Source organism: Rousettus aegyptiacus, unplaced genomic scaffold (assembly GCF_014176215.1).
Source record: "Rousettus aegyptiacus isolate mRouAeg1 unplaced genomic scaffold, mRouAeg1.p scaffold_m13_p_7, whole genome shotgun sequence".
Classification (NCBI taxonomy): Eukaryota; Metazoa; Chordata; class Mammalia; order Chiroptera; family Pteropodidae; genus Rousettus; species Rousettus aegyptiacus.
This window is the reverse complement of record NW_023416310.1, coordinates 73544176-73614831: the sequence shown is the minus strand read 5'-3', so window position 1 is coordinate 73614831 and position 70656 is coordinate 73544176. Positions and strand designations below refer to the sequence as shown.

Sequence of the window (70656 nt, the reverse complement as noted above, 5' to 3'; positions counted from 1 at the left end):
CTCAAAGCCACCACGGTCTCTGTCCTTTCCCAAGTTCAGCTTCCTGTCCACGTCGTGAGCTGCTCAGCATCCTCCCAGCACCCCCCTCCTCCGCCTCGGGGAGCCCATGAATGTCTGTTTCTGCGCTTGCCCAGAACAAGTCCGAAACGATGTGGCCCGCGCCAGCCACTGGGGACCCGACCAGAAACGGCCATTTCGCTCCCTCACTGGCTCCGGCGGCCGCCCTGTCTGGAAGTGCTCTGACCTGACCTCTCCAGCCCCTGCAGCACCGCCTCGCCCGCCTGTCTCGCCACGGGGCAGCCCCGACGCCTGACTCCCCTGCCCGCCCCGCCTGCTACGCTGAGGCCGGAGGACCATCTCCCTGCATCTCGGGGTCCGCTGGCCTGCGGCAGGCGCCGGCTAAAGCGCCTGACGACTCGGACTGAACACTTCTCCCACGTCACTGAACCCTGGATTTTCCCCCCAGTTTCAGAGCATCTGTTTATCTGGATAACATTTAGAGAATGTTATCTTCGAAGGAATCTTAAATTTAACTCATATTTTTCACGTCGTTGCCCCAAGCTTGGAACTTCGGGATGCTCAACGGCGTGCGCATGGTCCATGCTTCTTTCTTCTATCTCTGCATCTTCCGACCTGGTACTTACTGTGGAATCTGGAGTGCGTGTGCGGCCACAAGCGAGAGAGGGGAAAACGTCAAAAAAGTAAGAGGGGATTGGACGGTCGGGATTTGGCCGAGGCCGCACAGAGGCACCTGTCTAAGTCTACATTTTCCACATGCCAGAAATTTTGTTTCCAGTGGCTCCACGTTATCTGATCAACCCTCACATCAAACCTCGGGGGTGGAGAGATTATCGGCCTCATTTCGCAGATTAGGAACCTGAGGTTTGGGGGGTTAAATTGCCTGAGGATGTGGTGTCAGCGGGCAAATGATAGACCCGAGCGGTCCTTGCACGCAGGCATGTCCAAGGCAAGCGGAGGGCAGCGGGGACGAGCCGAGGCGAGCTGAGATGTGAGGAGGACCCGCTCCGCGCCAGGCTCAGCGTTAGACACTGCATTCGTTTTACTTAAGTGGCCGCGCGGCCCTGTTTACAGATGAGGAAGCTGAGGCTTGGGGCGGGGTGGGGGGGCAGAGAGGCCTGCCCAGGGCGAGGGAGTAAATGGACCCAAAGCCACACTCTGTCTGTCTGCTCCGCTTCTCCGCAGCTGCCCAGGTCAGGACTTGCTGGCCCTCAGTCCTCTGCCCTCCCTCACCAATGTCAGGGTTATATCTGCGTACTGTTTTCCCAATTATCTACTTAACATTTTTATTTAGGACAAATCTCTTCCTTTTAAAAAAAAAAAAAAAAAAACTAAAGGGTGTCTATTCTAAAAGGAATTTTTTTTTTTTCTTTCCATTAATGGAAACAGAAATTTAGCTGCCGTAGGTTGAGACCAATTGTTTGTTTAAGTCTCACCGGACACTCTGGCCGCAGGCAGGCTCTGAGCCCGGGTGCTTTTGTTGAAAAATGACATTGGCGCGTTTCAAGGCGGTGCTTAGCGAGCAGTAGGAGCTGAGATGTTCCTCCCGCAGAGAGATACCGACAGAAAAATGGGACCGGCGCTCACCACATCCAATGCCGCAGGAGGCCAGGAGAGAGTCAGAAAGCTGAGGCTCGGGTCGAGGAGGAGGCGGGGTGGGGGGGGCATAGGTTAAACAGGTCTCACTCCCCCCTCCGACGGCAGGCAGGGCCCTGGCTGTCCCCAAGGCGTCCCCCCTCCCCTTGACCGTTCCAGCAGGCCAGCCTCCCCGCCGTTCTCAGACCGGCCGGCCTGCTTCCGCGAGCAGTCAGCTTGCTTAGAGGGCGAATCCGTATCTCTGATCCTGTCTGTGCCGCGAGAGGAGAGGTCTTGTCCCTAACTCCTTAATGGCTTCTCGAACAATAACACGTTAGTGGATAAAAGAGTGAGAACGGGCAGGGCCCGGCGTGGATTCACAGCGAGGCCTCGAACGCCGTTCACACCCTCCCCGAGCAGACCGGACCTCAGCCGCCTGCTGTCCTGCTTTCTGGGGGACCGGATCCTCGTAACCACGGCCCCGCATGGTGTCACAACCCCTCGTACGCCCTTCCCCGTTCGACGGGTGTCCCATTGAATGCCTACCACGTGCCGGGCCTTGTTCTAGGTGTGGACTGACAAGGCCACCGTGAACAAAGACCCATGAGGTCCTTCTCTGCCTGGGAAGATAGAAAGTAAACTCTGAACCAAGTAAATTCGTGAGATCGCGGCGAGAATCCCGAGAAAGCGATATGGCGGCAGCGTGGCGGTGACTGATGTCAGGAGGCGGGTAGCCGCACTGGCTGAGGAGGCTGGCTGCCAAGGGAAAGTTCTGGAAGCAGAGCTTTTCTCATTTCAACGGAGGGAGCAGCAAAGGCGGCCGGAGCTGGGGAACAAGCGTTCGGTGCTGGACGAGTTAAATTTGTAACGTCAGATCCTCAGATGCATTCACGGCCTTCTCAAGGAACCCACAAGACAAGGGTGATCCGTAGTTCCCATTTTACAGACCGGAGAACGGAGGCTGAGGAAAGCCACCCCGCGAGGAGGGGCAGAGTGGGCATGCGAGTCCGAGGGTGCCAAGGCCAGCCTCTCCCGGCCGCCCCCGGCCGCGGCAGGGCTCACGTACAGCGGTCACCGAGCAGGCGGCCCGGATGGCGACTCCGACACCCACCTGCATTTCATTTGCTCTACGTGGGTTTTGAAAACTTACTTTGGTAGCGGGGCGTGTGGTTTTAATCCAGACGAGCAGCTCTCAGCTCTCCCACGGCCCCCACTTCCCTCTATTGTTACCTGCGCCCATTATCCCCGTGCAGGTAATAACAGGGGCCTCCCTGGGCATTTGCCTCGAGATCCCCACCTCTCCACCGATGACACACGCAGAAAGACGCACGAGGCCTGTGGAGCAAGGAGTGACCTGCGGAGGGAGGCGAGTCACAGCCCTCTGTTCGCACACACTCGTGCCGTCCCGATACAGTCCCACGAAACGTTTGTGAGAGCTGGGGTGAGGGCAAGCCCGGACTTCGATCCCGGCTCCCAGTCCTCATTGTGGGGCTTTGGGGCAACTTCTCCAACCTCCATTTTCTCACCTGTAAAGTGGGGGGAGGGGGGAGAAATGACACTACCTACTTCATAAGTAGGAGGAGGGGGAAAGTAATAAATTTAGGTAATGTGCTTGGAACGATGCTCATTTCGTGGTGAATATCCAAAAAACGGCCACCATGATATGATGATGCTTTTTCCTTAGCAAGTCCCAGAGGGCCTGTTTCACGGCTGTTCTTCATGCGGTCGGCTTCAAACGCCCTCTCTTCTTTCTCCCTTGGGAGGGCAGTTTCTCAGTGTCTTTCTTGACCTTTCTCTAAATATAAAGGTCTTGAAACTGGGTCTCTAAGCCTCCAGCCTCTTGCAGATTCTCCTTCGGGTTTAAAAGCACTGGCCCTGTCTTCTGCACATGCCCAGCTGCAAGGCAAGGCGACATCCTCCTGTCTTAATTCGAAGAACCACAACGCTTTGTTTGGGCCCAGTTGACAAATATATAAACTCTTGGGGTTGGAGGTAAAATAGGCCGATGTCCATTTATCTAAACGTAGCGATTCAGGCACGCCATTCGAAAAGAAGCATCGAGTTATTTATTATTTTAGGACACTATTTCTTGAGAAACCTCGTTTTTTCTCCACATCCACGTCTCGTTCCCGCTGCAGGCCACGCTCCCCCACGAAAGCCTGCCTCCCGGACACCCCTTTTGCGTCCTCCAGCCCCGTTTTCCAGGACCTTCCCCTCGCCTGGGTCTCAGAGCCCTGAGATCCAACAGCGCTTTCTGGTTCCGCGTCCTCACTGCCATGACGCAGGGCACGGCCAGCCTTCTATTCCTCCTCCTCCTCTGGGTGTGTGTCGGTACGTGCCCTCCACGTGGAACCACCCAGCATTGCTTTTTCAAGCCGAGCTTTGAAAGGCTTATTTGTCTTGACATCCAACGCTTGTAATTGGGGGTCACACCCCAAGGAAGAATGGCTAAATCTGTGTAAAATGTCTCTTGACTGCTTTGGGTACGGATCCCGCCAGATGATCTCGTTAAGAATTCTAAACCCATGTTTGTTGGAGGTGGTGTTTTAGGCTAATGGATGTCCCCAAATGTTTCTCCGTTGTTGCAAATAAAGCAACGGAGAGAGGTCCCCCCGTCAAACGAGACACCGCGTGAGAGCTCAGTACAAAAGCCAGCTCCCTCTCTTCTAAGGAGTAATTTTAAGAGAGAGAAAAAAAAGTGTTTTCTGTAAGTGGCACGTCCAAAAGCCAGCGGTGTTAGCTGAGCGGCTGTGTGTGCTGGGCATTGCTCCCATGTCCCCCCACCCCCTCTTCCCGGGGGTGACCCGAAGCCCAAGGGGCAAAGGAGATGAGCGAGCTGGTCCGTGACCGCACGAGCCTGGGCCCCAGGTGCGTTGGGCTCAACCCCACTCGGAGGCGTTTATTTATTCCACAGGTGAGCTGTGTGTTGGGCTGCATTTGCCACGTCCCCGTGCTCGAGGACCTCCTAGGCCCGCTGGAGGTGACAGTGGAGGTGACAGACAGGCAAACGATCCCAGGATGGAGGCGCTCCAATGGAGGCATGGCCGCGCCCTGTGGTGACTCGGGTAGGGAGGCCGACTCTGCCGTGATGGTCAGGGCCGGCTTCGCGGAAGAGGCGTTCCAGTAAGCCCCCAAAGAAGGACTGTCTGAGCTCGGGTCTGCGGCAGGGCTGTTTGGGAAGTAGTGGAGAGCACAGAGCAGCGGGGAAAGAGGTCACCGGGGCGGTGGAGAGGCCCGCGTGGGTCGGGCTCGGACGCCGGGACTCGGGCATGCGAAGGCCGGACATTTCCTTTCGTCCGGTGTGGCGGGCTGAGCCTCCGGGCCCCAGCACACTCCTCCTCACGGCTGGATGTCATGGGACATCTCCTTTACCGTCACGGCTTCCTCCAAACCAGGCACCAGCTACCCAGCAAGAGGAAGAGAAGGCTGAGCTCACACCTGTGTCTGCAGAGTGACCCCGGTACACTGGCACGTGGGCAGCAAATGCACAGGTAAACACGCCGAGGGGGCGGAGCTTAGCCAAGGGACCGAGCAGGAAATGAGCAGACAGACAGGTGCAAACTCACAGCCGCAGCCTCACGCAGGGACCGAGGTAAGAAGCACACGCCATCAGACGCACCGAGGAACGCTCCACGGGCCCAGGGACACGAGCCCACACCACGCTCACGCGGGCGGCGCCCTCCGGCCCCCGACACTGGGCGACCGGGCGCTCCCAACCCCTCCCCCGGCATCCGCCTCGCCCTCCTCCTTCCAAAAACAGCATCTCCCTGCTGTTCTCGAAGCTGACGCAACCCTTTCTGCGAATGAAAGCACATACCCCCGGATGGGCGGCCGCCGCTGCCCTGTGGGGCTCCAGGGGACGAGCGGACGTTCTGAGCTGGGGCACCCCAGGGGGGACTGAGGCGAGGAGAGAGGGTGGTTTTCCTACAGAAACACAGCCCCAACACCCAGGACCAGAGAGCTGAGGTCTGGCCCTCTAGCGGGTGGTGGGCAGAGTTAGACTCGCCCGGGGACCCCGAGTTTGTCCCGTTTCTCCCCCCACACATCCCCCACACTGATGCCAGGCGAGAGCGCTGAACACAATTTGGCCACAAGCAAGTTGGCCAGCCTGACGCCCCTTGGGAAAAGGATGACTGGTTGGAAAGCGAGTCTCCTCATTTGCTCTTCATCGAGGATCGCTCATTTGGGTGCCTCTTTGGGTGGCTTGGCAAGCGGCTGTCATTCTCTGAGAATGTCGACCACGCTTCACGGTTCGTTTTTTTCTTTTTTGGCAGCGGAGGGATGGTGTCTCTTCTCGGTCTATTTTCAGAAGATCATTTGAACTTCAACTGTCTGCGATGAAGAGCAAGGTCAGAACAGACTTAACTCGCTTATTTGACTCATGCATTCAGCAGATGCTCGCCGGAGTCCAGCGTGATGGTGTCCTAGGGGCCGGATGGACATCTGAGCATGAGCAAAGTGGGCAAAGCCCCTCCGTCCCTTAGGTGAGGGAAACAGGCATCCAGAAAACGGACACAGAAATACCGGGTGTTCCGTGTCATTGCCGTGGAGAAAGGGAGGCGACAGAACCCGACGGCCACTGAGCAGAGACCTTGGGTCTCTGAGCGAGGGGGCCAAGCGCACACCCAAGGCAAGAGCATCTCGGCAGCGGGAGGGGACGTGCAAAGGCCCTGAGGCAGGACAGGCTAGGCGGCCAGCGTGGGTGGTCCGCAGGGAACGAGCCAGGAAGAGCAGCCAGGGCCCGATGGCACAGGGCCCTGCGCACAGTCAGGCCTCTGTTTCAATCCAGATATGACCGGAGGCCACGGAATTCTGAGAACCAACGTGACCCAATTTAAATCTTAAAAGGGGCAGCTCCGGCCACCGTGTGCAGAACAGCCTGAAACGATGAGTGGGCTGAGGGGGGAGCAGAGAGGCTCGTTAGGAGGATGTCACAGCCGTGCAGGCGAAGGCGATGGCCGAACACCTCGCTGTCCACCGAGAGGGGTCCCCTGGGACCGCCCGTACGCAAGAGACAAACTAAACGTGCAGCGACAAAGACCTGCTAGAACACCCCAGAAGTAAGCCCACAAGAAAGACCCCGCCGACGATCACTTGTCGAGGGCCTACTATGTGCCCAGGACTGACTGTGCAGGAAATTTTATATGAAACACCTCACTTAATCCTTCTAATCACGATTTGACGTAAAAAATTACGACCCTCCCCCCCCGCCACCTCCGTTTCACAGATTGGGGAACAACTTTCTCGATGTCTGCGAACGTGGAAAAAATGGCACAAAGGGCAGAAGTGGCTTGAAACAAATGAGACAGTGTGACGTTTACAAAAAAAAAAAAAAGTTTTCATCAAAAGACCGAAACGTGATTTGCGCTTTTTGTTTTGGATTCTTCGTATAAATGTGATGCACTCTCATCTCGGAAATTGTACAATATGGAGAGAGAAAGGCAAAATGGCCGTGAAAAGGTCCCCACAGGGCGCCTCCCTTCCCGCCCAGGCCCGGGCCCTGGATGCGGACTGGCCTCGGCCTCCTACGCAGACCCGATGTTTTTTCCTACAGAAATGACCTCAGGCCGTACGGCGCGCTTGGTAACATTCCCTAATTCATTTAAAGCACCGTAGTAGAAAAGTTCATCTCAACCGTTTCCTCTTTTCTTGGCCATTGAGGTTGTTCTCTTATAGTGAATATTTATTGTGCCCCCAACGTTTTCCTATTGCAATGAAGGGTAAGAATAAATGATTAAAAGCAAGGTAGGAACAAAGCGGAGCGACGGCAGAAAGTCTTAGGACGTAAGCGCAGAAACGCTTTGCAGAGAGGAAGATGAATCCGCTGATGGGGTTTCAAAAGCTAACTATTTGGAGATATTCGTTGTCGACCCGTTTTTTTGTTTTGTTTTGCTTTAGCCAAGTTGTTCAGTGAGCCACTCCGCCTTCTCCCGAATTGTTTGATCGAACTGCTCATTCGCTCACATTTACTCTGGCCAGATAATATCGTTTTTAGCGGAATCGTAGGAGGATGAATAATACGATTTTTACGAATGACAGCTCCGCCTTTCATTTCAAATACGTGTGTGCTGGGCCCATGGCCGAATGCTCCCAGCAGCAGCCCCTGGGCCAGGGCATTCTTCTCCTTTTCCGTCTGACAGAATGGCGGTCTGCGGCTCAGAGGGATAAGGTCACCCACACCCGGACCTTTGCCCCTGCCGCGCGACGCGGCACCCGCGAGCACAGGACACGGTGACTCTCAGAAACCACTGGCTGATTCCTGGCCTCTCCCTCCGCCAAGAACGCTAATCGCTAGTAAGCGGGAGCTAACACTAGGCTTATGATAAAATCGTTAGATTCCAAAACCCTTTTCTTCTTTGAATACAACGGGGGCGTCCAGAAGTGTGGCTTCGGTTTCTGAATCTAGCAAGTAATTCATCTGTATTAAACGGTCTTTACAGTAATGCCATGAAGCTAGGGAGAGCGTGTTTTCATCTACATGCATTTAATCTTGGTTCCTAATGTGAGCTGTCCCAGAAAATAATGAAATTGAATAGAAGGAGCAAAAATAAAAAATAAAAATAAAAAGACTTCTTAGGGGGCTGGTTTGACTGGGGCAGAACCATCCACTACCCCCCTGGACAGTCGTCTCAGAGGTACCCTGGAAACTGCAGGAAATCAGTGGCCTAGCAAAATGTACCTTCGGCAAGGAGGGGACCCATGGAGGCCCGCAGGGCGGTGGAGGGTGACGGGCTGGCCACCGGCCCTCACGCGAGTCATTTCATGGGGGTTTTACCTGGTCGCGCACTCACTCACCTGTCGCCCGGACTATCGGCACAGGTGAGCAGCAGCCACAGCCCCTGCGCCCATGATCGTGGTGGTACGCTGGCTACGGGAGTCTGAGATGCAAGGTGCACCCCGCTCAGCCAGGCCCCCAAAGAGCAGGTGGTCAAGGACAGGAGACAATCCACAAACAGGCCTGCAGGGCACGGCGTTTGCTGGAGGCTGAGGCTTGTTCCTGAGGACACTGTTATAATGACAATCTTACAGTTTTTTTCCTTCCCGTGATTACATAAACAATATCTTAACTGCCGTGAAGAAAACAAACACTTCTCTTTTGGGGACCGTGAGGTCATCGGTGAGAGGATGACAGTCTCGGCAGGTTGGGGACAAAGAACTCAGGGTCAGGGAGCAATTCCCCATAGCGGTAACCTGTGCTTGTGAACCGAGGCTGGGGCGCACAGCGTGCCCGGACAACGGGGACGGTCCAGGAGGCTCTTCAGTGACAGGTGGACATGAGCGGTGTGGGGAATAAGTAGGGGTCACACTGGGGGCCCTGGGGGCCAGGCTGAGGGCTGACTCGCCTGTAGGAACAGGCTCAAGGTTACCCCAGCTCCTCAGTGTGTGCACCCCAAGTTCATCTTCCGAAAACTAGAGGAAGAAGCTAAGACTCAGGGAGGCCCCAGAGTTTCGTGTCTCTGACCTTTCGGTGCTTCGTCTAGGGTTGAGAATCCCCTCCCAGCTCTGACTTCCCCCAGCGCACGTGGCTCCAAGCTGAGGACAGGGGATGGGTAGTGAGGACGACCAAAGTCCAATGACCGGGCACACAGTTGCTGCTCGTTAAATGCCTGCCCCTTCCTCCTTCCCCGCTCGCCGAGGCGTTTTCCTCTGGGGTACAATGTCGGAACTACAAATGTTAGAAACCAACTGTTCCAAAATTTCTCCCTGGCACGGCCCAACTTGGGCGCATCAGGGGGCTGTACCACATCCAGGGGGACACGGGGAGGGCTAAGGACAAGAGGCCGAGCCCTGGGCTCCTCCAGGGAGAAGAGGCGCGGCTAGGTGGCCCCGCCGCCCTCCTGTCTGTGTGGCCGGGCTTCCTGGATTGTGTTTGCTCCCTGCAGGGAGCGGAGGAACCTGACCGACTGGCTGATCGCGCTGCGTCTCTGGAACAGGACACAGGTTTGTCAACACCTGCCGCACCAGCCAGCCACTCTGGCCCCGAACGCTTCATCTCACAGAGGCGTCCGGCCCCTGCTGGGGTCCCGAACGCCACCCCGAGAATGTCTGCTAGGGCGTCTCGGATTAAGCCACCCCGTAGGCTTGGGCCCAAGTTCATGGGCACAGACGGAGCTATTGGCCTCGCATCTGCTCTTTGGGAAAGTTGGATCTGGGCTGCGCGGTCACCCGAGCCCAGCTCGCCCAGACCCGGGGTCTCCAGATCCCCGTTTCGGTGTCAAACATTTGCCACGCCGCCTTCAGCGAAACAGACTTATTTCTCTTGTGTTGATTTTCTTCTTAAAATGGCCAGAGGCTCAGAAAACCCCTTGCTTTTCCCATGGAAAACATTTCCCTGCATCTCTAAGTGTCCATTCCCTCACTCAGCCAAAGCCCATTGATTGAGCACGTACTACGGCCGTGCTTGGAGTGAAGGACAGGCAGCAGCTCGCGCGACCTGCCACCGGGCGCTCCAGTCGCCGTGGGGCGTTCGAAGAGGCAGGAAGGAGGACCTGGCTTCCAACCCCAGCTGGGTGGGCTTTGTGCCAAAGACATTAAGGTTCGAATCCTCCTTCCACCGAATCCCGCTCCGTGAACTCGGGAAGCCTTCATCTCCTCCCCGAGCGTTAAGTTCTCTCTTCATGGAGCAAAGCATTCTGACCTCAAAGGTGGTCGCAAGGGGCTCCAAGGTCTCACACCACTCCCCGCCTCTGTCCCCCGAAACCCTGACGAGGGGGTAACGAGATCCACCTAGCAAGCTTTAAGGCAAGAATCAAAGAAGGTAATATCTGGAGGAGGGATTCTGAATAATGATAAGATTCAAAGTAAGGATAAACGATAAACATGCCGCACAATGCAACACGTCTGATTACAGGAAAGCGAGGTGGCAGGAAGCCATGCTCCCTGTTTTGCAGAGAGAGAAACGGTGGCTCAGAGGGGTCACAGCTTGCTCTAGGTTGCCCAGCTGGCAAATTGGGATTACACCTGATCCGTTTGATTCCGAAGACCTTGTGCTTGCCACGGTATGTATGGGGCGGTCCTCCCGGCTCAGATCTGAGTCACCACTCAAGGTCCGCTCAGTGGGTCACCGTCTGGTCTCAGCCCCATCCCCTCAATGGGTCCTGCTAGGGACCCGAGGCCCTTCGGCTTCCCTCTGAGCCGGGTGGTCAGAGTTAGCAAACGAACATGCGAGACCCCCAGTTTAGTGTGAATTTTAGATTTTTTTTTTTTAATAGTAATTTTTTAACGTAACTATGTCCCGTGCAATGTCTGGGGACAACCTGCATTCGATTTCCTCTGACATCCCTACTCTGCGCCCCCACGCCCTGAGCGGAGCTGAATGAAGGCTGGGCAGGGGGTGTCGTGCGGTCGGGCTCTGCGCATCTTCACCCTTCTGGAGTTTCACGTTCGCCAATATTCTGCTTATCCCAGCTCTGAGGGCCAGTGCGGGGTCACACCTGCCCCCCCCCCCCACCTCTGGACGAACATACAAGTGGGCCGCTCAGTTTGAGAGACGTCAACCTTTTCTGGAGAGAGTTGCTGGAGAGAGAGGCAAGCCAGCCGCCAAAATGCAAGAAGCCTTGTATGTTGGGTTAAAATCTCATTCTGGATTTTATCTCTAAGACAACGAGGAGTCCTTGAAGAATTTTGACCAGGAAGAAACCTGACTGATCATGACAAAATTTCGCTTTTATTTGATTTCTAAGGAGATTGAACTGTTTTTCCATGTTGGCTATTTGGATTTTTTTTTCCTGTTTTTCTTATTGATTTGTAATCATCTTAGACATAGGCAAGTTTTCATCCTTGTTATTTTCCATAATGTTCCACATTTCTCTTTGCTTAATTTTATGATTTTAAAGTAAAAAATGGTTTCGAATTGCATGTAATCACATTGTCATATTTTTTTACATGTGGATTCTTTCATTATCATTGTCTTAAGCAAATTCGTTCCTAATCTGAAGAGAGAATAATCCAGATGGATTACAGAGTTAAATATAAAAAACAGGTTACCAGAGGTGGAGGAGGGAAAGGGGGAAAGGGGAAAAATTAAAAAATAAAATATTAATAAATAGATAAAATTGGACTAAAAAATAAATTTAAAAAAATACATATTTCACTTCTAGCTTTTTTCCCCTTTTATAAAAAAAAGTATATGTACGTTGTTTATTACATTTAACTCTAGAATCCACCTGGAATTTATTTCGAAATATGATGTGAAGTGATCTCTCTTTCTTCCTCAAATACTCAGTCTTCCCAGCATCTTTTATCAGTTCAATCTGCCTCCCACCCACCGTCGGGTGGCACTTCCTTGTTCCAGTTTCGTGTGCCCAAGAACTTGCTTCGGCCCGTCTGTTCCAGTCCCATAACCTATTCGTTCATCCGCGTTCAAATGCTGCACCATCGTAGTGACTAACTTCCGGATTCGCTTTCACGCCTCGTGAGAATTCTCACTCGGCGATTCTTCTTTCACGACATCTTCTTTTGTGATTCTTCCAGCTAAACTCAGAATCCCTTCTGTCGGGTTGTAAGAAAAACTCCATTGAGGCGTTTGACTCAATTCATTTGAAAGAATTGCCATCTTTACCCTATTCGGCCTTTCCATCCAGAAACATGCTCCGCCTCTCATCGACCTTATTTTTAACCTCACGACACTCCGTGAAGTTGATATAATTATCCTCAGTTTACAAAGGAGGAAACGAAGGCTCAGAGAAGTCACCAGGCTCCCTAAAGTCACATCTAAAACAGGTCTGAGACGCAAGTCCACTTGGCAGCTTGAATGTTTCATCCAGCAGAAAGCTGAGTACATTGAAAAATAAAGATGTTTTGAGATTATTTACATTTAGCGAACATTTGCAAAGCACCTGCTCTGTGCCAGACGTGGGGATAAAGATGAGAAGACACACTGGCCACTCTGAAGGCACCCCTAGCCTTGGGAGAAGGAGAAAAAGCGTACAGATAATTACAGCGTTCTAAGTCCCATTGAAATAACAGCTTCTTGTACTTTGCGCTTATCAGGCATGGTTCTAAGCTTTTGACCCACATCTTCTCATTTTATCCTCAAAAGGTTTAGTCACTGTTGCAGCCACTTGAGTCACAGAGACATTAAGGAACTTGCCCAAGTTGATGAAGCTGCCGAGAGGCAGTGCCAGGTGGAAGGCTGACTCACTCTAGGGCCCGTGCGTGGTCTCCTGCACTGGGCGCCCGGAAGGGTGAGCGTGGGAGCCGAGCGGGCCCCAGAGGGGGCACCGCTTTCAGCCTGGGCGGGGTCCCTGGGCGAGGCGCAGCTGGCCTGAGTCTTGAAGGATGCCCGGGGATGAAGCAGGAGGCAAAGAGGGAGAGAATGGACTTCCGGGCACAGAGAGCAGCCCCTGCAAAGATCTGAGGCCGTACGGACCAGGGCACAGTGGGGGTGGAGCAGATGGCAATGACCGGAATCGCTCGTGTTTGTTGAGCGCCTGCTAGATCTGGGTGTCTCCTGAGCAATTTACAGACAGCTGCTGAGTTAAGCCTCATGACAACCCTATGAGAGAGGGCTTGTTATCCCATTTTACAACAGAGAAAGTGAGACACAGAGAGAGAAAGTAACTGCACCCTCGCCACACAGCTGATGAGCAGCAGAGCCGAAAACGCGACCAGAGAGGGAGGTCAAGCTCAGATGGTGACATGTCTCAAGAACTAAACGGTTTGGCCTTGAAGCTGCAGAACTGGAAAGTCATTAAAAGGTTTTGAGTGAGAACCATGATCAAATTTACAACGAACCTGGCAGAGAGATGATGCTCACCTCCATCTCAGCCCTTAACCACCTCTGACCTCACTGAAACCCCTGAGCCCACCCACTGAGCCGGGTACCATTATTCCCATTTTACAGGCGAGAAAGCTGAGGATCTGAGGGCTTGAGTGGCTCCGCCGCCGCTAGCAGGTGGTGGAGACAGAATCCGAACTCCACTGCGTCTGGCACCAAAGGCTGGCTCTCGCCATCATCAGACAGAGAAGCGGGCGCAGGGGCCCGGACCCGGTGGGTCATGGCACTCACCCACACAGAGGGGTGAAAGTTCCCTCGTGAGCATGTAGGTCACCTCCTGACAGTAATTAAAACAGAGAGTTGCAAAGAGATAAAAAGTTACAAAGCGTTCCTGACATTCTTGCCCACGGCCGGAACAACATTAGCTTTCGTTTGGGGGGCATTGATGGGCAATCCGATTGGGGTTCGAGTAACCCCTTCCTTTTTTCCCTTTGCACTGGAAAACCTCTGCCTTCCGAGTCCAGACTCCGTCGTGCGGGTTACGGTAGGAACCGCCTATGGCCCCAGAACTGATGCTACGAGGCGAGCCTTGCCCATCTGGAATGCATTTGGGCACCAAAGGGCCGTAATCATTTGCGATCCTGAGAACATGCACCAGAAACGGTTCACTGGGAACTTTAAAGAAAAACCGAAAAAGAAAAAAAAAGACAGAGTCAACTATGTAAACACGTAAAACTTCTGTACGAGGGGGTGGGGGTCGGGGGAGAGGTAATGGATATAAAAAGCAAAAGAGAAGACTGGAAAAGGAGACTCCCGCCCAGCCGGAGGGACATTGTGTCTCCATTGTGCAGATAGGAAAACTGAGGCTCGGAATAGTAAGTAGCTTGCCCAAGATCACGGGGTGGCTGAGTCGGGGTGTGAATCCCTATCTGTTTGACTCTAGAGTGGGAGCAATCGTGCCCTAAACTACTCTGTAATGAGAGTAACAGGAAAAAGAGGAGACTGGAAAAGTTTTTTAAAATCGTAATCGGTACGTTAGACAAAAATCAATACCTGATTGGATATAAAAAGTGCATTCCATTTGATCAGGGAAAAAAAAAAAAATCCAGATCCTGGTACGTAAGAACAGCATGATATGGGTGCTTCAGGGACAGACATGCAAAGCTAATCCACCTCCGAGAACGCACGGAGAAATGAGAGTGAAAACAGAAGAATTTGCTTTTTAATAAATTCCTATCAAATAAATTCAGCGGAAGATAATGACCACATCTAATGCCGGTGAAGAGGAGAAGAAACTGAAACCCACCAGCGTAACTATTGGACGGCTTTAATTGGTTCAGCCTTGTTGAAAAGTAATTTGGCAATGTGTTTCAAACATCACACACATTTCCACGTGATCTGACCACGTAATGCCAGACCTAGAAACATATCCAAGTAAATAATCCAAAACGAAGGTCAGACTTTCTTTCCCGCAGCTGAATCTACAATAATGAAACAATTGGAGACCATTGAATGACTCAGCAATAGAGTAATGAATTGTCACATTACTTTTGGGGCATCCGTTCTAAAGACTTTGACACAGTCTTTTAAAAAATTTTTATAAACACTACGTAGCAGCATGGAAAATGCTTTTGCTAGAACATCAAAAGAGAAATTTACGCGATGGCATCCAAACTGTGATTGAGATAATGAGAACCTATCTGCAGGAGAGGAATACAGGCAAAAATTATTTGGGCGGTGGGTTTGTGGCTAATTTTTATGTTACTGCAGATGCAATATTTGGGCAAGAAAGCAAAATCGCACTCGTAAAAAATGATAGCTCTGCGATCGTATTGAGCCAAATTCCTCCCACGCTAAAAATATGTTAAGAACTTCTGGAACGCTACATTAACTCTTGAAATTACCACCGTGGGACCATTGAATGTTAAAATAATAATAATAGTAGCATGAAAGAGGCCAGTAAGTCAATGACGCTTCCACGTTTACCAAGTTAACCGCCAAGACATGACTTAGGCGTTAAGACAAGCGAGTCCAGCAAGTCCGGAGAAGAGTCGGATAGTGGCGCGACCTGTCCAGCCGAGCCTGGACGATCGCAGGACACCACCCACGGGTCGGCCTGAACGCGCTCGTCGTGATCGCCGTACTTCCCACCGCTGAACGTGCGCGCCTTTTGCGCGAGGGCACCCCACCTTCTCCCTTCTCCAGCTCACGTTTTTAAGCTAACCCCGAAAATTCCAGCTTCGATGCCATTCCATTACTCTCCTCTCACTCTGGCCGAACTTGTCCCCCTTGTGGGGACACCGTAACCGTAGAGGAAAGATCTGTGCCCCTGATCTGTGACGAGGCCTCACGGAACCTGGCACCATCTCAGCCCGTAGAGACCCAGCTACGTCCCTTAATGTCCTGTGGCCGCTGTAACAAACTACTCCAAAGTTTGTGGCTTAAGACAAGGGAAATGTATTCTCTCACGGTTCTGAGGCCAGACGTCGGAAATCAGCTTCACTGGGCGGGCGTCGGGGGCCAGCTTCCTCCTGGGGGGCTTCCAGCTTCCGCTGGCTGCCGGCCTGCCTTGGCTTACGGCCTCATCCCTCCGATCTCTGCCCACAAAGTCATGTCACCTTCTCTTCTGCCCATGGGAGGACATGGCCAAACCGTGTCCCCCAGTCACCCCTTAAAGAGCTACTTCGCCATCTGACCCCAGGAATCCCAGTCGCAGGAGCCGCCCCGACAAAAACGCACACAGAGATGTGTGTTTCAGGATGTTCACTACGACGCCGTTTAAGTGGCTAGAATTCATAATAAACGACCCGAACGCCCTCGGCCGGCACCGGGTCGATAAATCACGAGTTTGCCCACGCTCCGGGACGTTAGGCAAAGCAAAGGAAGAACGAGGAGGTGCCCGTGCGCCGGCACAAAGAGGCCCCCCCAGGACGTCTCCGGGGAAACAGCAAGCTGCAGGAAACGTGCGGTACGATCCCCCTGACATGTCTGGAACCCCCACACGATGCGGGTGTGTACGAAAACACACGCGGAGAGAGAGTCGGCAAGAATCCACCGGAACGGATGACCGCGAATCCAAGAGAAAGGCCCGGATGAAGGAACCGGGAGCAATAATAACCGTGACCCTACTGAGCCGTATGTTCCCACCTCTCTCTGTAAGAAGCCGGCGTCCACCACGATGTAATTTGCAGAAGCCGAAACAGAAGCGGATGATGGCTTAAAAAATAAATCGGACGACAACGAAAGGCGTTGAGCTGGCACAGCTTTCAGGAGCTTGTTGGGGACGTGTCCACGTGGCGTGTGTGGAAGGTGGACGGTCCGACATGGATGTGGCTGGAGGCAGGGGGGCTGGGCAGGTGCCCAACAGCCGGGGGGCAGGGCCGGGGGCCCTGGGAACACGGGAGAACAAGAGGTGTCCAGGCAGAAAGACGCACGTCAACGTTGGGGCCGCTGGGTGGGAAGGGGCTGGACTTCTCTGAGTGACAAGGTCACCGAGTGACAAGGTCAGGGAGGATGTTCCAGTGGAGGAGAGTCGATAGGCTCTGGTTTCTGGAAATCCCGGAAGATGCCGCTGTCTCCCTGAGTCGGCCGTCTTTCCAACAGGACGGTCTGTCTTTCTTCCCGTGGGGGGACGGCTGGTCCTCGTAGTCCCTGAAAAGGGCTCGAGGACAGGGGAGTCTCTGGCATGCCAAGGCAGGTCCTCCGGCCGAGCAGTCTCAAAACTGTCATTTAGGGAAGAGCCATCCTCTATCCAACTGCCAGCAGGTGACAGTCTCCTGGCCCTTTCCCCTGGGAGGCACCCAGGTCGCCCCCCTGTAATTGACTTTCCAGCTCAGTGACGCCCAGTGCAAGGCCATGCCTTCACCCCCAGGCCACCCCGCCAGGCGTCCGCATGTGCCCAACTTAGTCTCGAATAACCTTCGAGGCTCTGTGCCCAGGCCACCAGACCCCTGATCCTGGGAACAGACTTTCTCCAGCAAGACCGAGAGTGACTGACGGTGGCCGTCCCAGCTCCTCAGCCAGCCCTTTCCGCGGGGGGCTGAACGGTACCGGGAGACAAGGGACAATGAAGAAGGCAAGGTGGCCAGTGGCTCTGCCTCTCTTAACAACACTCGCAAGCTTTCTCGCTGCAGTAACGAAGGACACGGTTGCCCTTCCTTGCAGACATGATGACAGCTGTGTGACCCACCCGTATTCAACTCCCTAACAGACCCAGCCATTGACTGGTGCCCCTGCCAAGTGTTCCTCAGACACGGCCCAGCCCAGGACAATAAAGATCAGTTGGAGTGAGTCACCCTTACTGCCAGAGCTGACAGGTGCACGTGACTGTTACAAAACCGACCGGCCCTGTGCCTTTGGGGTTCCCGGTCACATCCTTGATCAATTCCAGCACCCGGGCTGCTGCCCAAGCCTTGTCATCCCTGAAAAACCCACAGGCGAGTGTGTTCTTGTTAAGCTGATGCGGAAGGGAGAAAGGAGCCACCAGGTCTGCAGAGGAGCTTTGCAGAGAACCACCTTCCTTGGGGTGTGCAAGGAGGAAAGCCCTGGCCCTGGCGCGTGGCCCCCGACGGCAGCTCCAGCACGCGAGGTCCTTTGTCACCGGACTTCCCCTCTCTCCAGCCTCGGTGCCCTTATTCTGGTCCCTCGTCCTGGCCTCAGCCGCGTGAAACTCCTCGGAGTTCTAAGAACGTCCCATGAACATCACCTCCACGGCCTCCGCATACGCTATTCGGTCTGCCCCGGGAGTCGTCCCCCAAGACTCCGTCCAAGAGGCTCCTCATCCGGGATGCCTGACGCCGCTCCCCGACCCGCCAGGCCCCCGGGCTGGGTCCCCTGCTCGCGTGGCGCGAGCTGTACGTTCCCACGATGGCGTCTGTTTCCTGTTCTCTAAGTGACTCGATAGGTCCGCCTCCCTCACTGAACTGTGAAATCCTTGCACGTGGCCTGGAACCTAGCTCAGGGAGACTGACGATGACCTGGGTGACAGCAGCAGCACGGCGTCCACAGCAGAAGGGGGCCGGGGGGGCGGGGGGGAGTGGCAAGCCGGAGAGCGAGCTCGCGCCGCCGAGTAGGGGGCAGCCACCCCGGTCCGGCCGGTCACTGTCACGCCGGCATGCAGCCCAGCGTTGCTGTGTGTTTTAATCTTTCGGAGAAACTGAACATCTGCATGTTTATATGGAACTATCTCATCTCTTAACGTCTGAACGGCTCCCCATCGGACTTGCCCTGGGGGGCGGTGCCGGAGAGGCTCCCTGTGCAGGCTGCGGTGTGGGGGGCCGGCAGCCTGCATACGAACCCTGGCTCTGCTACTAACTGGCCGTGCAACTTGGCTCAATTGGGGAACCCCTCTGAGACGCGATTTCTTCTCCTATAAAGGACAATAATAATGGCACTTCATTGGATCGTCAGGCGGATTAAATGATGATGAACTCAAGATTAAATAAAGCGTTTTGCACGGTGCTGGGAGGCTGATGGGTACCCATTAAGGGTCGGTTATTAATATCATTAGATAATCATATATCTAACTATATACTTACAACTATGATAAGTGTCGGGAAGGGGAGGGAGGGGAGGGGAGGGGAGGGGACGAAGGGTTTCTGGGCTCTAACCGCCAGGTGGAAGAGGCAAATTCCCGACCGAGGGAGGTGACGTGTAACTTTCCTCGTCATCCAGTGATGAAGGAGGGAGCTAGTCTGTGAGCCACAACGCCTGGGAGCTGTAAAAGTACAAGCCTTCCCCTGGACAAGCTCGCGCCTTGTAGGGCTCCTCCGTCCCCTCCCCCTGCCCCCGCCCTGAGAGCATCTGGGCCTTTTGACAGAGGTCCAGGGCAGCGCCGTGGACTGGAGCCCCGACGGGCGTGATCCTTCTCCTCTGAAACCGCTCCGCAAACGAGCCATCAAGGTGGCAAACTTACACCCATGAGATCTTCATCCGCTCCTTTGAGTTATGACTACGTTTTCCTAGTTGGTCCCCCCTGCCCCCACAGATGCCAATAAAATACATCTGAAGAGACTTTCAGAGGGAGCTCACAAGGCCCTTTCTATGCATTAACTCATAGACCGTCCTCTACCCTGAGAGACAGGCTGTTACCCTTCTCATCCCGTCCCACGGGACAGATGGGTGGCTGAACGCTTCTCCCCGGCCTGCAAGGGCCAGAGGCCGGAACAGCCTTCCTGACCTTTATCCAGCTCACTAAACCTGCAGGGGGCAGCAGAGAAGGAAATGAAATGTGCGAGGCACCTACTATGTGTGAGGCGCCTACTGTGTGCCAGGCACTGGCTCGCGTCCACCATTGTTCGATCTTTTTTACATCCCATGTTGGGTTCTCCCTAAACACCTTGTGAGCTGTTTGAGCAGTTTGCCCGAAGTGGCCCACCTCGTCGGGGACAAGAGCGGGGGTCAACCCAGGCCTGTGCACATGATCCAAGCTGGTGTTTTGAACACACAGGAGCCAATTCTGTTCCCCCAAAATTGGTGGCATTTACTGCGACGTGTTTTACACGGGGCATGCCTGCTTGGGGAGGTGGACGAGACGGCCATTGGCGGGGAGGCTGTTAGACAACGGCTCCTAGAAATAAACGAAATATCGGTCGTTTTTCTCGGTGGGACTCGGGGAAGCTCGGCCCACGACATCGCTGGCTCCGAGACACCAGGTCTTTTTCCCCACACTGTGGAAGTCCTGTTCCTGTGGCTGTTACTACTGTGACCACGACAACGTGGCGATGGTGATGCTTCTGCGGTTGCGCCGGACCCCCCCGTGAAGAAGCTTCCTCACCTCCTCGTGGGGAAACGGGTGAGGCAGAGAAGAACACTTACCCCGCTGCCAAGTTCCTGGTTTCGCTAACGCACCTTCCCACAGGACGAGCCACGTCGAGCACCTGTGTAAACTGATCGTCCCAGGCGGCTTCGGTATTCATCTATAGAATTTTTCAATTACGTATGACTAATTTGGTACAAAGTCATTATTTGAAGCAATTTGTCTCCGTGCGAGAGGCAACACCTTTCCCTTCTTGAAAGGTGGGCGGGGAAAAATGTCATAATCCACCATGCTCCGGCTTGAGTTATGAAGCGGTCACAGGAGTTCAAAAGAGAAAAGTAATGAACAGGTAAGTCATCGCATGTAAAAATTCCTCCTCTGTATTATCAAAATACAAATTAATTATAGATAAGATCAAACGAGTCCTCGCTAATGCATGGTTTTCCCAGAGAAGGTAATGAAAATAGTGTACTGCCTATGGGAGGAGCTGAGGAATATATAGACGGATCTTTTATTAATGTTGGCGGCGTTTCATTGGAGACACGGTGCCTATGAAGGCTGCAGTAGGGGCCTCTGGAGACTTCTGGGACATGCACATAAAACCTGCTTTATTGCACTAGGTGCTAACTCCTGTATGATCTCATCTTCACAGGGTCACTCTCAAGGTAATAGTAAAACCACCCGTACGATTACCCCACCAGCCCATGCGATCGACGGGTCGAGAAAGCTGGCCGTCAACAGTCTTGCCGGTGGAGCTTGGCCGAGGCCAAGGCATCGCGGTCATGGTCGCACAGGGCTTTCATTCTTGATCTTCCAAGCAGGTACCACAGCCGAAGCTAGCCCATGATTCACCTTTCTTGCGTGGGGGGAGGGGGAAGAGAGGAAAGGACCTCCTCCGTTCCCCCTTCCTCCCACCCCACCCGGCCCCTTCCCAGTCGTATGTAATGCTAATATTCACATGACAGCAAACATTTTCAAAATAATAGTCCTATATACTTAAGGTTAATCAGAACGGGCGCCATCCAACTTGCTAAGGTAGCAATTTTCCTTCATTAAAGCCAAATCGAGAAAGAGGACTTTGGGATTCCTTAGGGCTAATTACAAGGTGTTGATAATAACAATATAATGGCAGCAATTTTCCAGCTTTGCTCAAACCCATAATCTGCTTGAGTGCCTTATAGGATTGTCTGTGAGTTTATATAAAGCCAAGTGTTAATCCAAAAATGTTTTCAGTAATTTCATTTTTACATCACGTCTCTCCTGAGTGTTTACGATGATGCGGTAATTGTCGGTGAAGAAGACGGTTCTCTCTGGGCGAAGAACAAGTCGTGGCTCGACACCCCACGGGACCCCTCTTTGGTTTCCCTCGAGGTGCATCCTGGGAAGAAGCGAAGCGCCAGCAGGAATGAACCCTGTCGCCGACGAGTGCTCAGACACTCGAGGAAGCGTGGATGGGGACACGTCCTCACGGTGTCCCAGCCCGCTGCCCACACGTGACCCAGCGAAAGACCAAAGAGCCGGCGACATCCCCGGAAAGGAACGAGCGAGTGGGAGGGATTTGGGCAGCCGCCCGTGGGCAGGCAGGGGACGTGCCACAGTGTCCCCGACGTGGATGTGAGGGCGTTTCCTCAAAGCCCACCGGCTGACCGACGACGGGGACCTGCCGATGACAGGGGTAACAAACGCTCAGCTTCGCCCCACGCGACCCCACGTTTCCCTGACCCCTCATGGACGAGATGCACGGCAAACTTCCTTCTCAGTATCTCGACTCCACAGACGTGGGACCATGCGCCTTCGAACTCAGAGAGACAGGAACGTCGGCGGGGGAGGACGGCTTGGGTTTTTTCCTCCCGTTTTAATTTGCCTCTCTCAGTGCTCATGGAATGACTTCATGCTCATTTAGAAGACAAAAGGCCTTTCGAAGGCCAAGAAACTCAGCGTCTCAACTCTTTTCACTGCGTAGGGGGGAATTCTTCTAAATTCTGGACAGGAAAGAACTAAATTCTCTGGTATTGCTAAGTCGGGATCCGAAGCCAGTTTTTTTTTTTTTTTTTTTTTTTACAACCGGTTTCTAAATCTGATCGTAAAAGTTGCTGATGGAAAAGCTGAAACAATATAGAACTATGTGTGGTTTTTGTTGATTGTTTAGGGAGCCCAGGAGACACATCAAACCAAAGAAATGATAATTTGTCCTAATTGGGTTAGAACCACAGATAAACAGGCACCATCTGGAGTTCTGTTCATTTGAAATTTTATGAGCAGGGACAGCAGGATCCACACTGTTTTGGAATGTATGACTTTCTTCTCTCTGGGTCCTCCGGGGTTGGGATCAGATGTGAAATGGAGCAGACAGGACCCTGGGGGACGGGGCGGGGGGAAGCTGCCGGAGCCTCGGCGTCCTCCTCCATGCCACAGGACACCCCCCACCCCCCCGCAATTCGATGAGATCATCTACGTGAATGTGTATGGATTTGACCCACGCAAAGGACAGCCTGAAAGACGAGAGAAGCCTTCTTGTCTCGCCCAGTCAGGTTGAGCTGGGGGACCTCAGAGAACTGCAGCCCAGAGAGAGGGGGAGACTTGCAGTTTACACATAAGAAAGGGGATGGAATTGTTTTCTCCGGGTCTAAATCAACCCCCACCCCCCGCTTGCTTAAAAAGATGCTGAAGGAAACGTACAAGCTTAAGAGGTGGCAGAGAGGCCCGAGGGGCAAAGGGTGAGTAGTCCACCGCCCATGGCAGAATGAAACACACAGGTCTTCAGAAAGGGGCACGTCCAGTCCTTGGCAGACACCCTCAGTCACCTCCCAACAGCCATCCTCTGTCGTCCTGGTTAACATAACCCTGATTTTGTCGCACTGGCAATATGTCCATCCCGGGGGATGAATCACGAATGCTTTAAGCCAGGTCTCAGCACACTACAGACCACAGGCCGAATCTGGCCCGCTGCCTGCTCTTTGTACAGCCTGTGAGCTAAACACGTTTGTTCTTTTTTAAAAAATATTTTGAAATGGTTGAAAAAAATTAAAAGAAGAATAATTGTGAAATAAATGCGAATATTACATGAAATTCAAATTGCCGTGTCCACATCGTTTTGATGGTAGGGTGACTAACTGGCCCCATTTGCCAGGGAATGGGAGAGTTGCCTGAAATCTGGACTTTTTGTCCTAAAAGCAGAACAGGTTCCAGCAAAACGACCTAAGTCAGTCACCAGGATAGCCACCCCTATGGTTGCCAGGTAAAATACAAGATGTATTAAACTTGAATTTCGGATAAGCAATGAATACTTTTTTTAGGATAAGTATGTCTCAGACATTGCACGGGACATACTTACTCTAAAAGAAAAAAAGCATCTGTCGTTTATACAAAGCCTAAGTGTAATTGAGCATCCTGTACTCTTGTTGGTCAGCTCTAGCCGTAACCATTTGTTGGCACATTGTCACCTACGGATACTCTTCTGCTACAATAGCGGAGTTGAGTAGTTGTAATGGTGACACATGGCCCACAAAGCCTAAAATACTTACTATCTGGTCCTTTACAAAGGGGTTTGGTGCTCTCTGGTCCGAGCCAATCACACACAGTAACTTAATTCCCTTTTGCCCGTAGTCCTTTGCCAGGGTGACCAAGGGACTCATGAGACAAAAGAGGAGGCCTGCGGGGTGCTCCCAGGAAAAGGTTCACCGCCGACAGCAGCCTGCAGGACAAGCCCTTCGCCTCCTCCCTCCCTCCTTCTTCCCTTCTTTCTTTCCAGCTCGGGAGGCTGGTGCATAAAAACGTGATGCTTGGAGTAGCAGCAGCCACGGTGTGGTGTGAGGAAAAACGTTGCCTATTCGCCAAGGTTCAGGTGACATAAAGAACGTAGTGTCCCTCGGAGACCACCTCCCCCGACTCAGGGATTCTTAAAGTGAGGGCTTGCAGGCTGGTTTAGCGGCGGGGGGAATTACATCGTTACTTTTATAAACCCCTCACTGAACATTAATATTTCCTTCAATGATGATCATATGCAACGACCTACAGCAGTGTTAGCAGTACCTGGAACTTTGTCACTTTATTGTCCACCCTCTGGACCCCAAAGATTCACTAGCCTCCATCACACATAAATGCATTTATTTATTCATTCGACCCATCCTAACATCCCCAAGTGACTCGGCTCATTAATTACAGAATCAACTCCAAGTTCAAAAGTTTCACCTAAATCTTATCAGCTCTAAAGTCTCGAATTTTGTCATCTATATCAAGTATGGGTGAGACTCTGAACAAGGCCTGTCCTGGGCCTCTCCATCTCTGGATCAGTGAAACTAGAAAATAAGTTATCTATTCTCAATGGGGGGACTGGCATAGGATGTCGGTTATAGACACTCCTGTTCAAAATGGGGGAAAATGGAAAAGAAAAAGGAGTCCCCAGTCCTAAGCAATTTCAAAATCTTGCTAGGAGTAAGAACATGAGCTTCCCGGGCCTGGGGATGGTCCCCTGCGGTTCATGGCTCTGCTCTCTCTCCTTGTGGTTCTGCCCTCAGACTTGAACTTCCTTTTCCTTGAAGGGCAGCAAGAATTTACAGCTGAGGACTTCCATCAGACTATTTTCCACCTGTATGCTTGCGGGAGCCTGACGGCCTTCTTTCATTTCATCCTTGGGCCGCCAGTCCCAAGTCGACAGTGTTTCTGCTGATATAAAATTCTCAAGGACTTTGTGGGTCTCCTGTGTATGTGACGGGAATTCACTGCCCCGAACTGGCAGGAGGCCTCTCCTTCCACCAAAGATTCTTCTTGGATAATTCTATCTTTATTCCGGGCATTTGCTGTGATGGCTGAGGGGGTCCTAAGTCACTCACGTAATCTTTTCAAAGACCCCTCTGTAGACTTTGATCTTTGGATACTGCCGAAGCACTAGCAAAAGGAACAAAAGGTGAGGCCCATCCTTGGGCCTACGTATTGTAGGAACTTGGCACATATTTGTGGGATGAATGGAAAGCATTATTATTCCTTCCTTCCAAAGTGATCGCAGTCTAGGAGAAAAGTCAAACAAACCCTGCATTCCAGTGGCAGGGAGGAAGTGGTGTAGAGGAGAGTTGTGTGGCCTTCTAGAAGCGATGTGAGCCCCGAACACAGCTACTGGCGAGTGCTGAGCAAGAAGGGGTGGGGGAACGGCATGGGGGCCGGCGTCCAGGTGTGAAAGACCCTGGCGGTTCGGTGAGACCAGGGTATAGGCAATGAACTGAGTGACATGATGCCGAAGTCGAAATTAGGGTCGGAAACTCCAAACCCTACAAGGATCCCGATGGGCGACAGAAATGAATGAAAGGGGGCCAGGCACCGAGCGGTAGACAGCACTACATCCTCCTCAGCGTCAGTGGACAGGTGGGAGCTACAGGGACAGGGATGGGCATGGTGGAGACATCGTGACAGCCGAGCACTGTGGCAGCGTCAGGAAGGACCTCTCGGCTAACGGCACCAGGGTAGAATTGTCCCCATCAGACCCCGCTGGCTAACCTAATGCCCACCCCAAGGCGCTGAACTCACAGCTCCTTCTCGGAATGAATTTTGAGGGGACTGTGTCTTGCCTTGCTTGATAGTCCTCAAAAGCTAGAAGTCCATCGACATAAGATAAACTGAGAAGTGGCCTCTAATCCATCTGCCAGTGTTTAATGAGCACCCACAGTGTGTGAAACACCACGACAGGACCCAGGACCCAGGACCAAGCGGTGCGGGGCAGCCGTGTGGCCTGGGCCCCCAAGTGGACATGGTCACTTAAATGCCTGCCCCCTGCCGGCTCCACAAACAGAAACCCTGCGCGGTTCCTATCATTGGTGTTTTCTAGAAACGCTGAGCCCTAGGGAGAGTCAGAAACTTCCTGAAGGTCACGTAGAAAGGAAGCTGCCAGGGCCCGAACCCCCATCTGCTGTACCCCGAAAGCCCCCGCGTTCCACTCCACAGCTCTTCGCCCTGTCTGGCTTTCTTCTAATGGACGTGTGGGTGCCTCTGGGGTCTGCGGGCAAAGCCTACCAGTCTTCGGGCGCGACTGCTCCTCCCTGGCCTCCTTCCCTGACAGACTTGGTCACCATCTTTTTTTCCCCAGTGGACACGTGATCCTGACGTTGATGGGGGCAGCTGGCACTGGCAGCCGTCACCGCTAAAAGCCTTCCTTAAAACGTCTCTTCTCATCACGGGGCTTTGGGGGAAGGATAAGCAGAGGCAGCGCCCGCCTCACCCTGCTCCCGGCCCCCGAGTCAGACCGCCCTGGGCCGCTGACGTCAGCACCAGAAGCTCTAAGAAGTTCACCCACGTTAGCGCCGGCACTGGAAATCAAAGGTGGCTATTTTTGGACCCGACTTCAATCACTTTCCCTTGGAACCCCCTCAAGGCCAAGAGAGCAAATAATTTAATATGATTAGATTGAAACAATCCCAGAAATTGGTCTGTTTATACACCTTGGCACCATTTTCGACAAGGGTATGAGAGTAATCAAAACAAACGGGACTTGGCCGAGTGGGTGTGAAGTGTCCCGGAGCCTGGAATGCCATCCCTGGGCTGAGGACAAAGAGTCCTTGCTGGGAGGGCACAGGAGGAGCCAGCGCTCCCTCCCCTCGCCTGCCGCGAACAGGATCTGGGTGCAGAGGCCGGAATCATCTGTCGCCCCCGCCACCCGAGGTCCGGGCGACCCGTGTGTCTATCCTTGGGAGGTATTCTCTGGCTTTCTGCTCGTAGTAATTGCATCTCCATGGACATCTCAGATCTCCGTGAACCTGCCTCCTTCTCTCCCTCCCTTCCTCAAAGATCACCGGGCGCATGGGGCCTTGGAAAGATCCAGAAAAGATCCCCTCTTTTCCACTGCTTCCGCCCCTGCCGTGGCTCTTGGTACAGTATCTTCAGCCCATGGTGTTCCCGTCGGGGCCTCCAACTTCTCTCTCTCCCAAGCTTCTTCTCCACTGCTGAAGGCCAAGTTCCTTCCTACCGGATCTGTCTACCCTGGCCCCGGAGAGGGAGGAGGCCTAAGGGGTGGGAGTCCTCGGGCCCTGCGGCTGCATGGAGCCCCCGGCCTGGCCGTCTGACGTGCGCCCAATGGTCCTCCCCGCATCGGGACGTGACTGTCACACTTCACGCTCTCCTGCAGGCCCCGCCACGCCACGCCCGTGCTCGGGCGCTTCCCGCTTTGCTGGGCAAAGTGATTAAAAAGAACAATATGAAAACATCCCGTGCCCCGTAACCGTTGGCTCCCAGACTTTTTCTTAAAAGAACGAAATCATTACAGATCGAACTAAACCCCCTTCACCACCCACCACTCACGTCTGTCTCTCTCTTCCTTCCCTTCCTAGAAGCAAAACCCGTCTCTCTAGTTCATTTCTTAAACTTCCACACACACGCGTGCAAATAGAATCCATTATCGCCTACGCGGATACACAATCCAATATTTGAGGTCTTCGCAAGGGTCGTTTGCGAAGTCGTATGCATGCGCAGCGTCCCAACTTCAGGGCACAAAAGGGCACTGCAGAGAAAGGAGGAGGCCCTCCTCCCACGCCTGTGCCCGGCAGCCACTGTCCTGAGACCATCTCTCTGGCACTCATTTTTATCCGGACTCCCAAGCCTCCTTTACAGCTGCCTCCCTTGTCCTGCCCCCCGCCCCCGTGACGGGCCCCTCAGTTCCCAGTGGAGCGTCTCAGCCCCTCTCGAGCACCCATGCGCCCTGTGCAGGCTTCCGCTCGGCCCTCATCACCCACCTTCCTGGCCTGGCGATGGAGGGGGGCTGGGAGCTGACTGTCGCTTGGAGAGCCTGACCCTTTGCAGTCGGCCTCGGCCCTGCCTCTCGCAAGCTTCTTTCCGACACTGGCTTCGAACCCATTCCCCAAAAGCCAGCCGTTAGTTTCAGCAAATTACTTTGCTGACACTGCCCCTGAGTGCGTCTCAGATCCGGACGGCGTACGTCTGTAGTTGTGCCTTCATTAAATCTGGATCAAAAAAAAGTTGGTTTAATCCGGGCAGAGTTCTTCGGCTTAGCTCGGGCGAGTAAATAAATCTTTTTTAAAAGAAATCCGTGCCGCTGTGGCTGCCGCCCACCCAGGAAGGAGCAGGCAACGTTCCCTTGGCAGCGTGTGACGGTCTCTGCTGGAGGTACGACTTGGGGTGTGAAAATACTCGGGAGAACGTGTGCCGGGAAATCTCCCCACCCCACCCCTGGCTTCCCGCGTTGCTCCGAATCTTGAGAGGAAGATGGGTTTTTCGCCTCGACGCCAACAGAGAAAAGAATATCCTCGTGTATTAGACCTGCCAGAGCAGGACTCAGCGGAGCTGCCACGGCTAACGGAAATGGCCACTTCAATGTAGCAGCTTTTAATGAGCATCTACTAGGTGCTGCAATACATTCCTCATAATAGCCTAGGAACGGTATTATCAGTATTGTTACTGTTGCTATTGCTAGAGATCAACCGGAAATAGAGAGACTGACAGTCACTTCCTGTCTGTGACTCCCAACTTCCTCCTCCAGGGATAACCAATCAATCATGGACAGCTTCCAACGGGCACCTCCCTACCACCGCTGCTTAATGCCTCTGCTAGTAATGGCACCTTGAGTTTTCCTTTGGGACACTCTCTTGTCCACCATCAGTCCACGTGGTTTGGGTTTCAAGAGTGACCCAGACCCATCCAATCCGAGCATCCCCCTCCCCATGGCCTGGAGATGGGTTCGGCAATGGACACAGGACACCGTAGGCAGCCGAGGGGGCACGCAGCCTGGGGACAGCCACCCCAGGAGCCAGAACTTGACCTACAGTGTTAGTTATGGGCATAATCAATTCCCTTTTTTTGCCCCCATAAGCTACACTGAACTGGGTTTCCGTGGCTGCAGCCAGACCTCAGCGTGAGCACCCGCCTCGCAGGTGCTGGCGTGGCTGTCACCGAGCTGACAGCCGTGAGCGTGCCCTGAGAGGCCCTCGAAAACGTTCATTTCTTTTCTATTCCTTTTGCAGATTAAGCACAAATTTGCGAGTCAGCCTACCCACCTCATTTCAGATCCTCTACGCATCACCAGGTGACCTCAGGTGACCCAGGCTCTCGGAGCCTCTACTGCTTCATCGTTAAAATGGGGACAAAGTGGCCTCTCCCTCCCAGGCTAAATGACAGTTAAATGCATACACGCATTTAACGCCCGGGAAAATGCATTCGCTGCAGTTTCTTGCACATGGTTAATACTCGGCATAGATTATAACTTATTATAATTATATACAGTATGCCATGATACATGTGATACATAATCTATACCAGACAATTTACATAATTAGCCGGGGAGCCCTTCGCCCGAAGGCCCGCCTTCTTCCTAACGCGTCACGGAGGCTCAGGCTGGGCCAGTCCAGGTTGGGGGAGCCATCTTCCCCCTTCTCTGGGTTCCCGAAACCAGGCGGCTCCTTTAACTGACAGTCCACGCTCTGAGCTGTAGACGGCGACGATCCGCTGGTGAGTGACCTTGTGCCGCCTCTGAACATCGGGCTCCAGTTCTGGTGCAGCCTCTGAGGTCACTTTCCTCATCCCAGTCAAACATTTCAAATTCCCGCTTGCCGGTCAGGGGCTCCCCATTTGAAATCCATGTGGTTGGTTGTGGAGGGAAAGAGAAGGACTTTTTTTTTTTTTTTTTTTTTTTTTTGCAATTCCCTTCCTAAGGCATCTCACCCTCACTGTCGGCTTCCAGAAGCATCGACTTTAAAAGTCAAATTCAGATTCAGGGGGTCCTGGCCGGGTCCTCCGCAACCCTCGGGCTCCTAGAGAGACCTCGCCTCCAGGGTGAGTGTGGGGAAGGTGGGCGTCCTGGTGGGGGGGGGGGCGGAGCTTCTTGGTGAGCAAGCCGGCCAAAGTTCAGACCTGGTGCAGGTCCACGGCCAGAGGAACTGCCCCCGAGGCCCTCCAGCCTCCCAAAGAGCCTGCGGTTGGGTAATCCAACCTCCACTGGCCTGAAATTCATTCGTGGGCTGGCCATTCGTGTGCATCCCAGACGTCACCGTGGAAGACTTTTATGAAACCTGAGCCCACCGAGTCCTCTCCGGCCCTCACAAGGGTCTGCCTCCAGCTCGCCCTAGAAATTAACTCGCGAGAAAACGACCGAGTCAGCTTTCGAGGTCATCCCTGGAGGAAGGGGCTGGGGGTTGGAGGGTAGTCTGCACATATGAAGTGACAGGGGAAATGCAGCAATTATCTGGTGACTCTGATTAATGTGGACAGCCGGGGCAGGAATCCGGCCTCTTTGCCTCACGGGTAGTGAGGACGCAGTGAGTACGAAATGGGTGTCGCACCTGGACGCCTCCGAATGTGCTCCCTCCAAGGCCCCCACGGGACCTTCCTCCCTGTGTGTGATTTCACAGTGAGCTCACCACCACCACTGCCGTTACTACCGAGAACCTTCTGCGGCCCGGGCTTGGGCTCGGCGATTTGCACACATTAATTTCAGTCCTGTTCCAGCCCCACAGGGCCAGGAGGGAGTGTGCTCATCAATCTTCAGATGAGGAAACTGAGGCCAGCCCACACGGCGAGCTACTGCCGAGCCGGAAAGAGAATACAGGTCTATATTTTGATTTATATTTACACTGTACTTTTTTTTTTTTTTTTTACTTTTTGAAAATAATACATGCATAGGGTTTTTTCGTTTACTGTTTTTGTTTTGTTTTGGTTTGTTTGGCATGAAAGAGTCCAGCTCCCTCTCCCTCCTGACATTCCTTTCAAAAGTCTTCTGTGCCTACGCCAGGATACAGTATGCGTGGAGGCATACATATGTATGCTCATTCCCCCCTCCTACGCAAGCGGCCAAACAAATCTACTATCTCTTGCATTTTAAAAAACATATTATTCTGAAAACACGCCAAACCTATAAAAAAAAACACAGAAGAGAAATACGAATCCCCATACCACCACCATCTGTGAGCTTCGACAAACATCCCTCCTCAGCCAACCTTGTGTATCCCATACCTCTGCCGCCTCCCACCCACCCCGCCCTGCCCTGGGCTATCCTGAAGCAAATATCAAACATATTTTAACAGTAAATAGTTGGGATTGTATCTCTAAAAGATAAAGATTCTTTTTAAAGTATATGCAGAATACAATTGTCGTACCTGAAAAAAACAAACAAACAAACAAAAAAAACAAGTCCTTAATATGTCTTGGAGATGACGCTAGAGCCCACAGACTTGACATAAAGCTAACTCATCCAGCCACAAGTGACCAGATTCCTGTCGATCAGCATTTAGGCTGCGGCCAAGCTTTGGTTACTGTCAAATCGAACCATGTGAAATCATCAATGTCTGACCATTTTTTGACCGACAAAAATAACAGTCTCACAGGGTCCCAGCAGATACAGGCAGCCTTGCAAGAAGCAGCCACGGACACAGCGCATGTGGGCATCTGCCTGTAAGAGCGATGCCTGAGTGTGGACTTGGGTCACCAAGGAACGAATAAAAAAACGAAACTCTGTGCTCTCGGCCTGACCTGTCTTCTCACTTCCAGACTCCGTGTCTGAGCCCTGCGTCTGTCCACGTGATCGCGATCCTGTCTACACTGCAAGTCTGATTGTGTCACTTTCCCTCTTGGAACCTTCCTGGGCTCCTCTCTGCCCTCAGGAGAGAGGGCCAGACCGCCCTTTCACAATCCCGCCCGACCTGTCTTTCCAGCCCATTTCCTTCACTTCCCTATAGTTCAGCCATACCAGCTGACTCACCATCACCCGAACAAACAAACCCTGTGTTAAAATGTCTGTGCCTCTGCCCGGGCTGCTCCGTCTATCCGAAATGCCCTTCCTCTAGTCTCTGGCTAGAAAACTCCTATTCATCCTTCGAGACCCAGCTCACCGGTGCCCTCCTCTGAGAAACTCCTTCTGAGCACTCTAGACACATTCCCCCCTGGGTGTACAACTCGATAGTCAAGAGATGACTCTACCTTAGGTTTTAGGTTTGCACATTGGGGGTACCCAGCAAAGCACTGATCCCTCTCCTGACCAGCAAACTCACACATTCCGCGAGCACCTGCGACTCAGCCAAAAGAGAATTTCATGTCTTAGATGCCAATAGCTTCCGGGTGCCGTGCTCCATTCAGAGGCGATTATTGCACGAGGTAGTTCGCAGTAAACGTGCGATTTAAGATGAACCAAGAGTGATGGAGCCTTAGGGTCCAGGGATACTTAACTGGGTCTCCTGAGCTTTGGAACATAACATAGACAGGACAAATAGAACCAGGAAAGGAATATGAATGTGACCAGGCCCTGCACTGTAGTCTCTGAGGAGAGCATTTAATCAATTAGCATTGCTGTTGTCAAAACTTGCTTCCCACCGAGCTGGGAAGCCGCCCCGGGGGCATGCAGGTTGGGGGTGGGGGGGAGTCCGGGCTGCCTCCCTCCTCCCTGCCTGGGATTTGCAGGGCAAGAAACCTCACGAGTTCTTTCCCCTACAGCCCAGATGTAAAACCAGAGGCCTCTTATCTGGCATTACTTATCTCTATGCTAATAAAATGTCAGTCCCCAAGGGAAAATTTAAAAGTACCCTGCTGTCTTCTCGGCCCCTGAGGGGATGGGCATGGCACAGGGCTACTTACTGGCTCCTCGGTTCCCTGCTCTGAAAACCAGGCTAGTATTTCAATCATCCCCTTGGAATGAGACTCTGGAATGGGCAAGACCCAAGCGGTATTTTCCCTTTGACAGAGGCTGACCAAGTGAGAAGGACAGCGAAATCAGTAGTCATGCAGCACTTAACCAAAAGCTGGATGTTTTTTATCCACCGCTAGACAGGTCCAAACCCTCACAGGGTCCTGTCCATTTTATTGACGAAGAAACTGAGGCCTCACGATTGTCTCTTGTCCAACAATAACAGACATGCGTGAACTATTTTGTGCTGAGAGCTCTACGGTGTCCCATTTATGTCTCAAACAGGCCCGTGAAATAAATACTGCTTCTGTCCACATTCTACGGGGTGTGGGGGGGAGCCAAGGCAAAGAGTAGGGGGCACTTTCCCCCTATTCTTGGCAGCCGCGTCCTCTTAAAATGTCTAGGCAGAGCCAAATGAGACCTGGCATCTTTTGATCCTTCTTGTTTTGAGATTCAAAAAAAAAAAAAAAAAAGTTCAGATAAAGGAACGAATAAATGTGTAAATTCTCCACCACAGATGCATAAGGAGAGATAAGTCATCGTGACCTTTTGAGATGGACACCTCCATTGACAGGGACAGTAAACAGCCATACTCCTGTGTGTCACACTCTCTCACGTGACAGTCAATAATCCAGGCGGGTAGAATGAAATCACTGAGAATCGTCATCATATTAGCTAATTATCGATAAAAATAAATAAATAAATAAGACATAGAATCGAAACCAATACCGAAAACATATAAATTACTATAAGAAATAAAACAATAAACAGTACCAAAATAAAAATAATAAGTAGTCACGAGAAAAAAATAAAACGATCATTTTAAACAACCTAAAATCAGCAATAACAATAGCGACGGGTTCTGCGCCAGGAGCTCTTCTCTCCTAAGCATTTTTCATGCATCCGTTCATTTAACCCTTAAAACACCTCCATGATGCACGAAGTGTTACAAAGCCCCATTTGATAGACGGGAAAACCGAGGCATTAAGAAACAAGGACCTTGTTTCTCAGCAGGACGAACCCAGTCGGGCCCCATTTCTCAGACTGGGAGAAGCCCAGGAAGGGTCAAAGGGTGAGTCTTGAAACCTTGATCTGTGGATTCTCTGGGGATAACGACGAGAAAACACAGGAGAGCCCTGGCATCGAGCCAACCGGTACCCCCAGTGGGCGATTAGATGCTCTGACCGAAAAGCCCAGTGGGACTTGGACTTTGTCCGCCACACACTGGGTGACCATCTGGCTGCTCGAGCCAGGCCCTGGGCCAGCCCCGAGGAGCCCACAGTCTCCTGCAAAAGAGGGGGCGGAGGCCGAGGCTGCAGCAGGCGGCGGGGATGGGCAGAGGAGAGAGCCCGGTGTGTGAGGACCCGGGGCGCAGGGTTCCGACCTGGCCCACTCGCTCAGCAACAAGCTCTGCTCCTTGAACATGACTGCAGACCCTTCACACTGCCCTCCCCTTCTGTGCCTGCCCCGCCCCAACATCCCTCCCCGCTCGCCACCCACACCCCCACCCTGCTTAGAAACTTCCGGCCAGGCTCTGTTCTCATACTCTCTCACTCAGTCACGTGCCTGGACGCATGCTCGACGCTGGACCCTGGCCTGCTGGTGGCCGGGGGCGCAGCAATGGCTCAGACCGGGGCCCCTCCCCAGGAATGCCTAATTAATTCTTCTACCGGAGGAACAAGCGATGACCCTGGAGGTCCTGCCAGGCGAGGGGTCCCACCTCGTCCTCACGGGCACTATATTTTGGTGCATTGTCCTCTTCGCGGTGGAAGATCACGTGGCTTGTCTGCAGGATGCACTGGCCCGCACACCGGCCGTGTCCCTCCCACGGGACAGTGAGATGTGGGACTGTTAGCTCACATGGAGTTCAAATGACCCATACTTACCCATACGGTATGGAAGGCGGTTACTGCGGAGGCCACGTTAGGAGGCATCGAACGGGCTGGAATTCTACTTTAGCAGGAGGGATGTATGCAGGGCGGGGTGCCTCCGAGCGCCTTGCCATGGGATTCGCGGAGCCTGGCCCCTGTGCCCCTCTGTGCGCCGGCCGAGCGCCTCTCTGGCGTCCTAAGCAGCAGGAATTAGGCCCGATGCTGCGCACGTGCTGCGGCTTTACGAAGCCCCTTCGCGAAGCCCGCGGGCCCGTCTCCCCGTTGGGCGCTCTCCTCGTGTGACCACGCGTGCGGCGCTTCACAAACGAGCTCAGAAACTGTCCAGAGCCGTGTTAACGACAGGCGACTCCCGCGATCCCTGCTAAGTGCAGGACGTAACGCACACACACTGCCCCACACGCACACACGCGTGTGCACACGCACGCCCGGGTTCGGCTCTGCGACAGGCGTTTTCAGATGAGGTCGGAACTGCTCCACGAAATGCATAACATTGAAAAAGCAAGGTAGCAACTCCCCGTAAACCTGGGGATGACATCGAATCAATCCGCGGACAGCGGATTAAAGGTTCCCGCACCCACAACCCCTCGCTGGCCTCCGCGCTGTGAGGACCGGGCTCAGTCAGTAACAAAGGAAATAAGATCATTCCTGCCGTCAGAGGAAGGGCTGGCTATCTCCTTAAAACGCTCCTCAGAGGTCATTCGGGTCACTTCCCTTGGCGCCCAGGATGCTGCTCCCCACCCCCCATCCCCCAGCCCTGTACTGAGGAAACTGAGTCACAGAGAGATAAAGAAGATTGCTGGCGGTTCACAGAGAAAAGGAGGAGGAGGAGGTGCGCCTCGGAAGTCGTTGGAACCATCCAGAAGGGTTTTCAGCCAAGGACGGAACAGGAGGGGTTTTCATGGGAACCTGAATCTAGTGGCTTCTCAGAGCCGGGGCTTCATGGAGAAACAGTATCAAAAAGAAAAGAATCTGGTCCCAACCTTTATTTCTCCCAAAGCATGAATCTCCTGATTTCAAAGCAGTTCTTTCGGGCCTCTCTGAAAGAAAACCAGAAAAAGATGTTGCCGTGGGTCTCTTTCCCCCAGTGGAAAGAAAAAAAAAGAAAAAAGAAAAAAGAAAAAGAAAGAACAGAGAGAAGAAGAAAATCGTTTGGGGGTTGGAAACAGAAGGGGTCCCCTCCCCCTCTATCGATGATGTTGAAAGGGTGGCCGTAAGACACTGACTAATGGCACGTGACCTCTGGATTCTCCGCGCGGCAGCAGGCGCGGGCCCCGGGCCCAGCGGGGACACCCCGTCGGCCAGTTCGGGGTCACTCTCTCCATTCAATGCTTTATTAGCCCCCTCCAGTCTCCGGGCGAAGTCCCGCTGCTCCGTGGGGTTTTCGGCTTTGATCGAGGTAAGCTATTCAGGGTGGGGGAGGGGGGTCTGTTTGTTTTCAGGAGGAAACTCTGGGAGTTCGCCCCCTCCCCCGTCCCTGCATCTCCAGAGCTGTTCCCGAGATAAAAGCCATACCTCCTTTTGACCTTCATTGGACAGTAGGACCCCCTGACTCAGCGCGGAATAATAAAGGCATATCATGCTGCATAAATTACCCGGTGATTGACAGGCTTTCTTCCAGCTCCAACTGAAAGGGGAGTGGTGGGGGTGGGGCGAGCAGTGGGGAGGGGTTCCGTGTGTTTAGTCAAGCACCTACTATGTGTTAGTGGGGACTTCCTGTGCCTGGGGCACTTCATCCTCACAAACAACCCTAGGGGGAAATGCTACTCTCAGGAGGAACCAGGGTCAGAAAAGTTAAGGGATTTTCTCAGTGACCCACAGGAAGGCAGTGGCAGGCTCAATCTTTGGCTACGAGAATATTTTGGCAAGGTTTTAAATGCCCGCTTTTTTAAAAGACCAAGGAAGTTACCCAGCGGTCATCTTCGTCCCTGTCCCCGAGGCTGCCTGAGCCCTGGCTGAGAAATGGAGAGAGGAGACAGGCAGGTGCCAGACAAGGATGGCGTAAGGCCCCTCGTCCGATGCCTGCTTCTTCAGCGGTGTGTATCGAAACCTCGCGATAGGTCAGCGGCATCCAGGCATGAGAACGAACCGCGGCATCGCGAAGTGTGCACGCTGGCTGGTAAGGAGACGGATGGTAAACAGGTAAGTCAGGAGCATCGTTTTTTGGATGATGATAAGGGCTTTGAGAAAAAGGAAGCAGGAGAGAAGGAGGGAAATGTGGAGGAGCTGGGGGTGGAGGCTGAGGGGCCGGGCGCTCGGCACCTCCTCCGGAGCCTGGATTTTATTCCTGGAGCAAGGAGAAACCACCAGAAAGGTTTTGGTAAGTGAGTGAGGTGTAAAGCAAGAAGGAGGAGTGGAACCAGGGAGACCCAAAGCTGTCTGTGGCTCCCGATTTGCCTGCGTTCTAATCCATCCGCTGGACTTGGCCCAAGCTTCCGCGGTCACATGTTCTCTCCTTCAGGGGTGCAGCTGGGACCAGCTCAGGGAACCGCCCCTTGTTGTAAAGTTTGTGGTCCCCACACTGTTTCCCTACCCGGGGTCAAAACCCCAAATGCCTTGGGAGTCCCAGGTTGCTGGGGAAGGTACCCCCTCAGTGGGGTGCCAGGGAGCTGTGACGAGCTGCAGAGTGGCTCTCTGTCCACAGTGGTGGCTACCACTTAACTCCAGTCATTGCACATGGGAGGAAGAGGGGCCAGTTACCAGACCCCCCCAACCCCCCAATTCTGTAAGAGAAGCCAGAAATCCAGATGTGTGTGAAAACCCTTGGTTTTTAAATGTCATCATCAAATCCAAATCGAAATAACATTTTCAGAGCCCTCTCCATGAACCCCAAGCCTAAAGAGTTGCACAAGACCAGACCTGAGCCTCCAGGAGCCTCCAAGCCTCTTCGGGAACCAGAGCAGAGAAGTAAAGGTAAAAAGATCCTCAGGAAACAGCTGGGCCCACTCCGGAGGGGATTCAAAACCTTTTCTATGTGATAGACTCTACTGGCAGCTGCTGAAGCCTCTTTCCTCAGAATAATGTTTTTAAATGCATGAGACCCCAATTATATTTAAATACAGTTGTCAAAATGTTGCGGTATGCTCATACAGGTGCTTTTTGCTAATGTATCCATCCTCCAGATCTGGGGCTGAGGCAGTGACTTCCGGAATTTCCAAGTAGTGATGAGCAGAAATAAAGTTCCAAGGTATCTGTAACAACTGTAACGTGATCTGAAAACAGATGTCTCCCGGTTACAAAATCAGTTACTGGTAGTGCTGCTCTAAGTTGTTGGATACATTTATAAGGAGAGGAAATGATACATTTCAGTTAGAGGCGTGCAAAAATAAAGATGTTGTTTTTTTCCCATCCAAGTTTATATACTCATTGCCCCATCCTCGCCCCACGTGGTCCATGAACCCCAGTTTAAGAACTTGTATGTGAGATGGGGTCTCTTTAACAAGCGGATTGACAGAGAGGAAGCTTCCTCCCATCCCAAGAATGACTCCCCCATCCCTCGAGCTGCATGGAGCTCCTTAGCCCCCCGCCCTGCTCCAGGCAGAGGGCCCTTATTAACAATAACGAGAACAACAACGAAACACCTGTTTCTGTCTTGCTGCTACTAAAAAGCCCCCTGTGGCTTCCCATCACCTGGATGAGCCCCTGATTTGTAGCCTGGCCTTCAAGGCCCTGGGGTCTGGTCCTCCCCACCGAGCCGGCTGCCCTTCTCGCCCCAGCCCCCCTTGCTGTCCCCACTCTGGTGGCTCGGCACAGCGTCCACACACTCCGGCTGATCCTTCGCACGGAGGACGTGCGAGGGTCAGAAGTGCCACCTGGTGCCAGGCAGGACGGGTCCGTCTTACATCGGCAGCTTATTAGCCATGAGGCTGCGAAACGGCCACTTAACCTTTCAGCCTCCAGCTCCCGACGCCTACTTGCTGTAGTCGTGAAGATGTGACGAAGCCGCATTTTAAAATTCTGGGTAGATGTTAAATCTTCAGGATATGGCAGCTGCTCTCACCGGGGCTGTTACGATGCTCGGGGTTCTCCCCTGCGCCCCACGGAACACTGCTGCTCCTGCTCTGTCTTCGACAGAAACCTCCCCCACTCACTCTGTGCAGCCCTGCCCATTGTCCCCACGGCAGGCCACGCCACCGTCCCCGAGCACGCAGCTAAACTAACGCCACCCATCTCTCCGACGCCTTACGCTGCTTTATTTTCCCTTTTTGCATCGAGTGCCATCTGGTATAATCAATATTTACTTGTTTGCTTGTGGTCTGTTCTACCCACACCTAAAAGAATGAAGCCAAGAATTTCCGTCTGTTCATTGTCACAGTCCCTGTGTCTAAAACAGTGCCAGGTCCACCGCAGGCTCTGCATATGCTTGTTGAGTGACTGAATGAGTGAGTGAGTGAGTGAGTGAGTGAGTGAATGAATGGACTTCGCACATATTTTCCCGAGGAGTACAAGAAGGATGCGGTGAGGAAACATGGCTACCACACCTGGCTCTGTGTCCGAGCTGTGCCTGCTCCCTTCCTACCTTCCCCGCGTCTCTGAATCTCCTGTCGTTCACTGTAATGTGGGAAGACTGAGAAGCCTGCTGCTCCTCCCGCTGATGACAGTAATGAGGCCAGGCCCACCCCCTCGCGGAGCCGGTGTCAGGCCCAAAGCCAGACGGCGTTTCGTAAACTATAACTCATCCCATTTCTGAGAACACAGGCCAGCTGCGTCCCCCTCCGAGCCCCGTTTCCTCATCTGTAAAGTGGAGCGCGTCGCCGCCGGGCTTTCGCCAGACTGAACCCCGCTCGCCGCTTACGACCCGAGTGACCCTGGGCAGCTCGCTTGCCCTCTCAGAGCCTCGGTGTCCCCCTCTGCCCCGTCCCCCCTGCAGGCCGCTGTGACGATTGGCTGAGGCGCAGTGGGCGAAGCACAGCCTCTGAGTGTGTCCTCGGGGAAACGCTGGTCCCCTCCCTGCCCGTCCAACTCGTTAATGACGCTGGGACGGAATCGGCTGCGGGGGGCCAGCGGATCGCCGCGTCCGTGGGACAAAGTGCGGCTTCCTGACCCATCATCGGCTGGACGCGTGGAGGCCTTAGCCAGCACGTCACGTGCGTAACTGCGGTGGGCCCGTGGGGATGCCCGGCTGTAGGGAGGGGGTCAGGACTGACCGCAGAAAGCGGTGGGCGGGACGCGGGTGCGGGGGCTGGGAGAGGGGTGCCGAGTTTCCGGCAGGGCCATCGGCAGGTGCGAGGAAGGGCAAGGTGCATCCTGAGAGCTAAGAGGAGCGCCGGGTGTTACGGGGGGAGAGGGGGTTGACCAGGTAGCCGTGGCAAGATAGTTCGCATTATTCTCAGCACTGTGGGCCATTGACAGACTTCAGCAAGAGGGCGAGCGACTAGATCCGATTTGCGTTTTTAACGCGTTCCTACAGCCGCCTGGTAGAGAAGATGCTGGTTTTGCCTTCTGTCCACCTGCACGGTCACCACCTCAAGCCACCGTCCCCTCTTGGGGCGGCACAGCCTCAGCCCCTTTTGCAGACAGTTTCTCTAAATCCGCCGCCTGCCAATATGCACCCCAGTCACGTGGCGGCCAGAGGGATCTTTTAAAAACAGGAGTCAGGTTTGCGCGCCTCCGGCCTGAAGCAGGTCAGTCACGCAGGTGCCATCCGGGCCTGCAGCCTCTCCTGCCACGCTGCCCCCTGCTTAGCCCGCTGCACGCACACTCCGTCTCTCCAACACACCACGTCCCGCCCCACCGCGGGGCCTCCCTCTGTCCCCTAGGGCCCGCGTGACCCGCCCCCCACTCTTCTCCTCACTGGGCTGACGCCACCTTCCCTGGGGGTCCTCGCCTGGCCACCCGCTGCCCTCTAATTCCTGTGTCCTCCGTTATTCTTCCTCACAGACCCCTGCTGGTCCCTCAGAGGCACTGGTCACAATGCGTTACCCTGTGTCTATTTACCGCGTGGCTGGGTCCCCCAGCAGAGAGCCAGCGCCCTGAGGGCAGGCGTGCCGGATGGGCTTGCCGAAAGGATGGCTCGCTCGCCACGTCTCCAAAATGGAATTCGGTGTAGAGAGGGCACGTGCGGGTGGTGTCCTAAACGCGGGATGAACTCGCCCGACCCGCACGACACCCGCGAGGCAGATTCCACTCTTCTGCCTCTTGTTTTGTTTGTTTTTTTTTCTGAGGGGGAAAGTGAGGCCCGGGGCACCCGGCTGGGAAGTGGTGGAGCTGGAGCTGGACCCGGGCCAGGCGGACTCCGGGTCCTCACGATGAGCCCACACGGCCCCTGCAAACACTCTCCCCTTCGGCTCAGCATCAGGACGAGCTGGCAGGCCGGGGAGCCCTCCCCACGCCCCCCCCCCAGCACCCCTTCTCCTTTCCCATCCCTTCTCCCCCTCGGACCATGGCACCCCGTTCCACCCTGACCCCGGCTGACCACCTCCACCTCGGCTCATCCCCCTTGCCCCACCCGCCAGCGGTCACGTCCTGTTCTCCCCTAAACCACGCTGGGACCCACATCCTTAACCTCCGTCTCACATCAGGGCAGGTGCAGCCGCCTCCCAGCCGCCCGGTGCCCTCTGCAGCCCATCGTCCACGCAGAGGCTGGGGAGATGTTCCAGAAAGAGCGTTGTATCTTTTGGCGCTCTCCTGAGCCTCTTTCGAGGGCTTCCCCCTTGCGCTCAGGTTGGGCGTGATCTGCCCGTGCGCCCCCAGCCGGGATCAGACATTACCTCCCCGCACCCCCATTCGATGCGGCCCAGCAGGGAGACCTTCCTCGCTTCTTCCGGCCTTCACACGAGCTTTCCCCTCTTCCCGACTTCTCTTCCCAGACTTGGCGTGAGGCTCCCATTACCCACTGAGCCTTGGAGTAAAGGTGGGCTCCCAGGCCAGTCTATCTAAAGTGAGCACCCCAAAGCCCATTCACAGCTTTTCCTCCACTCCTACCGCTTACCACACATTCAAGGGTTTTGTTGTCCGGTCCAGTAAGACGTGGGGTTCATAGGTGAGTGTGCTCACAGGTATGTCGGCCCCGTGAGAACCTCGGCCTGAGGAATATTTTTGCCCACCATCGAGTCTCCAGGGCCGGGCACAGAGTCTGGCACCTAGTAGGCACACAGTAAATACTTGTCGAAGGAATAATGAATGAATGTCTGAGATTGCAGCCGCTATAACTTTGCCCCCAAATAACTGGTTAGAGGAGATCAAAAATAATACAGAACAAACCGAAGAGGAAAGCCCATGGGGGCGAAACCCACAGTTTCCAACAGTAAATTCTCGACCTTTTTGTTTCCCTTTCTAAGATTGCCTGTAAAAAGAAAAAAAGGGTTGCTTTTTTTTTTTTTTTTAAATCCCCACCAATTACCTCTGAGATGAGACTTAATATGCCAAGTTTTTGCCTAGAGCACATTTTTACAGCTGAGTAATAAACCCCAGAAAAACATGCCTTACGACAGAGACACTGAACGAATTCCGTTCTGCCCCAACAGGGGCACTGCAGCCACCGAGACGGAGGGACACTCTCATCACAGGAAGAAAAGAAAAAAGGGAGACGAATTGGACGAGGTAAATAGTTACCTCGAGAAGCAGTGTTGTGGATAATGAGGAATTTCACGTTCCCTCCCAAACCAGACCCTGATTTGTTTTCTAGCTAAATCACTTTTATGACACTTGGGTCTTCTCGAAAGTAAAAATGTGTGGCTGCCTAAGAGTATGAGAGGGACTGAGGAAAAAAGAAAAAAATGAGTGATTTTTATGTTTGCTCCCTTTGTGAGCTGTTAGAGGGTCCCACAGATTCCCATAAGAGACAGGGGGCTCCCGATCTTCACCTTGCCAGACGGACCCTAGAAGGAGACATTTTCCAGGAAAGAGAATTATTTGGGGGCTACAAGAGACTGGACTGAAATTCAGGAAACTGAAATTTGAATCCCACCTTATCCTGATAATAGCCGATTAAGCTTGGGCAAAGGGCTTGATCCCTCTCAGCCTCAGTTTCCCCAGCACCACATGGGAAGGGGCGGGTCAAGGCTCCGAGATGGTGGCATATGGCCTCCAGGCCTTCCCCTCCCCTGTGCTCCAGCCGGCTGGCAGGGAACCCTCTAACACTAGTACCCGGATTCTAACAAAGCCTGGTCAAGCGGGATAGCTACCAACGGGACTTCAGAGACAAAGAGGGGTGAGAATAAAAGTTACCACGGTCCTTCCCTGAAGCAAACGGAAGGAAGCACCTTTTGGAAAACCACGCCAACAAAATAAGATAGTTCCAGCCAAATTTAACTTCGCGTGGATTTTTGAGACTTTTTTTTTTTTTAATTGTCAAAGTAAAGGAACGTTCAAGAAAACAAACTCGCGGAAGAATATCCCGCGACCCCAACACCCCTAATTATTCTCCCGTCCGCGTACTTTCTTGCTGCCCATGTGTGGCCTGCATTTCCCCCTCGTAATGAGAAACATGCTCCATGAAAAGCAGGAGGTCGGCCCCCAAACCCTGAGCCGCTTCCCTTATTTACATATTTATTTTACTACGTTTATAAACAAATCTCGAGGAACTCCCTTCCCCTCCACGCCGACTGCTTTTGTTGTGTTTGTTTAACGTAATTTTTTTATTTAAAAGCTTTCATTTCTTTTTGTTTTAACGTGACACCATTTGGTGTCCAGCCCCCTTTCCCTGCGGGAGTTAAGCTCCTGGTCCCAACAATCTCTGCCGGGTTTGGCTGTCACCACCGGGCTACACGGCATCGCCCGGGTAACTGGTAGCCAGCGGCACAGAGGGACTGAGGCGTGAGCAGGAAAACAGCTCCCATCATCCCTCCTCCTCCTCAGAGTCAGCTGGTCAGTCATTTCGGTTGGCGGTTTGTACCTCCCTTCATCGCGTGCCCACTCTGTACCAAGAACTGGGGCAGCTGCTTGCTCACCCTCGCCACGGACGTTCCCACCGGCTCTGCGGATGGAGAGACTGAGGCTCCGAGAGGTTATGTGACTTGACCACGTGGGGGTCACAGAGCCCCACGTTTCGGTCTCGGCGACCCGAAGCCTGTACGCTCCCCCTATCGCAGTGCGACCATGTCCTGGTCAGAGAGGATGAACCGGAAGGCGCGGCCGGCGGTTGGAGGGCCCGCTGTCAAAGCCGGGATGAGCAACTCCTCCATTTCCATCCCACCTCTCACATGTCAGTCCTCGCCCAGGATCGCTAAGCTCTTCTGTTGGATGCCCACGAGCTCGGAGGGTCACGTGAGTGCTCAGGACTCAGAAGCCATGCAAGGGTCGAAATCTCGGCAAGCCGGCCCACATTCTGCGCCGTGGGCGATGGGGCTAATTACGAAGGGAGATGGACCTACCGTCAAGGAAAACGTACCACGCTTTCTTGGACCACTTAAAGTCTGAGCGAACCCTCCGACTAGATGGGCCATCCTGTGCTGATGACAACCTCAGGTTGTCCCCAGGGCCCTGGAGCACTGCCCCAGCTTCTGGTGGGGCTGGGGAAACACTTTAGAGCAAGATGGCCCCATCCCTGGGCCCCAGGCCTTTCCAGGGGCCCTAGAGGCACCACAGCAGGCTGCCAGAAAGTAAGTCTGCTGTCAATCCCAGGGTTGGGGAGAACCAGACAGCCAGAGAGACACAAAGAGAGAGAACAGCCCGGCAAAGAGAGGGCCAAAGGGAGCTGGAGAAGAACTCCAAGGCCGCCCCAAGAGCGTTAGCAGGGATCCTGACCGCAGTCTCAGCAGCCTGGGCCTGCCTGGCCCTTTTCTAGAAATCCAAGCCTCGGAATACTGTCGTTGCTTCTGGCACACCTTTTGCCAGGTGCTGCGTAGGTTGAAAAGCAAATCAGTGTGGATTAGATGCAACAACGCTACTAACTACCGCACTCCATTCGAAGTCACCAGTGACGTCACCGGCGAGGCTGGCGCCGAGGCTTGCCCTGCCTTGCCCTGCCCATCACCCAAGCCCCGAGCAGGTGGAGTGAGCCGGCGTTTCCGTTCTAAGTAGCCTGCTGATATGTGAGGCCATCGAAACAAGAGTTCGGACGACGGGAAGCTTGGAGTGGCTCATCACTAAGGTGCGTGATAAACAGCGTGGAAACAGGCCGCATCCCATCTCCTTACCGCGCAGCGAGACCCGAGATGCCAGCAGGGCACGCATCCGGCCCCGAGAGGCATTAACGAGCATCTCTACCTCCCCACGACTGACCTGTCAACCCCCTCCCCCCGCACTGTCCCCTTCTCGACGCCGCTTCCCGGCAGCCTTGCCACGGCCCCCTCGCCCTCGCGTGACGGGGGTTCTGAGCCCCCACCAAGCCGTCCCGCTCCATTTCCAGCCCCGCTTCCCCAGGGAGTGTCCCGAATGGGCGTGGGATTCTGTCACTCCCCTGCTCGAAACATGGCTCATGGCGGGAATGAAAACGCAGCCAAGGTGTCCAGTTCTGGTAGAGAGCTGGGGTGGGGAATGGAAGTCACGAGTGGCCAGCACACTCACCGCAGCAGAGTTTTCTAAAGAGAAGATTCCTGGCAATATCCGTTCCGGTGAAATACACACGCTTGTCTCCAGCGCTCTGTTTCAGAGAGTAAATCTTTAAAAATAAGAGGGTGAGTGCGAAGTGTTGCAAGGACTTTTTTCTTTTCCAAGAATGGTTGGTAGTAGTAAAATTTGGGGGGGAGGGATATGTCCATCAATAAGGAAATGACTAGATGAATCGTAATATATCCCTACTGTGGAATATAAAGAGTGGATTAGATTTATACCCAGCGATGTGAGGAGATGAACTAGACGAGAAAGCCAGCCACACAGAAGGGTGGACACACACACAGACAGAGCCACGCGCACGCCTGGAGACGCCACCGAGTGCCACTCTGTCATGTGTGAATGCGCCGTTTTGTGTGTGTGTGTAATTAGGGACACCGGAGATTGTTCGTCTCCGTTCTGTGTTTAATCCTCGTTCCCTCGGATGGGAAAACTGGAAAAGAATGAGGGAGACTCTGGACGGCTGGCGCATCTCCGACTGGGTGTGTTGGTTATGGTGACCATTGTTTGCTTTTGAACGTCTGGAAGGAGAATGTAATGAAAGACACCTGCGGCCACCGCGGACCGATGCGGAGAGGCCAGAATGCCGGCTTCCCATGCGCGGTCTCCTCGTTTCTAAACGCTGGCAACTTATTCGGATGTTTAATACACTGTGGGAGCGAAAGAAAAGAGTCCGCCAGAGGAATCGGCTTCGGGGCAGTCCGCGCGACGTCTCCCGGGGAAACCGAGGCCTTGGATAACGCCGTTTCCCACTAGCGGGGAAGACTCTGGAGGTCAGGACGGACGGGCCTGGGTGGTGAGTGTTTTCCAGGCGTGGCACTAACCCAGCACACAGAGCTGGAGGAGATGAGGGAGGAAGGCAGGGAGGGAGGGAGGAACACAGAGAGGGAGAGTGAAAGAACTAAATAAATAAATAAATAAAAATAAAAGGGCAGATCAGGCAACATGCTTAATCATTTTTGGAAAAAAAAAAAAAAAGAATATATTTTCTGCCTTATTTGCAACTTACAGGTATCTTAACTTTGCCCCAGAGTCTAGTGATGTCCTATGAAGATCCTGAAAATGTCTCTAGAGAAATGACAGACGGCAGGCCACACACCGAAGATGAGCTAGTGACTTGCGAACAGACCTCAGCTTCCAGAGAGTTCTTCCCCTGTTACAATTCCCGCTAAGCCAGCAGATAGCCGGGTCCGGGGGGAAAAAGGCGGCTGTTTTGACCAAATTCCCCCATTCATTGTTTACTAATAATATTAACAACCCCATCCATCCAGGGCGGTGTGGTCCTCCGCCTATTATCTCTGTAGTACATTCTTCCTGCAAACCCAGGAGATTGGAATGATCGCAATCCCCCAGCTCTACAGATAAAGAAGCCAAGGTCCAGAGAGGGGAAGCAACTTGCCTAAGACGACCCAGCTAGGAGGAGCCGGGGCAGGATTCCAGCCAGATTGTACGCTGATGGGAAAATGCAGTGTTCCCTTCTAGAAATCAGCGTCCTCCCCCCCAAATTTCAGGAGTCCCCCCAACACGATCAATAGAATAATCATGCTTGCCGGCCTTCTCCAAGTACCATTCGTGGTGTTAAGAATTAACGTTTAACTTTAAATAGACTCTCATTTTAAAACAGAGCCCCCCCCCCCCCGCCACCAAAGTGACTGGTAAAGGGAAATGTATGTCACAGTATTGTTTATCAACCATAGGGGATTAACTCTGAAAATGAGTAGAGTGGAGGCGAGATTAGGTTGTGATTTTCCAGCTAGATCCTGTTGCCTCCTCGAGCCCAGAGCCCGGTGCCTTGTCCACGGACATGATCCGAGGTGTTAAAGTTTCACCAAGGCAGTCTCCTGAGGATAATGGGAGGATTAACAGATCACTGAAAATAGAATCACTTTCTTGTCACATGCCTAGGTGATACTTCCAGCTGATCTGGGACTCTCTACAGCCATCTCTCTGGGAAGGGCCATGCCACCTCCTGAGCAAGGCTTCCTTCCAAAGGCTTGGAGGGTCCCCAGCAAGTGTAATTTTCATAAGCCTCTTTGCAATCGTCCACCCCAAAGGTGCCAGCTCCAATTGTACCATGGACAATTATGCACAAGGTTGCCTGCCAGGCCTCTCATCTGCCTAGTCAGAGGCTTTCCACCTCTCGGACACAGGAGGCCAGCACCAGGGGACAGGAGGGGACTAAGTACTCATCACGTGTTACATCCACGATCTCAGCGAATCCAGTTTTCGGATGGGGAGAATGAGGCTCAGCTCAGAGAAGGGGGAGAACGTGCCCCAGGAGGCGCAGCCGGAACAGGGTAAAGTTGGGGTTGTGACCACCACCCCTCCATAGCCTCCATCCTTCCACACGGTCTCTCCTACCTTCCTGGGGCCTCGGTCAGCCTGGCGGGAGAGAGAACGAGTTGCGGACTGACTTTTTCCCTCACTCGCTCCTTTACCATAGAACCACAGAACCAGGACAGACAGGAAAGGAAATACGCCCCCTTATTTTGCCAGTGAGAGAAAGAAGGGACTTTGAGAGGGGAGGGGCCTGCTTAGAGCCACTCGGCAAGGGAGTGACCAGTGGGGATGAGGACCCTAGCTCCTAGGTAGTGGGCCAGGCCCTTTCCCATCCATCCTGCTCGTGGCCTCCCCACAGAGCCTGCAGCCCCCCCCCCCCCCCGTTTGCAAAGAACCGTGAGCTGTGGGAGGTGGAAAAGGGAGAAAGTGCCAGTTTTACCACGTCACAAAACGCACGGGCTATTAAAGGTCTGAACGATCTTATTGGTTATGAGGAAGGAAGGCCTACCTACGGTTCGAGTCTGTGGAGCTAATAAACTTCTTCTTCCGAGATCAATGGCCTTAACCATTATTTTCTAAGCTGGGAGGTGCGTGGAGGATGGAAAATGACCTCTTTGCAAATACACAATTGAAAAAAAGAGAAATTACATTTATCTAGATGTTCCATGTCTGAGAATCAGATTCGCCCCTTCAGTAAAATGAAGGTAATAATAGTATCTACCAAATAGGGTTGTTGTGAGGATTAAATGAATTAGTAGCCGTGGGGGATTTGGGACAGGGTCTGGCGGACAGTCAACACTCCACAAGCATGAACTGCTGTTACCGGGAGGCGATCAGTTTTTATTTTTGTAAATACATTTAGGTCTTTTTCTTCTCTATTGTATAAACACACCCTTGTTTTCAAAAATCTGGGAAATGCAGCAAAATCAAGATACTACCCAAGCGAGTGGGTGCAGTTAACTGCGAGATGCTGTTTCTCCAGCCGCTGCAGCCAGAGACAGGAGATAACGCCAAGCCGCTCGGGCTTTGGAGTCGAAGTCACCTGGGGTCAAATGCTAACTGGGTCACTTCTTTGCTGCATGACCTTGGGCAGGCGACAACCTCCCCAACTCTATTTCTATTTGTGGGGGAAGCGTGAAGGTTCATTGAAAGGCTACTTACTGAGCTGAGGGTTTGGGGGCGAAGTCAGTGATGTTTTCCCTTGTAGATAATTTATAAATCTGTCTCCTGCCGGCAAGGATCCAGCATTAATTCCAAGTGTTAAGACCCCGGGACCACCCCTTCACAACTCAAGGCTCATCCCAAGTCACAGGGGACAGGGACCTCCTGGCCCGGGCGTGGCCCCTGACCTCCACCTTGGCTTCCTGGATTTACTCATCTACTCAAACAATATTTATTGAGCCCCTCACTGTGCTGGGGCTCTTCTGGGCGCCAGATACGGTTCAGCGGATGCACGGCAAATCTCAGGGACCCCGAAATCAGACCTCCGCGGATCCAGGCCCGGGGAGGCCCGGTCTCTGCATCTGAGGGGTCCTGAGGCTGGAAAACTCGGGGCAGTTCCGGGCAGAACCCAAGCGCTCTCCCGCGACATCCTTTGTGACCTCGGGCAAGTGGCCGCGCCCCTCTGAGCTGCAGTTACCTCCTGGGTGAAATGGGGTGATAGACAGGAAGGGGCAGAGGCAGTAAGAGAGAGGGGGGTATGTCTGCGCCCCGGAGGAGAAAGCGACGTCTTGGGTGAGAAAGCGCTTTGCGACGCCGAAAACTGCCGCGCGGTTTGCGCATCCGCGCGGCGAGGGGACCCTCCATGCGTGGGGACACGAGGCGCCCCATCCACGGCTGGCACAAGCTTGGGCCCCAGCCCCAATGCCCCAACCACTCCCCTAGAAATGACTAACAAAATTCGGAATAATTGCTTAATTGCTTCTAATTGTCTTCATCCTCCAGGTAAAGCAAACCTCGCTTAGTCCTCACCAGGCAACTGGGGGAGGAGCAATTGAAAGAGATTGTTTTCCTTAATTAAAAAAAAATATATAATTACGTCCATTAAGTAACTCCCTAAATTTCCTTTTTCCCTCCTCCCCCATGCCTGGTGGGCCGCGCGTTTCGAAGCTGAAACTACGTGGAGGGCCACCAAACGTGAGAGGTTTCAGATTCCTGCCCAACTATCCGGGGGTGCAGAATCCTGGGTGCCCTTGCTCGTCATGGAGGCCGCCCCAGACCCAGCAGTGCCATCTGTCAAGCTGGAAGAAAATGGAAAAAGTAGATACTCCTCTGCTGTGAGCAATTCCAGATGCTCTCCCCGCCCCCACCTTTACAACCGCCGCCTCGGGCAGAATACATAAATTTTAGAATCGGCCAAACCTTCCTTGATTGGAATTTCTGCCAGGTATTTCCTTGAGCTTCAATGTTCTCCTCCTTAAGGAGGAATCAGGGCCCCCTCATCCAAGGGGTGCTTGAAGAGTGAGAATTGGGAGCCCTCCATCCTGCCCCTGACTCAAACCTGCTTCTCGGCTCAGCCCAATGTGGGTGCTTTTTCTGGTTTTACTGAGAGGGGGTGGGGGGGGGGTGGGGCAGAGGCCCTCAGCGCTGTCCTGAATTAGTAGGGCTGCAGCCACCCAGCCTCCCGGAATCACCTCTACCACGGGCCCTGAGGGTCTGCCTGTGCAGACGAATCGAATCAGAGCCCGGGCCCTGCTCCTGGGAACTTTCCTCCAGGGCAGGCAGAGGCCGTGGAGGCGCCAGCAAGCTGTGCCCAGGGCCTGGGACGCAGCAGATACTCTGCGTCCTTAGTGTAAACCATTTCTTCTTCCCTTAGTCCCTCCCCCTCCCCCCAAAGAGCTGACAACCTTTCTTCTCAAGAGGCTGGCAATTACTCCCACTTTGCAGAGTTAAAAGACAAGCTCAGGAGAGCAGCAGGCTCGTGACTCAAGTCGCCCAGTGCTGGGTGTGATGCCAGGCATCTATTGAAATGGGAGGTCAAAAAATAATATCGATATTGATCGAAGAGATGATAATACGATCCATTATTGACTGAATAATGATAATACGATCCATCATTGACTGAATGCTGGACACTCCCGTATCACAGGTGAGGAAACCGTGATACAGACAGGGGAAGGGATGTGTCCAGTGTCCCACAGGAAATAAGTGCCTGGATCCTGTCTAAAGCCAGCTCAGCTCTACGGAGCCAGACCGTGACAGCCACTCCTGCGCAGGGGCGCCTGCTGCAGCCGCCCCACGCCGGGGTTCTTCTGCAAAGCTCCTCGCCCAGTCCTCACGGGCGATGCTGTAGACTGGGCGTTGGTTTCTGAAAAGGGTTAGTTACTGAGCTCCCCACCCCACCCCGACCCAGTGCAGGGACGGTGGCAAATGGTAGGTAGGGCTGCACGTGAGGAGCAGAACTCGGGGGGCATTCCCCTCTGCGAGTGTCACACCTGCCGGGGCCGGAACGACGGGACGTCGCCAAGAACTGGCGCATCCCTCTCCAGGCGCCGCGTTTGCCGCCATTTCTCCCCCTCCCCCGTGTTCTTGTCGTGGGCTTCTTCCCGGGGACCGTATCGAACGAGGCACGATCCACAGCAGCTGTAGGACCAGCCTCTCTCGGGTCTGTGCCTCGACGTCCTCATCTGTCAAGTGGGAGTCAGTGACAGCTCGGGCTTTCGGGGCGGCCTCGCGAAATCCGCGCGCGCCTCGGCAAAGACCCTTCTCTCCCTTCCCAGCTGGGACCCGGGCCTGACCTCAGTGGGCGGGCGGGGGCTTAGGAAACCGGTTTGACCGTCCGGAACTCCACAACCAAGGGGTTGTCGCCCAAAGAACCTCAAGCAGTGACCCTGAATACCCGTCTCCGTCCCTTCGCGGAACGTGATCAGTCAAACGCTCGGGACTATGCGCGTCCCGCCGAGGCCCGATCCTCCCCAGCCCTAGGCCTCATCGCACAGGTAAGAAAAACGAGCTCAGAGAGGGCCAGCATTTCGCCCGAGGCCACACAGCGACCGGCTGGGGCTGGGGGGTTTGGGGGAGCGGTGTTGTGGAACCCGGGCGGACTTTGGCGCCCGTTTGTCTGCCCGCTTCTGATACCCGGGTTCGAGAGAATAGGCCGCTAACGAGCGGCCCATTAGGAGGAATTGTCACTCCTCTGGGAGCGAGGCTGTCCCATTAGGGCGAATCGTCATTCCTCCTGGAGCGAGGTTGTCCCGGCTCCGTGCAGGCTGAGTGCCGGGGCCGAGAGCAATTAACGCGGCTCCGGCGCGGGCAGCCGCCTCTGCCCGGGGCAGCCGGGGCGGGGCGGGGCGGGGGCGGGGCGCCCGGCGCGGCTGGAGCCGGTCACCCGGCGCAGCCCCTTCCCCCGGAGCCCGCCTTTCATCTCCCCGCGCCTGGCGCCTGCCCGCAGCCCTGGCCCGTCTACAGCCCCCTCCGCGCCCCTCCCCCGCCTCCTCCTAGCCGCCGGGATCCGGCGATCGGTCCTGGGGGCTGCGAACGCTGCGGGCCGTTTGCGCTGAGCCGCGCGGTGCGCGTGCGCCGCTGCTCCACGCGCGGCCCCGGCGTGTGCGAGACGCCCCCGGGAGCGCAGGGGGTCGGCATCGCGCGGGGCGGTCCCCGGGCGCGCCCCACTGCCTACCTGCGTGACTTTGGGCAGCACACTCAGCGCATCTTAGTTAGTCTTAGGCCTTTCATCCGTGAGATGGAGAAAGGGGTCTGCCTGCTCCCGGAGCGGTGCGTTGGAAGAACAAACGAGGTCCTGGAGGGCCAGGTCCCAGCACTCCAGCACCGTGCGGGGGTCAGGGGAGGGGGACGCTTAGTGGTGACTGAGTTCCGAATGGAACTCCACTTTGCTATCGCCGAGTGTGTCGCCGGGAACTAGCCTTTAATGAATGTCCCCTAAGTGCCACAGTCAGCCCTCCGCTAAGGGACGACGACACGCTATTCGGGCCGAGCCCAATTCTCAGCCTGGGAGGTTTGACGAAGAGCCCGCCGTGAGGTCCGTGAAGACTGGCGATGCGCCTCGTTTGGGGCGTCCGGCAGAGAGACGGCGTTCGATAAAGTGTTACTGCTTTGATATACCATATCTTTATTGATCTCCCCCTTCTAGTTACTTTGTAGCCTATTGAATTTAATCCCCACAAGAACTCTTCCAGGCAGGGGTTATTCTCTCTCATTTTAGAGATTTTTTGAAAAGCAGGGCTCAGCCAGTGCGGTAGCAAATGCACAGATGGGACTGTCCAATAAAGGGGTCAAGTTGTGTTGAGCCTCTACCCTTCTCCCCAGCAGCGGTGAGACCCTTTCTAGAATCTTCTCCCTCCCAGCAGGGAGCTGGGGAAGGAGCTGGTGGGAGAGAGGAGTCAGGCAGGCTGGTTGCCGCCTGGGGGCACCTCTCCTCACAACCAGAGCTTGGCACCCTGGCTTTTGAACACCAGGTTTTCGGGGGCATTGTTACTTGTCAGCATCTGCCATTTTCCTACTTCTGGCTTCAGAAATATCCTTCTCTGTCTGGACAGCAGGATCTGAGAATAGTGAGGAGAACCTGGCTTCTCCTCTCCCCAAAAATTCATCACAGTAAAAGAGCTATGATAGTATTAACTTTTATTTTAATTTCCCAGGAATGAACCTGTGTGCCCCTAGATTGATCAAGATTAATAAGGAGTTTTCAGGGATAATGATAAAACGGTGGCTGGTTATAGCCCAGCTGAAAGCTGAACCCTTTTGTACATTGTGGCAGCTGAGGGTTAAACGAATTTCAGGTTTGCTCCCCAAATATATAGCCTGTTCCTTGCTGGGTACCTCTAGAAAGGCACAGAACTTCATCTCGATTTACCTGTACTGTATTTGAGTTGCATATCAAGCCAACTGTCATCAAATATGACTCAAGGGGAAAATGCATACATCTCCAGATAGCTTTCATAGTTGTTGTTTGTTTGTTTTTAACTTTCTCTAATTTTCCACTTTGTTGAAGAAGAAAAAAAAGAAATGTGCTTGTTCCTAGGGGCAGAAGAGGAACCCAGAGGTTTCAGGAGGCTGTGGTCAGGAGTTCTTTACTGTTTAAGTTTTTCGGGACCATTTCTAATCACGCTGAATTAGCTGGCTAGCGTAGACAGTTTTTATCCTGTGAGATTCAGATAATGTCTGTTTGGTTATCCTAACCCAGCACAGTTTCACTCCAGGCAGGGGGCTGTGGTGAAGGAAACAGGGCATCAGAGAGGTTGCTCTGGCCAGTGGGTCTGTAGTCAAGTTTCTAAGACTCTTGAACTGGGAGGGAGCCCCCAAACCTTGGTCATTTCAGTAATGACAAACAATGTCCCTTCCTTTTAAGGCTTGGGGAACTGCTGAACAAGCACATGCTGCGTGCAAGGCCCTGCGCTGAGGCTTCGTATTTACCTCTCCACTCGCGGGATAATGGCTTAGATACAGGGAGAAGCAGCCTCAGCCTGGAAAGAGTGATTCCGAGCCATGGGTCTGGACTTAGCCGGCTGCAGAGAGCCCAGGCCTTGTGAGAGCTCCGTGGACTGAGCCCGCTCTCCCCTTCCCCCGACTGAGACAGCCATTACTAAGATTTTAGATGTAATTACCCAGGGTATAATTTGGAGTGAGGTGAAGATATCGACGTTTCTTTCTTCTTTCCTTAAACAAGGGGCAATGAATAAAAATGTGCTTCTTCCCCCCCCCCCCCAAAAGTCCACGGGCCTGGAGTGTGCTAACTCGAATCCTGGATTTCTAAGTTTTGCAAGAGGGAGGAAAGCACTAGGTATGATCTTGCCTGGCTCCCCACCTTCTCCTCCCCCTCGAAGGCAAACACTAGCACCCAAACGCACACCACAAACAGAGCTCGGACAAAGCACACCCACACACAACGCGCGCGGTCGCGAGGACAAGGTCGCAGCGACGCCGCCCAGATCGAAGGTTCCGGGAAAAGAAAACACGCGGACTGCACGGTTCTAAGGGTGCGCGGCTTCTCTATTCGCCTGTTATCCGTGGGGACCCCTGGTTTACACTGCCGGGTCGGAACGACCTGGGGGAGAGCAGCCCCTGGCCACCTTCTCGGCTCCCTGCAGCCCCTCTTCTTACAGGGCGGGGTTAGAGTAATAGCGGACGCTGTTGGGGACTCACTGAGAGCCAAACGCTCCTCCGAGTGCCTGGCGTGTCTTAGGCCCCTTCTCGCTAAGGGGGGAGCCAGTCGAAACACCGGCAGGCCGGCCGGTTTTCCAGCGCCGACTCTAAAGCTACAAAGTTAGCCCGGCTTCGGCGCATAGTAGGCGCTTCGTTCACGTCTTTGCAGTATCAGCTGCGGATTTTAAACGTGTTCTGGCGGTGGGTGGTGTGTGTGTGTGTGTGTGTGTGTGAGAGAGAGAGAGAGAGATACAGACGCGGGGTACCTTTTAAAAACAGGGGTCAAAAGAGAGAAGAAATGGGGCTGGGCGAACTTCCTCTTTAAATAATCGGCCTTAATTGCGCCTTGGACTTTTCAGTTTTGGCGTGATTATAACCCTTGAGGGATCGCCTAATAACAACTCTGCTGACTGCTCCTGTAATTAACTCCTAATTTATTTCAAACAGGACGAAAAAAAAAAAAAAGGCTCCAGCCTCTTCTGGAAGAGCCAATCGGAGGCGGGCGGCCGTGGCGTCAGCGCCCGGGCCGGCGCGCATTGGCGGGGCCGCGTCTCCCACTTCCCCTTGGAGGACAGGCTCGGCGCCCGGCGCGCCCCTCCCGTCTCCCCCCCAAAAAGTTTGAGTCGCCGCTGCCGGGTTGCCAGCCGAGTCGCGCGCGGAGAGCTCTGTGGGGCAGAGGAGTCATGGCTTCTCCGTCCAAAGGCAGCGAGCTGTTTTCGTCCGATGAGGAGTGCTCGGCGATGGGGGCCGGGCCGGGCCCGGGGCCGGGGGGCGCCGAGGGCGCGGCGGAGGAGCGCCGCGTCAAGGTCTCCAGCCTGCCCTTCAGCGTGGAGGCGCTCATGTCGGACAAGAAGCCGCCCAAGGAGGCGTCCCCGCTGCCCGGAGAGAGCGCCTCCGCCGGGGCCGCCCTGCGCCCACTGCTGCTGCCCGGACACGGGGCCCGGGAAGCGCGCAGCCCCGGGCCGCTGGTCAAGCCCTTCGAGACCGCCTCGGTCAAGTCGGAAAATTCGGAAGACGGAGCGGCGTGGATGCAGGAGCCCGGCCGATATTCGCCGCCGCCGAGTGAGTGCGCGCCCGGGGAGGGACCGGGCTAGGCGGGCGCGTGGGGGACGGGGTGGGGAGCCGGCGCCGGTATTCCCGGCCGGGGGCACGGAGACCCCCTCTGCACTGTGCGCCCCAGAAAACCACAGACTTCAGCGCGCCGGCCGCATCCAAGACACCCTGTGGGGAACGCCGCGCAGCGCGTGACCTGGTCCCCTCGCTGTGCAGTGTCGCACGCAGTCGCGGACTCGCTGGTCTTTGAAGGGCGAACCCCAGCTGGGTTTACGGGGTCGCTCGGTTCCCTTTCTCCAGCCTTCGGCCCTGCACTCCAGCCACATCGCTTATTTTTGTTTCCTTGTCCCCTGGGGTCCCCTTTTCTGGGGAGCATGTCCCCTGAGCACTTGAATATGTGCCAGACACAGGCCGGGGCATCTCACCTCTTCAAAGTTCACAGCCCTGCGAGGCTGCGTGCCCTCGTTTTAAAGTTGAGCCACCTGAAATCTACCCCGATATTGGATGGAACTCTTTCTCTTCCACGGGTCCCGAGGGTGTCGAAGCAGGGTCCCGCGAAGGGATGGTGGCAGAGCCTGAGGCAGGAAGTGTCGCCCGGCGGCCAGCACCTCCCTGGCGAGGTCCCCGAGCTTCGCTGGGAGCGGGCTCGTCTTGGCTCATAGTAATACTTAGCAGCATTAACAACGCTGCAGAGTTTACAAAGTGATGCTCGTTAGTTCCCCAGATCCCAGTCATCGCTGGAACCTCGAAGTGTGTAGGCAGAGGCCCCGCGACCTGTGGCCATCCCCTTTTTCAGACACCCAAGCTTTCAGGGGACTGAACTCGCTTGACGCACGTCACCAACAATGGCCGAAATGGGCGAGGGGCCCTGGTGTCCAAGCCCTGCCCCTGCACGTTGGTCTCTCTCCCCAGAGAGACCAAGCGGAGGTCGGCACGGTCGCACCCCGCTTCCTGCCAATGAGGCAGAAGGTCAGAGAGTCAGGCCCAGCTGCAGGATCCGTGTTTGGGCCCTGGGTCCTTTTGCCATTTGGAGAATTCATTCCTTCTAGCTTCTGTCTCCTGGCCTTTAAGCTTTTCTTACTCCCACTGCACCTCCAGGAGAGGTTAGAAGGGGGCGGGGGGCACATGGAGGGACTTTTTCCGAGGGCGGCAGAACCACCTTTTCCATCGCCTCGGTCAGACAGCCCTGAAGACTGGAGATGCGCAGTAGAGTCCGTGAACAAAACAAGGCCATACACCCAGGCGGCTCTGGCTGCCCCTCTGGCATCTCTCTCCACCCTGTTAGAAACTCCGAAGGATTCAAAGGGTGTGGAGATTAAGGACCGAAAGAATTTAAACACGGGTTTGCTCAGTGCTTTATAGCACTTTTTAACCATATTATCTTATCTGATCTGTGTGGCAGCAGCTGGCCTCCAGGTAGGTAACACACGAGGACATTTCTGCAGAGTTGGGAGGAATCTACACACCCCGAGTGTGGGCTTGACATAAAGAAACGGGAGAGCATGTGATGATCAGCCACTCGCTGGTGAACGGGGCTGTGGATAAATCTAAACTTTCGTACTCTGAACCTCAGTGCGGGATCGGTATTACTTAACCTATTTTATCGTGTGGAAAGAGAGGCTCAGAAACTTTAAGAGACTTAATTTGTTTGACAAACGCCGAGCGCCCCTGTGTTCCAAGGCCTGAGTCAGAGCCCCGGGGGGGGGGGCACATCAAGGTTTCAGGCCTTACTGGGAGTGACGTCCAGAGGTCAGAAATCCCACTTCCCTAGGCCTCTGGGTTCTGGGGTGGCCATCCCGCCCCCCCCCCCCCATTGCTGGGTAAACATCTCCCCACTTCCTTGCCTACCAAGCCAGCCTAGGGCCCTGGATATGACCTTTCCATGAGATAAATCAAGAGATCCCAAGAAAGGATTTGATTTTAAAACTAAAAGTGGGTGGTTCGCATTGGGGGCCCAGAGGTGGCCCTGGGAGCCCTGTTAGGACCGGTGGGGCCTGAGCTGCGGGCGAAGGAGCCTGGGGCAGGAGGGAGCCACCCGCCCGGGCCTGGTTTTGTTATTGGGAGGAAGTAGGATAAATGCTGTTTTGCTTTGTATAATCGCATCCTTCCTCCGGCTGGTTTAAAATGGGGGTGGGAGGGGGAGGCGTGGTACGCCCCAGAGGGGAAGCCTCGTAACTCCACGGCTTTGATACACACACGTGTGCGATCCGATCCCGTGGCCTGGATTCCTGGATTCTGGAGCAGCCAGAATAACCGTGCCCGGACACGGAGTTGCTTCCAAGCTCGGAGCGGGATGGAGCAGACACTGGGGGCTTCTCTGCGAGCAGAGGCGGCTGGGTCTGCCCGCGAGCCGGGCCAGGCTCGTGAAGGCTGAGGCTTTCACAGGTCTCAGGGCTCGGAGGGCAGTTGTTAGTTTATTTGTAAATCAAGGAGCTGGAGGCCTGCTCTTTGCTTTCCTTAGGGATTAGCATATGCAAAAGTCCACTTCTGCGGTCGCCTCTTACCCGCCCCTCTCTCCGATCTCTGTCTTTTGATTGATTGCAGCACTCACTGCCTCTTTCTCTCTCTGCCACTTAAATGATGGTTAATAATGTCACATTAGGACAAATCCTTTTCTCGTTGCAAATGGAGGCTGGGTTGGAACTTGTGCTGTGTCACCCTCAAGTATGAGGTGTAAACTCTTTCTTGGGCCACTGAAGTCACAAAACAAGAAATGCGACATTCTCCCCGTGAGTCCTTTGGAGTCACTTCTGTGGCTACATTTAGAAAATTAGCATAGCTCATAAAAGCCAAATGCAGAAAATTAATTGTTTAGCATTCCTGCCCTCAGCTCCACGCTCCTCCCCGCTCTTCCCTTGAGGAAGAGAAGCCCGAAGTTCTTCTCTTGGGACCACACGGATGCCCAATCCTGTGACTGTCTGTAATTGGATCCAGTTTAAATATGGAGTCTGGATGCTGTCTGGCATGCCCTTATTTCGCTTGTTAGTCCCTCTTTCTAAAGCCCAGCGACGAGCTAATCATTTGACACATACGCTCTAAAGCATAGAATGGGTAGAAATGACTAAGACGTCATCACCTGCTCTCAATTCCGAGGCAGTGTGACTCCCCCCTGACACTGAACATTTATGGGCCGCGAATTTTCCCTTCCTCCTTAGTAAAGTTTATGTTACAGAAGCACCAGGCCAAGAAACATATCCCACATCCAGAGCTGTAAAACGATGTTCAGGTTTTATAATCTGTAGGCTGGACGGAGTGACAGCTGTGTGGTCGTTTATTGCATGGGGCCCCTCCCCCGGTCCCAAGATGCTGTTAATTTACCACAGACCTTATCTGCACGATTATCCTGCCTAAGGATGTTGATGCAGTCCAACCTGTCCTGGTGCACAGAGGGGACCGACCCACTTTGGAAGTGAGGGTTAGTGTGAACCCTTCCCTCCCCCTCCCATTTAGAAGAGATATTTACTGTTCAGAAGAGATGGAGTTTTGTTCTCAGAGACCACGCAGCTCCCTTGACTTCCGAGGTGGGGGTCTGTTCAGAGGTGTTCTGTTTCCATTACCGTAATGCTGTTTGTTTTCCCTCTGGAAAGTTCTGTTACACCATTCAGCTCCTACACTTTTTGACAAAAGCCTCACATTTTAAAAATAAAGCAGTTTATCTATTGAAATACGGTCCTTCTTCACGCTTCCCCCCAAACCACAGCTGGTTCTGACAAGACGTATCTTTTTGAAAGACGAGGGAGGGGAGGCCCATTACCCGCAGACCCGGAGAGAAAGCCATGGCCTCCGCTAACCCGCCCTGTCTCTGCCCTCCAGGACACATGAGTCCCACGGCCTGCACGCTGCGGAAGCACAAGACCAACCGGAAGCCGCGCACGCCCTTCACCACGTCGCAGCTCCTGGCGCTGGAGCGCAAGTTCCGGCAGAAGCAGTACCTCTCCATCGCCGAGCGCGCCGAGTTCTCCAGCTCCCTGAACCTCACAGAGACCCAGGTCAAAATCTGGTTCCAGAACCGCAGGGCCAAGGCGAAAAGGCTGCAGGAGGCCGAACTGGAAAAACTGAAAATGGCTGCCAAACCCATGCTGCCCTCGGGCTTCAGCCTCCCCTTCCCCATCAACGCGCCCCTGCAGGCAGCGTCCATATACGGCGCGTCGTACCCCTTCCATAGACCTGTGCTCCCCATCCCGCCCGTCGGACTCTATGCGACCCCAGTCGGATACGGCATGTACCATCTATCCTAAGGAAGACTGCGCCACAGACTCCACGATGGATGTGTGTTGAAACAGGCCCGCCTCCCTCTGGAGGAAGGCAGCACCCAGCACCCCTGCTCTGCAAACCCTGCCGCCGCCACCCCGAGCAGCCAGGCCCACAGGGCCGCAGACTCAGTTTGGATTCGTTCTTTAGACGGGCGACACCAGGCCTTGGTGTGACCCTCCAGATGCCCCCTTGTCCTCGCACAAAGATTGGCTCTGACGGTTTTTATATATGAAGATATATAATAAAATATAATACATTTTTATACGGCTGACGTAAAAATTCAAATTATTTTGAAAGGCAAAATTTATATACATAGATATATAGATAGATATCGCTTTCCTAAAAGAAGCCATTTAAGACCATTCCTTTTTCCTTGTAGGGGGAGACAAATTGTCTACTAAAATTGTTGAGATTTGGTGATTTTGATGGGACAGTTGACTTTGGCTTGTGGAAAACAAATAGAATCAGGCACAACAGGCAGAGACAGTAGATACGGAGAGACTTCTCCAGGTGACAGGGGACACGTGTTTTCGCAGTTTGACTTACATGCGATAAAAACTCACCAGATGCTCCACATTTGGCCCTGTTTGTCCACCCTCTCCACGCTGTCATGTGGTTACACATTGGTAAAGCTTTGCCTTTTTAAAATTTTTTTTTAATTTTTATTTTTGGTAAAATCAGTAAAAGGGGGGGCACGAGAAGACCCCTGAGCAGGCCTGGGGCCAGCGCAAATGGAAGGACAGACTCCCTTACTTTTCTCAAGGTGGTTGGTTGCTTAACTCCAGATAATTGGAGAGTGAAACGTTAAAGCCTGTCTGGAGGAATCGATGGTTTCTGGGAAATACTAGGGAGCGTCAGTCCTCACACGTCGTCGCAAAGGTGATTGGGGGAGGGGAGGGTGTAGTTAATTTTCTGCTTTAAAAATAAAAAAAAAAAAAAGTCTTGTAGCTATTACATCTATGCTAAATATTCTTCAACGATGCGTAGACCCAGAATGAAAAATCATGCTTTTCTCTGTGTGTGTACCTGTCGTATGTGCTGAACGTATTAGAAACATTTATATACTTTTTAACATGTTGGGGGCCAAAGGGCAAAGCCATGTTTTGACTTGCTGGAAATGGTGGTGCCACACGGGCCGTTCAGCCCCTTGGGGTTTCATCTTCCCATCCAACTCGCCCTTCCCCCATCCCCCCCACCAGTATACTTTACCCCTTTGAAAGGGTGCCTTGTATAATTTTATATATATTTTATTGAAGAGTTATTTCTTATCTCTTATTCTGAATTAAATTAAATGTTTGTTTTATTGCAGTAAAGTTTGTCCCAACTCACAATTATTTTAAAGGTCACTCTCTGTTCTTAGTTGGGCTTAACTCAAAAAACGCCACCCAGATAGGAGGCGGGGGAGCTGGTGATTTTTATTATTTTCATGTGAATCAATCAAGAATCGTGGCCAGATTCAGCCTTGGCGTTGGGGGAGTGGGGGGGTTGGAGCGTCCATTGAAAACAGCAAAATAGCTTTGAACCATTTCCTCCAGCAGCTTGGGTTACCCTGGAAAAGAAGTGGGACTCCTATTAGGAGCTGTTCAAACCCCAGTGAAAGATGAGCTTAGAAGAAGGGGATGGGGGGGGGGATGGTGGCTGAGGGACCAGCCAGAATCTGAGTGGTTTGTAGAGGATCAAGGGAAAGTCTTGAACTTGAAATTTCCCATCTACCAAAACAACGACACACTTAAAGCCGGGGAGGGAAAAAAAAACCTATAGCCCTCTGCAAACGGGGGTGGTAACTGGAGGCCTTCACTGGGCTGGGTGGGGGGGCGGGGGTGATGCCCGCTGCCCTTTGCGGAGTGTGTCAAATCGCACTCTCTTTGCTGTTCACCCAGCTTCTTCCCAGGACGTGGACCCTGAACAAATACTCTTTTCCGTGTGAAGGCGGACGTGGTGCATTCAAGAGCCCTTTGCCTTCCACCCTCTCTTTCCACTGGATACAGATCCCGGCTCAGGCCTGGGCTTTGAGGCCACACTATTAAAATAAATTGGTAATGGGTGGGAGGAGGCCGAGAAGGACCTTACATTCTGATTTCCATTGCACTAAGGAATCAGAAGTGGCTACTGAGGCCATAGTTCCGAGGTCTGATGGGGCAGCCCCTGTGACTCTCAGAAGTGACTCGAGGACTTGAAAGGAAAACCCGCGGGGTGGGGAGATCGACACCTGGAACCTTCCAGAACATGCGCTTAGTTCTGACAGCCAGTGTGGATGTGGGCCCCCGAAGCTCCATTTTCCAGCCGGGCGGGGGCTCCCAGGGGCCAGGCCTCGAGTCTCCGAGGTGTCACGCCCTCAGCCTGAGGTTCACGCTCCACGCCGGGGCCGATGGATTTCCTCCCGCTTGGCGGGTCCTCTGCGGAGCCGAGCCCACCCGGCGCCCCACACCTCCCCAAGAGTGTGCGCCTTTTCCATCCGGCTGGGCCTCCCGAGCCCCGGCCCCTAAACCCAGCCCGCGGGCCAGCCTTCCTCACGTAGGGGTGCGTCTGCCCAAGGCCAGAGCCCTTCCCGGCGTTGCCATCAGCCGCCAAGTCGGGTCCCCAATTAGCCCGTCCACCGAGCTTCCTGCCCGGCGCCGCTGGGCCCCCGCAGCCTCGGGCGGCATGAGCCCGGGTCGGGGATCTGGAGGCGCCGGCTCCGGCTTAAGACTCGGCTTGGCCCCTGAAGGATTGGGGCGCCAACCGGAGAAACGCGGCTGCGCCCCGCGTGTGGGGCGAAGTGCACGGGAAACCGCCTTGGGGAGAATCGCCCCAAATCCCAAAGAAAGGCTGAGGCCCGGAGAGGGGGAAAGAATGGCTCAGGTTCCCATGCGCGCACCCCAGTGCTGCTAGGTGGGGAGCGTCACCCGGCTGAGGATGGAGCCGGGTCGCTGGGGGCCCAGACCACCGCCCCGGGTGCGCGGGCCGGCGACGCGCCTGGCCCTGGAGCGCCCTCCGCACCTCCTGCGCCAAGCCGGGCTCGGCCGTCAGTCACCACGGTCCCCGCTTCGAACAGCCTGCGGCGGCAGAAGGACCCTGAGGCGCCCAGGACCCGCGCGGGTGCCAGGATGCCCGCTTCGGACACCCTCTCTCGGGCTGTCGGCACCCCGGCGCGCGGATCCCCCCGCCCGCCCACACTTCCAACGCTTTGACCCGAAACTTTCCAAAAGGACAGCTCTGCTTTCGGAAAAGAGGGACAGAAAGGAGAGGAAATCTTATTTCCTGGGGTCCTGCTATTGGCATTTTCTCGCGCATCCCATTTAGTCCGTTCGCACCTCTCCGCGAGGCGGCATCCGTGCCATTTTATAGCTGAGGAAACTGAGGCTCAGAGAAGTGACGGATCAAGGTCCCAGAGCCGGTGGGCAGCAGCGGCGGCGGAGGAGTTCAGGCCCGAAGTGTCAGCCCGGTGGTGGGCACGAGGGCCGGCAAAGGCCCTCGGTGCGGAGCTGTCTCGGAGATGATGCGGGGAGCGGGGGCGGGGGCTGAAGAACTTCCCAGACTTTCCCAAACCCTGAGAGGCCAGGTCTGGAGCCTCTTCCTGGATCCCCTCTCCTGCCTCTTAGTGCTATGGGGGAGATTCCCACCGAGGACCCGGCTTTTCTGTCCCACAGGCCCAGGGGCTCAGCCTGACCATGCTCCCCACTGCGGCCCGGCCCTGGGGAGGCGGGCTGGGCCGGGGGAGGCTGGCAGGTAGGCCTCGAAGGCCCGGCTGGGAGCAGGCGCAGGCAAACCGTCTGCCTGACCCGACTGAAAAGAAGAGCCCGGCTTTTGAGCAGAACCTTGTCTGTCCAAAGGCAAACTCCCAAGGCCATTCTTTGCTACAAAAGGGGCTCATTTGCCACGGGTTGGAGAGGCCATTCCCCACCCCCACTCCCTCTCACTGCTGGGTTTGGAATAAACATAAACCTCATTTATAAAAGAACCCACGTCACATGCACACACTCTCACACACACTCACACACACGCACACACACGCACGCACCGTCCCCGAAATCACGGGGCCTGGCTGGTGAGGCTGATGGAGTCACTTCGCCCCTTCTGTGTTGAAACAATTTTTCCCCCCCAGATTGGTGATGCTGCAGGCATCTTTAATGAAGCTGGTCACAAGGCGGTGGGGGAAACGTCCATCGTCCATCGGCGGCAGCTGTCAGCTCCTGGAGCCCTCCACCCCTCTGCCACCCCCAACTTCTCTCACCTCCTCCCTGCTAGGAACTAAATAAAAAGCAGGAAAACGACTTTCCAAAATAGCCCGCTTCAAAGCGGAACAGGGGACCGGGCTGCGGGAATCCTAACCTTGTCCTGATAAGGTTCCTAATAATCAAACCCAAACCCCCTCCACCTCCTCGGTCTCTCCGCCTCTCCGCAACCTCCTCCGGACCCCTCTGCGTTTGTTGACGAAAACACTTTGATGTCCTGAGTTCTCCAAACAATTATTATTATAATTTTAAACAACCTGGTATTTTCCATTACTAACGGCTCGGGCTTTGAAGTTACACCTCATAATTTCCTAAATTAAATAAATCATTTTAAGTTTGCACTGGAAGGCTTTTAATAGCAGAGAAAGGAATATCATTATCTTATTGAGACCCAATTGTGGTGGCTCCAGTTTGGCTGTAGCTAGGGGCAAAGTAGACTCACTCTAACAGACATACTTTATTAACCTCCCATAACTCTTGAAAGAACATTTTTATATTTTCTTTGATTTCCCCCCTCCCTCTCTTGTTTTAAAGCTGTCCCAACCTTTAATTAGTGCCTAATATGAAAAGCATTATTTTTTTAATGCTATGTAATTTACCAGCGGCAACAGGCCAACTTAACAATTGTTTATTAGACTTGGTTTTTCACACAGGGCAAAGAATGCCGCTCCAAACCCAACTTTTCATGGGTGGTTGCACTAATTAATACAGTGTCTGAGGCTCCTAGGGGGTTTTTTAATATTGAAGTCTATGGGGGCGGAAGGGGGTTTTAGAAGTCCGGCTCCTTGCCGACGACGTTCTCCCTCTGATTTCTTTCATGCTGTTTTGATCCTGTCTGTGGAGTCGGCACAGACAGAAACTGTTCCCTGGCTCCGGAGACACCAGGGAACCCCCCAGGCAAAGCCCCCAGGGACCCCCAGTACCTCCACTTATGATTTATGGCTTGTGGGGCCCAGGCTCGGGGTGCGCTCTGGGTTTGGGGGGAGGGATGCCCCTTTTCCAGGCTGGAGGAGGAAGGAGCTGGCCCCGGGGCTGGGGTCGGGCTGAGCCAGGCTGCTGGGGGCAAATGCCAGCTCTCCCAGGCACCGGGCAGCTCTGGGCATAGACCCGCCGCAGACCCAGGCCTGGCCCGGCCCCGGGGGAGGGGCGCGGGCCGCTGTCAGCCTCCCTTTGCCTTCTGGCTTCTTTCTCCTCATTTCTCCATCCTTTGGTCTCTCGTTCCTGCCTCCCTGCTTTGTCCCCTCTCGTACCCTTTTTGCTTTTCCCTGCTCCTTTTATTCTTTTTTTTTAATGTCTGTCCCACTTTGTATCTTTTTAGATTTTTTCTATCTTCTTACTGTCTATGCAATTCCGCTTCGTGCTCTCGTTCTCAACGTGCTCTTTAACTTTTTTCCTCCTTTTCCTGTCGCTCTGCTCCTGCTTGGCTTCTCTTAATAGTGGTCCGTTGTCTATTTATTCTCGTTCCCACTGTCACCTCTTCTCCCCGCCCCTTCTCTGATTTCATCCTTTCTTCCCCGGTTCCAGCGACTTCGTGCAGGATTCTAGGGGCTCACCCGGCCTCACTCCCGGGGTGCTGCGCCCTGGGGCTCCCCCCCCCCCCCCCCGCTGCACCTGGCAGGCGGGCAAGGGACAGACCCCAGAGCAGGAAGAGGGCAGGGCGCTGGGTTCCTCCCCGGAGCCTTGGGCAGCGCGGGGTGGAGAAGGGCCCCGGGTCCCCGCGCGCGGCCCCTCCGCCCCGCCCGCCGCCGGCCGCCCGTTTGATGTCGCGGGCCCGGCAGGAATGCGGCCGGGTTATCAATCACCCAGCTGGATCCCGAAGGTCCCGGCCTAATCACATTTAATTGCTCGTGGAGGCCCACTCTCGCCCCGGGCCGGCCGCCGCGCTCAATTACTCCCCAAATACCAGCCATCAATAAGTGCGCGCTGACACCGGCCCGGCCCGCTCCGCGGGCCCGCAGATCTCCGCCGAGCCGGCGCCCGCGTCCCACCCCGCCCACCCTCCATCGTTAAACTTACACCTCGCCGCCCAGAGGGGCAAGCCAAGCAGATAATAGCAGTCCCCTTTTATGGGGCGCTTCCCAAGGGCCAGACACTTGCGCTTGGCCATGTGCACCCCCCTGGCTCCTTGGAGGCCCCCCCGCCGGGGATGGTGGCAGCGTCTCCATTCGCGTTAAGGGAGCTGACTTGGGGTTCCTTCACGAACGTGTCCGAGGTGGCAAATGTGGGCAGTGGCTCCACTGGGACGGGACCTTGCGGCCTGGCCGGCCCCCAGGCCGGAGGTGAAAGCACAGGGCAATAGTGCCTCCCAGAGGCGGGAGACTTACCTGAGGCGCGGCTCTAAGGTGTGCTGCCGCTACCTGAAGCCCGGTTCTCCCTACAGGGGCTTATCTCTTCCTGGCACCAATCCTATGACGTAGCCTCGTTTTCTTGCCCCCATTTGCCAGGTGAGGACACTGGGGAGACCTCCTCCCAAGCTGAGGCCCTGGCCTGGCTCCTGCGTGAAATGCATCCACCCCACCCCATGCTCACTCTTTACCTTCAAAGCAACCCCGAAAGTCAGATCCGGGGGTCCTCTCACATTCCCAGGGCAGAAGAGTACACCTGGGACAGCAAACTGCCCGGGGAGGTGGGACCCGGGGAGGAAATGCCACAGCTCGTGAGCTCAGAGCGCAGAGACCTGCGTCAACTCCGGTCATGCCGGTCACGCCAGCGCTAGCTCTCTTCCACCGAGAACCTTCGCTTTAGACAGAGCACGTCGGGTCTGCATGTCCTGTAGCTCCCCATTCCTAGGGAGGTAATACTTACCCATCAAACAAAGACAAAAGGGGCGACTTCGCCTTGTTACCGCAGGAGGCCTAATGGCAGGATTGGCTTGGCTTAAGCCGGTTGGTAATAATATTGACATGATATGTTGAATGATAAAAGCAGGATTATATATCTGTACAATCCCTTTCACCTAATTTAAGATACCATCTAGGATAACATGCACTTTATATTCCACTACACAGAAAAGAATTGCCAATTATAATGTAATATTTAATTCCCTAGAATATTATTTTGTATTCGTTATCAGATCCTACTATTAAGAGCTCTTACGAAATTACAAAAAGAAAGTGATGAGCGTCCTCTAAAGTCAGTCTCTGACTTCCTTTATTCTGTACCCTTTCATAATTCCTTATATTTATTTGTAAAATATATTCCAGTGTCCCGAATAGTCTCCCCCTCAAGGCGATATGTGGGCACCACTGTTTCCCCCATGTCACAGGAAATGACAGAGCACTCAGCCAGGTGGGGCGACTTCCTCAAGGTCACACGGCAAGGAAGGAGAGCCAGGCTGGACAGCTAGACGTGCCGTGTGGTTCCCTCCCACCGGGTGAGGTTAAGTCCTGGCTGGACTACAGGTCTGTCTGTCTAGCCTTTGTATTTTTTATTTTTATTTTTTTTAGACTCAAGAAAGTATACAGGTCCCCTGAAAGGGGTTTCTCCGTTACGAGGCCTGATGCAAAAAGAGCTATTTTAGCAGCAAAGCCCTGCCTCTTTTTGTTTCAGTGCTGAGAATGCCCGATGATGGAAAAACTGACTTTGTAAAGAAATCGTGTATAAGACGCTAAGTGCCTCCCGAAATCCCATCACAGAAAATCACCTGAAAGGTGGTGGTGATGGATGAGGCACTTATCGATGTGAAATTGGCCAATTTAGGGAAAGTCTGGGGGCTGCGAAGTGTTCGCCCTCTCCTCCTCCCCACCGCATCGGAGCTCACCCCGCCGTCTAGTCTTTCCGGTTGGATTTCTCTTTGTTTAGCGATGGGAACAGAGAGGAGCCAAAAAGACAATGTTAAAAGAAAAATCCCAGGGGTGGGTGTGGGGAATATGATCTCGGGCTTGAGGATTCCAGGAAAGCGACTGAGCAGTGAAGTCATCCCAGTGGGTGGAGGTTGGGGGCGGGCACCGTGGGAGCCACGTCAGTGCCCTCCCTGCACCCCCCGGGGTGGGGGGGGCTGGCACAGGGCAGTGGGAGGTGGCCCCACCTCTGGGACCAGATCTCAGTTATTTCTAGAGTTAGGGACATCTCTGCCCTGCAGAGATGCCACTGAGCCACAGCCCTCTGATGAGGACAAACTGATTTTTCTCTTGCAAGTAGCAGCAGGCGAGTTTGGAGGAAATTAGGTCTTCGAAGGAAAGAGGCAATTAGAGCAGGGAGGCAGGTTTCCTTGAGTCTGGGACTGATGAAAGCTAAGCCAGATCCAAATGTCTTTTTCAGGGTCAGTAAGGCCCAATTTTCCTCCACACTCGATTCCTGGCTAAGTCTGGGGCTAGAAAGTGGCAATCGTGCTCTTTAGAACAAGATAAATAAAATAGATGTGCGATGACTCTTCTGCTTTCAAAATTACGGTATGGACAGCACGTAAACTCCACCTTTACTGTCCTTAAATCAGCAGCAAACTAAGGATTTGGACGCTGGATCTGAGCACACACCAGTGACCCTGACCACCGACGCTGTCACGGCTCAGGCCTTGCCTGAAATTCTCCAAACACAGTGATTCAAATTCACTACCACTCAGAAGAAAAAGATGACGTTCATTGCTTTGGACAATACCTGGCAGTGGACCGAGTTCTTTACCTAATTTCATTTTAACCCTCAGGGCGACACGGAGATGTTCCATCCCCCTTTCATAGATAAAGAAACTGAGACCCTGAGAGATTGGTCTCACGGCTGGTGAGCGGCGGAGCTGAGAGGTGAACACTTGGACTCCAAGAACCACGATTTCAGAGCATTCACCGTTTCAGCAAGAATTTTGGGTTTACGTCACTTACCAGAGCAGAAACCGGGATGAAAAAGATAGTTCTTGGGCCCATTGGGTTTCCAAATTGCTTTGAAATAAATAAGTTGTCACCTGCATCAAGATGACATTTCAGCCTAAATCTGGAACTGGGGATGGGGGGGTAGACAGATGGCACTGTAGAACTCTAAGACAGAGGGAATTTTGGGATCATATCGAGCAAGAGATTCATAGTGGAGGCAACGTGCCCAGAGCCACACAGTAGCTGTGTGGACAGCCGTATTTTTTTTTTAAAGTTACATTTCTAGCTCACTTTAGCTGATCTGAGCTCAAACAGGCTTGGAAGTTTGACTTCTGGGCAACCTGAAATCCGGGTCTCCTACGCCTTACCAGTTGGTACCCCACTAAGCAGCTGGATCAAGAACACCACGATGGAGCATAGCTTTTGGTCCCCAATAATCTCCATCCATCTCCCACAGTCACTCCGAATTAAAAACATGTGTGTATAGTATTTGAGCTGATCAAATATTTTCCCAAGCTTAGAGAAAGTGTGAGTAAAAGCGTTTTTTTTTTTTTTTAAGAAAACTTTGCTATTTTTATTCATCTTGTAACATGCCATCTTGGTAAAAAGAGTACGTTTGCTGGGCATCAAGACGAGTCTCCAGCTCCATCATACTCTCTTCCCAATAGATTGCTCCAGTTACACCTCAACTTTTATGGATAATTCGGTGCTTCCGCCCAAGACCAGTAAATGAGATACTCGAGTTACCCAGTTCAAGTTCAAACTCGCAGCCACTGTGGCTTTCTTTAAACCGAGGCAGGGATTAGCAGTGGGGTAAGAGGTAGGAAGCCACGAAGGTGGAGTTTTCTTCTGTCCAGTTCTGACCCATATTCCTAGCACTTGGAACAGTTACACGGCCCTGCACATGCTCAGTGAGTACAGCGTTTAATGAAAGCGAAGTCTTTATCGGATGACGTCACGGTTCCGGGAACATTCGAGAGCTCTGGGTTTTGCTGATTTTTAAAGTTTTCGAAAGTGTGTGGGTTTGCCGTGAGTTCAAACTTTTAAAACGTCGGTTCAGTTCACGAGATAATAAAAACGATTTGCGTTTGGCAAGATGGGCCAGGTAGTGCTATCAAGGTGCTCATAAAAAAATCCTTAGTGCGGCTCGAGTCTCTGATGACTAGTCACACATGAGTATTAAAGAAACTTTCATGACCCTGACTGGTGTGTTGAATGCCAGACTCTCCAGGGCCCGTTCTACTTGTCCTTACAGTTCCCGGGCAAAGAACGTTTAAAACGTTGCATTAAATGAAACTCTCCTGAGTTATAAAATTGTCTAGGTGGATGCAGGATACTTCCTTAGAGTTTGTTTTACAGTGTGGTCCAGAGGTTAATTAAGGCACTCACGGACAGGAGGGCAGGGGGCGGAGTCTGGCTCTGACCTGCAACTGGTTTGGAAGGAAGAGGTGTCCCCAGAAAAAAATGTCCTTTATTGTCTTCTGTGATAGGGAACTTACGGTCTCTGCTTCTTTAGCTCTCAGATGTATTTTTCAGAGGCACAATTAGGGCATAATTAATATTTTCCGACTCTCTCGAGACCAGTGATAGGGCTTTTTTAAAGGCTTTGCGAAGTTTATCTTGATTTCAAGGTCATTATAAAGAAACCTGACTGGTTCACGGATTACTGATTCATAGATTGTAAAAGTCGTCCCCAAAGCCTGACTGACAGTCTCCCCACACTTATCTGACAGCCCAGATTTCTAAACTCCAGGCCCGAATGAGGTTTCACGTTACGAGGATTTCATCGCTTTTCACAAATACATGGCAGACCATTTGCTGGTCGGTTATGAAATATGATCGTGAATTAAAACTGAATGACTCACGTAAAAGAAATGGACAAAGAGCACTTTG

The 70656-nt window shown here is 53.7% G+C and overlaps 1 protein-coding gene across 1 annotated transcript; it reads left to right on the top strand.

Moving 5' to 3' along the window:
- The first annotated feature begins 55068 nt into the window (after nucleotides 1-55068).
- MSX2 (msh homeobox 2) lies at nucleotides 55069-60015 on the top strand. The gene is made up of 2 exons (XM_016145078.2): nucleotides 55069-55502; nucleotides 59307-60015. Exons 1-2 carry the CDS (start codon nucleotides 55124-55126, stop codon nucleotides 59729-59731), a joined length of 804 nt encoding a protein of 267 aa, XP_016000564.1. The 5' UTR covers nucleotides 55069-55123; the 3' UTR covers nucleotides 59732-60015.
- Nucleotides 60016-70656: the final 10641 nt, after the last annotated feature.

What these genes read in the sequence shown, in the direction of transcription:
- MSX2 (XM_016145078.2), top strand. Translation starts at nt 55,124, where the DNA reads ATGGCTTCTCCGTCCAAAGGCAGCGAGCTGTTTTCGTCCGATGAGGAG. An exon ending in CCGATATTCGCCGCCGCCGA is followed by an intron (nt 55,503 to 59,306) that starts GTGAGTGCGCGC and finishes TCTGCCCTCCAG; the next exon opens with GACACATGAGTCCCACGGCC.